Source organism: Juglans microcarpa x Juglans regia, chromosome 1D, assembly GCF_004785595.1.
Source record: "Juglans microcarpa x Juglans regia isolate MS1-56 chromosome 1D, Jm3101_v1.0, whole genome shotgun sequence".
Taxonomy (NCBI): Eukaryota; Viridiplantae; Streptophyta; class Magnoliopsida; order Fagales; family Juglandaceae; genus Juglans; species Juglans microcarpa x Juglans regia.
The window spans coordinates 32,758,758-32,819,705 of record NC_054594.1 but is presented as its reverse complement, the minus strand read 5'-3'; the positions used below and the strand labels follow the sequence as shown (position 1 = coordinate 32,819,705).

Below are 60,948 nucleotides of genomic sequence, written 5' to 3'. Positions count from 1 at the left end.
GTCTGCCACGGGTAAAGAGTAAAGAGTCTAAAGACCGACTGTCTGTCTGTCTGTCTGTCTTCAGCCTCTCTCGCACAATTGTTTTTGATCTTTGGACCTTTGACCATCACTCCTCACAAACATGGATTGGGCCCAAATGTTAGGGTAAAACGACGACGTTTATACTCTATCATCCTGTTGCTAAATCCCCCATCCCTCTCACGTGCCTCGTGACGTGCCGCCTCGATTTGAACCTAAGCCCCCAAATTTAGAAAAAAAAAAAAAAAAAAACAATCCCCTCCCGGCTCCACCCCCTCGGTCCTCCTCACGCCCCCCCCCCCCCCCTCTCTTTGAGAATCGAAGCAGCTATGGAATCAATACTGGTAGAATGTGTACAGAGCAGCCTTCGCCATTACATGTACCGGAACGCCATTTTCATGTGCGAACGCCTATGCGCTGAGTTCCCTTCTGAGGTACCTTTTTTTTTGTTTTTTTTAAACTGTTCACTTGCTCTGTACTTCCTCGCCTCTTTACTAAAACTAAAAAGAAAAGTTATTTCTTTCAAATCTTGCGGCATTATGTATCTCCATTTTTTTTTTTCCTTAAATCTGTGTTCTCAATCATCCAACTGAGGCATTAGGTTCAAGTATCAAGACTGACACTTTAATTTTTTTTTTTTAAAGTAATCTTAGTTTAGTTCATTCTATATCGTTTTTTCTTTAGTTGGTGTGATGAGAACTTTGCAGGTTTATATTGGGGGTCCCCCCGCAGGGGCGGGGGGGGGGGGGGGGGGGGTGGTGGGTGTGGTGGGGGTATGCAAATGCGGCATAGAGTTCAAGAAAGGTGCTTACATTTTACTTCTTGTTTTTGTATCCTCCCTGGTTGAAGTTGTGGGTTAACTCGTAATCAACTTACTTACCCGCTGCCCTAAAAAAGGAAATTCCACTAGTGGAAACGGTTCATGGAATTGGTTTACTTTACACGCTTTGTTACTTCCTTGGCTTCGACTAGGAACTCCTTCTGGCAATTTTCTGAAAATAGCAAAGCAAAGTGGTTTTTAGTTTTTCTTTTGGGTTTGGGGGGGGGGGGGGGATCAATTTCTGTTCATTACAGCACACATCGCTTGCCCAAGTTTTTGCTTTGTTGAATGATAGTAAAGGATATAATTATTATAGGCTAAATTTATTATCATGGTTATTAAGTAATTTTTTCTCTCTCCTGTTTTTTTTTTTTCCTTATCCGTACACTTGAGGGAAAATGCTGCGTCTCTCCGTTGGTGTTCTGCTATCGCCGGTTGAGACCAGTGTTGTTTAGCTCTGTTTTTTTTTTTTTTTTTTCCAGTTCTTTATGAGTAGTTGTGTTGTGATGGAGTCGAGTAGGAATGTTGTTATTGATCAAAAGTGCTTCGAGTTTAAGAAGATGAATGCAAGGTGGTGGAGAATCACTAAGAGCAGCTGTCGCGCTGTGAATCACATTTTCATTGATCAAGACTCGTTGGGATGACTGGCTATCATGGTGGAGGAAGGTGTAGCTTCTGAGGGACCCTCTGTTTTCATCAGATCGCGTAGAAATGGTTCTTAGGTGTTGGTGATGTAGAGGCAGCGTAACTCTTATGGGAGTTTTTTCTCCTTATCGGAGTTCGGTCAAGAGAAATGGCGCAGTTTACTAGTGATACTGGAAGGGAGGAAAGGGGTAGGTTGGAGGAATTTTGGAGAGTTGTTGAAGGAAATTTCTACAACTTCCTCTGTTTTGGGAAGGAATAACAGAGGGAGCCACCCATGGATGCCTCCTCCTCCACCACAGGGGCATCAAGTCTTCTCTTCGTACATAGAGGCCTTGTGTCGAGCTCCAAAACCTGCAGAGGGGTCAGGTGCTACTTCCTCTCTGGTGAAGGTGCGGCTCTGTGAAGATGCAAGTTTGGGCAGGTGTATGTCGGGGCCAAGTTTGGCAACTCTGCTGCATGCTTTGGCAGAGATGGAGACGCAAGTGGGGGGTTTACTTCTTAATATGGGAATATTAAAATGCTGCGTTGAGGAGGGATTGCAGAGGGAGAAGGATCTCTAAATGGGCTGGTTTATGATCCTGGGCTTCGCAGGCTAGTCTTCCAGTGGCCCAACGGCCCAACTCGATGGCCAAGCCTGTCTCTCAGGCCCAGGGCACGAAGCCTGCCTAGAGATGTAGGGCTGCCTATAGAGAAACCCCGTCGTCGTCTCAACCTCCACCGTTGGCAGTGGGTCAGGGGTTGACGTCGATGGTGGTGAGTTAGTCGGAGGCAATGGTGGGTTCGCCGGAGAGGTCTGGGGTGCCAGAATTGGTGTCGGTAGGGATTAGAGCTGATGAGCCGAATTTGAGTAGTGCCGTGAGTTGCTTTTTATCGTTAGAATCTGCACAAAAACAGAAACAGACGGCTTCCCTTACGTCGGCGACCCAAGCGACGGCAGCCACAGGAACGACAACCCAAGCAATGGAAACCCTCGATGTAGCCAATTGTCCTACGCAAGTTTCGTTGGAGCACGAGGAGCTTATGGATAGGCTGCCACCCATTGAGGTGGCACAGACTTCGTTGTCGGCATGCTCTGGCCTATCTCCCAACTCTCTGGTGGCAAAGTCACTACCAGCGTTGCCACAAAATGTTTTGTTGGAGATGAATGTCGATTTAGCTGAGCTTTCAGGCCTAGTGGTGGCACAGACAGTGCCGCCGACACCTTCTGGGTTGGTTAGTGTCCCCTTGGTGGCGAAGGCATTAGCCTAGGTGTTGGATCAGGTTGTTTCTTCAGGACTGGAGATGGTAGAAGAGCCCTGTGTCTTTGAAAATACTGGCTCTTTGGTTCTGTTTACTGCTAATAGGGATGGGGAGGATGAGCCTACTCCACTCTACTCTTTTCATCCCAATGTGTCAGATTTGGTTATCCAGAGAGCGATGGACATTAAGCATATGGTAGGAATTTCTTACGGGAATTTCGAAGCTGAATTTATGGCCCTAATTACAGCTGTAGAGGCTGTGAATGCCCAATACAAGTCTGATCAATCCTTGGCTTCGGCCAAAAAAAGGGAAAGAGAACTCAAAAGGCTAGATTGGGCGATGAAAGAGGATGGAGGTGAGAAGAGCTCTACTCGGGAGCGTAGTAAGGGGAGGGGTAAAATGGTTGTCCCATGAAACCAAAAATAATATCATGGAATGTGAGGGGGCTGCATGATCCTAATAAGCGGCTCCAAGTAAGAAATTTACTTCGCCAATGGAAATGGGACATCATATGCTTACAAGAGACTAAGTTGGAAATTATTACAAGACAAATAGTTTGCAGCTTATGGAGAGGACAACATGTTGAGTGGTCTTACCTACCATCAAAAGGAGCTTCCAGGGGAGTTCTAATTATGTTTGACACAAGGGTGGTGGAAAGGATGGAGGAGTGTGTGGGTGATTTCTCGGTTACATGCTCTTTTGTCAATCTAAAAGACGGCTTCAAATGGGCTTTTGCTGGTGTTTGCTACCCAAATATTGATTCAGAGAGAAGATTTTTGTGGGAAGAACTGGTGGGAGTCATTAGTTGGTGGGAGCTACCAAGTTGCATTGGGGGGGACTTTAATACATTTCGCTTTCCAAGCGAAAGGTCGGGAGCTCCTCACATCACTCTAGCCATGAGAGATTTTTCTGATTTCATTTCAAAATAGGAGCTCATGGACATTCCACTATCAGGAGGCATGTTTAATTGGTCCAACAACCGTGATTGTCCATCTTGGTCGAGAATTGATAGATTTTTGCTAACCCCCGATTGGGAGTTACACTTCCCGAATGTAACTCAAATACGATTACCCCGTTTATGCTCTGATAATTTTCCCATCATTTTAGATTGTGGAGGCATCCAAAGGAGTAGAAGGTATTTTAAATTTGAACATATGTGGCTTAAAACTGACGGTTTTGTAGACAAGGTTAGACAATGGACTTCTTATAGTTTCCAGGGCTCTCCAAGCTTCATTATGGTAAAAAAGTTGAAAGCGCTAAAACAGGACCTAAAACAGTGGAATGAACAAGTTTTTGGCAATGTGTTTCAGTAGAAGCGCTCTCTTATGGAGGAACTACAGGGTCTGGAAGGCGAGGAGGAGGCCAGAACCCTTTCTGAACCTGATAAAATTCGCAAGAGCCAGGTAGTTGCTGATCTTGAAAGGGTGACTTTGATGGAGGAGATTTCATGGAGACGGAAATCAAGGGTACTGTGGCTTAATGAGGGGGACAAATGCATGAAATTCTTCCATAGGATGACTAACTCTCACAGGAGGAACAATGCTATTGATACATTGATGGTAGATGGGGCAGCTTCTTCGGATCGATGGTTATCAAAAACCACATTGAACAATACTATCAATAACTCTTATCTAAAGAGCATAATTGGAAACCGAGAGTGGATGGTTTGTCTTTTTCCACATTAGACTAGCAGAGTGTAGGGTGGTTAGAAATGCCATTTACAAAAGAGGAAGTGGGCAATGTTATCAGAGGTATGGCAAGTGATAAGGCTCCCAGTCCGGATGGGTTTACTTTGGATTTCTTTCAAGTTGGTCAAGGAAGATATTATGCAAGTTTTTCATGAATTTCATTCTAATGCTAGATTTGAAAAGAGTCTCAATGCCACATTTTTAGTCCTCATTCCTAAAAGGTGGGGTCTAGGGATGTGAGAGACTATCGCCCAATTAGTCTTGTGAATGAGATGTACAAGATTCTATCCAAAGTGTTAGCAAATAGACTAAGCTCAGTGGTGGAAAAACAAATCTCGAAGCCGCAAAATGCATTTGTCAAAGGTAGACAAATCCTTGACTCAGTACTTATCGCAAATGAAGTCTTGGATGGTCGATTGAAGTCTAGAGAACCCGAGCTACTTTGCAAGTTAGACATGGAGAAAGCATATGATCATGTCAACTGGAAGTTTCTTCTTTACTTACTTGGAAGATGTGGTTTTGGGGGAAAATGGCAGAAATGGGTAGAATTTTGTATCTCTTTAGCTTGTTTCTCTATCTTGGTAAATGACTCACCAATGAGTTTTTTCAACTCCTCTCATGGCCTGAGACAGGGAGATCTACTTTCTCCTCTACTTTTCTTATTTGTCATGGAAGCTCTTAGCAAGATGATTGAGAGCCTGGTGGATGGTGGGTTACTCCATAGTTTTTTGGTAGGGAATGGCGATCTCAACATTTCTCACTTATTTGATGATGACATGCTTATCTTTTGTGGTGCACACCTTGGACAAGTCCAAGACTTGAGGGCGCTACTCCTTTGTTTTGTTGTTGTGTCAGGTTTGAGCATTAACCTCGCAAAGTCGGAAATAGTGCCAGTGGGGGCTGCCCCCAATGTGGAGATTTTAGCTACTACCTTGGGATGCAAGATATCTTCGCTTCCTATGAAGTATTTTGGCTTACCGTTGGGTGCCTCTTTTAAATCTGAAAGGATTTGGAATGATGTAGTCGAAAGGGTGGAGCACATATTGGCTGCTTGGAAGAGGCTATACTTGTCGAAATGTGTTAGGTTGACTTTGATTACTCTTTCTAACTTACCCACCTATTTTTTGTCTTTGTTCCCGCTTTCTACAAAGGTGGCTAACTGCATTGAGAAGTTATAAATGGATTTCTTATGGAGTGGATTGGGGGAAGAGTTCAAATTCCACCTGGTTAATTGGTCAACAGTTTGTATCCCAAATTTTGGGGGAGGGTTGGAGATTCGCCACTTGATGAAATTCGATCAAACTCTTTTGGGTAAGTGGTTGTGGAGGTACCAAAATGAAATGGAGGCCTTATGGAAGTCTATTATAGATTCTTAGTTTGAGGAAGCTTGGGGAGGATGGTGCTCGAATAAGATACGAGGCACTTATGGAATGGGTTTGTGGAAAAACATAAGGAGCCTTTGGGGGGCACCTTCTGAGGACATGAACATTTTGTTGTAGGCGATGGTTCGCGTGTCTGTTTTTGGTTTGATATATGGTGTGGTAACCATTGTCTATGAGATACATTCCCTACCATCTTTGCGCTTGCTAGAGTAAAGGAGGCATCGATTGCCGACTTTCTGATCTTTTCAAATGGCACCCGTCAATGGAATATTGACTTCATTAGAGCAGTCCGTGTTTGGGAGTTGGAGTCTATTACGAAGTTCATTGTGACATTATATTCCGTAAGTATTCCAGGGGGCTCCAGAGACAAAATGCATTGGAATCATTCTAAGAAAGGTATCTTCTTTGTCAGTTCTTTTTATAAAAAGCTCACGAACTCCGAAATGTCTATGTTCCCGTGGAAGAGTATATGGAAGACGAAAGCTCCTTCAAAAGCAGCTTTCTTTGTTTGGACATCATCTTTGGACAAGATTCTCACCACAGATAATTTGAGGAAACGACGGGTTATTGTCCTAGATTGGTGTTGTATGTGTAAAAAGCATGGGGAGTCAGTTGATCATTTGCTTTTACACTGCGAGGTGGCCAAGGTTATATGGGATGATTTTTTCTCAAGAGTCGGATTGTCTTGGGTTATGCCTTGTAGATTGGTGGATTTCCTCGCAAGCTGGAAAGGACTACACGGAGATTCTCAGGTAGCGGCAATTTGGAGATTGGTACCAATATGCATGTGTTGGTGTATTTGGAGGGAGAGAAATGCTAGATGTTTTGATGATCAAGAGAGAACAATGGATGAGCTTAAAGTTTTCTTTTTTAAGTCATTGTTCCTATGGGCGGGGGCTATAGTTTGTAATGGATTTAGTGTCCATGATCTTCTTCTTTCTATTGTAACCTCTAGTTAGGCGTTTTTTCATTTATACTTCTTGTGTACCTGGGCTTTGCCTATTTCTATGAATACAATATCTTTGATTACCTATAAAAAAAAAATAAAAATATCATGGTTATTAGATGTTTTCTGTCATTCCTCTTATTTTTACTTAACTCCTTTGCACTTTAATTTTTCTTATATGCAGATGAATTTGCAATTATTGGCTGGCTGTTACTTGCACAGCAATCAATCTTATGCTGCATACCATATTTTAAAGGGTATTTGCCAAAGTACTGAAAATGTTTCTGCCATTGTTGAACTAATCTGTGATTAAGATTTTGCTACTTTCTTTATTGTGCTTAATTTATTGAAAGTTTTCTCATCCACTAATCTCCCTCTCTCTCTCTCTCTCTTCATTTATTTTAAATGAAGGAACGGAAATGGCTCAATCGCGCTACTTGTTTGCACTATCATGCTTTCAGATGGATCTTCTTAATGAAGCCGAAGCAGCATTATGCCCTCCTAATGAGCCTGGTGCAGAGGCAAGTTCATGTATTTTTTAAGCAAGTGTATACTTGCTCAGTTGACTTTCAGGTGATGATGAATTGCTGCTTCTTGTTATTTATCTTCTTTCTGCAGATTCCGAATGGTGCAGCTGGTCATTACCTTTTAGGACTTATTCACAGGTTTTTTTTTTTTTTTCTTTTTTTTTTAAAGTAATAATAATATGTAGGTTGCTCGATATAGATGTACAAGGGCTGTATCATTCTGTGAACTTACAGGGCTGTATTTCCCTTTGCTCGATATAGATGTACAGCACAAATCAGAGACAGATAAATCATACAATACATTATTTACTTGTCTAATAAGCAACATTTGTCTTGACAGAATTAGGCAAAAGAAGCATAATTAATTTAAGTTTTCTTTCCTTTTTGCCCAAGATACAGTCTCTATCATTCTCAGCGTACGCTTCTTGTTTCTTTGCTGCCTATTTTTTTTTTTTTTTTTGATAACCGAGGGTGTCCGGGCCAGTTTGCACGCACCTCGACTAATCCTACGGGGCCCTGAAGTTAACGACCAGGTAAACCTCCAGTGGCCCTAAGGGGACTCTAACTGGTGACCATTGGGGAGCAAACCCAAGGCAGGACCAGCTGAGCTACCCCTTAGGGTTTTATTAGCAGGGATACAAGGCCACATTCTCTTATTTATTCCTTAGTTTGTTTCTCTTCAGAGGCACTCTAGCTACTCCAAAATTCTGGCTTGAACTTGTGCTTAAACAATGTAAACAGGGTCATTAAAGCCCAATTTTTTCAATTTCATTATATGTAGCTTTTTATCCTTTGTGCTCTACGTATTGTGTTTACCTGTTTTTTTTATGACTAAAATAGTGGTTCTGAATTCATTTAATTGTCATGTTTGAATTTCAGAACTAACAGAAATTCTGAAATGGTTAAGCGTTAGTTTCTTCATGTGCAGATTGAATAATTGTGTCCATTTATATCTTCCTTGATATTGTGCACTTTTTATTTCAGCATATTCGCTCTCATTTATTGAGGTTTTTATTCTGTTTTAGGTACACTGATAGAAGGAAAACTGCCATACATCACTTTAAGCAGGCATTATCCACAGATCCTTTAATGTGGGCTGCATATGAGGAGCTTTGTGTCCTAGGTTTGTACAAAGAATACCGCCACTATCAAGTCCTTGAACTGCTGTGTCCTGGCATAATTGATTAATGAGTAATTCCAGACTCTCATCTCACTTTCATCCCACTATGTAAAATGTGACACTTTTAATCAACCTTGGATCACCCATGCAGCCACTGATCTGTTATTTCTAAGGGCTTAACATGTTATGTTTAGGAACTAAATTTAATTATGAGCCAGCGTACTTCATATATTTGGTTTCCTTTTGACTTGGTAATTATTATATCAAAATTGAATTTAGCTATTAATATTAGATAAATTCAACTCAAATCATTAATATTTGATGATTTCCCTGCAAATGTTCTTTTTTCCTTTGAATCATCTCATTTGTGAATCATTCATTGATGCACCTAATGCCATTTTGCTTGCTCTATGATGGCACAATTCTAAGAGTGTAAGTTTCTTTCCTATTCTAATATTGAAGTTGGCCATGTGGATGTGTGATATCATAATCAAAATGCGAGCTTGCAATTCATGGTAAGTTGATTACTTAACATATTTTTAGTTATAGTTATGGGAGAGAAATCATATCCTGCATGCGTGGATGGTCGTGATTGATGATATGGCTCTAACCAATACCAATATAATTTGAAGTGGTCTCAGCTTCATCAGGCTAAAACGACACCTTGTCCTATTGCCTCACTAAGTCCCACATTGGACGGAAGAAGTAAGATATAGGTGAAGAAGTATGATAAAAGCATTTTAAGTGTCAGGTCCCACATTGGTTCTTTAGTATGTTGAACTTGGTTTTATAATGATTCTAACTTGTTCTAGTTATAACAATGATGAGTTCTTTAGTAGGCAGTTTTGGAGTATAAGTCCAGGCGTGATTTGGATTTTCTTTGGATAGTTCCAAATAGTATAAGAGCTGACCTAGTAAACACCATGTGGAGTTGGAAATGTGACGTTGGCCCTGATGAGGATGTCACGAATTTGAGTGGGAGAGATTTTAATGCCTCACTAAGCCTCACATTGGGTGGGAGAAGTATGATAAAAGTGCATTAAGTGTCAAGTCCCATGTTAGTTTCTTGTTTGGTGGAATTGGGTTTCTAATGATTCTAAGGAACTCCAATTGTAGTATTGACTAGTCCTTTTGGAGTATAAGGCTATAAGCTTAGACATGGATTGTAATTTCCTTGGGCCGTTACACTAAATCTGATTAAGTAGTTTTCTTATAATTGAGTGGTATGGTATTGGTTGCTTAGTGACCTTTGATGCTTGATTTTGTACTCTGGGCCCATATTTAATCAAGCCTCTTTTTTCTTTTCATTGGTCTAGGTGCTTCTGATGAAGCAACTGTAGTTTTTGGTGAAGCTGCAACTATTTGCATACAAAAGCAGTACTTGCCCCACAGATCATCTTCCCAAAGCTTGCCCATGTCAAATGAGGATCATAGCTTAGTTTCTGCTGGCAACTTTGACCCAGGTTCACATGACACCAGTCCAAGGCAATTGAAACACATGCAAGGAAATAGCTTAAGAGATATTCCTGTCAATTATTATGGAGCAGCTGCACTGGGAGGAGCTGCTACTCAGCCTTCAAATGGCGGTTTGTCTAACATATGCTTCTATAATACCCCTTCACCAATGGCCTCGCAGGTAAAATAATGTATATATTGCACCCCATGATGTTGTAGTGGTTGGTATAGTTTTACATTCTTTTTTTGGGGTGGGGGTATACTACCGACTAGTTACTACTGTAGTTAGATCCTTCAAATTCTAAAGGAAGTTAATGTGCTTATGCTAGTGAAATACAAGGTTCTCTCAACTTTTTTGGGCACGCTTTCATGTGAGCAGTTCTACATTCATAATCCAATTTGGTGTTGCTCGTTATAAGTCATGGATGCAAGTGAAATGTGGAAATCTTCCACCTCTTTTCATGTCTAGATTATGGACGCAATTTACTTAAAAGAGATTTTGTATTTTGCACGAATATGTATAGTTAAATACGTCTTTTTTACTTCCAATATCTTTTTTTACTGTGAAGATCAATCAGTGCTCTTGAATCCCCTGCATTTTACAGTTGTCGGGTGTTGCCCCACCACCTATGTGTAGAAATGCACAGCCAAATAGCCCGAACCAAAGCACAGTCAATGCTGATAGCTCTCCAAGGTCCACAGTGAACTCTACAATTCAAGCCCCTCGAAGAAAGTTTGTCGATGAAGGAAAATTACGGAAGGTTATAGCTTTGCAAATTCACGCTTTCTTCTTTTAATGTCATTATGTCATTCGGATATTAAAGACTAGTTACGTGCATCACTGCGTTCATATATCACGTCTCTTAGAATAATATGACTATTCCATTATGCAGTAATTCGTTCTTAAAAATTTCACAATCTAGAATATCACTTTTGCTCTCTATTAGTGTGCATCTATTGTACATGTAACTTGGGAACCTATATAAGTTATTGCTAATGTATGTGGTAACATGTAGGCCTTTTGAATAAGCTAGAATTGAGCTGAATCTCATCAGCTTTAGACTCTACACGATGTTCTATAAAGTTGGGTTCGAATTGTTGTAGGTATTGCTCTTTTGAATATGGAAACGCTTTTATGTGTAAAGTTGTGAGCTTTTGAGATGACACTGGTCTTTAGTTTGCCTTTGAGATCATTTGCCATCTGGTTTGTGTTCTTTTTATTTTCATTTTGTGAGGTTATCTGGTTTCAGAATTTCTGCTTTTCCTTGCCCTTTATGGGTACTAAATTTCAGCTCATAGCTGGACTCTTTTGCTTGTTGTGCTGATACAGCCTTCAGTTCATTACATAGTTCCACCATCATAATCTGCAGTTTAACTTGCCTATACATTTTATTGCAAATTTCTACCTGATCTTAATAATTTAATTGTTATGTTTGTTCTATTCTGTGTACAGTAGGTGAAATTTACATTTTGTTCATTAAGTCATTGAGCTTATCTTAGTAACTTCATTTCTTGCAGTAATTATTTGTACTACTTGCTTGGTATATCCATGTGCAGGTAGTTTGTTTGAGTGATTTTATGCCATTTTGAGATTTATATGATGCACCATATGAATCGTTTTTCCCTTAAGATTTAATTTTGTTTCTCTCCTTTTCTTTTCAGATTTCTGGGCGATTATTTTCTGATTCTGGTGCTCGACGAAGTAATAGGCTTTCTGGAGATGTAGGGGCCAACACAAATATGAGTGCCACAATGGTAGTTGGCAATGGAACTAGCAACTTTTCAAAATATCTTGGAGGTTCCAAGCTGAGTTCGATGGCATTTCGTGCTGTGACAGTTCGCAAGAGTCAGTCATGGACCAATGAAAATATTGATGAAGGTAATGAATCTCTTTCACTGACTCAGTCAAATATTCTATCAAGTGAAGATTGAGATGTGCAAAAACAACAATTTCTCACTGGTATTGCTTTTCATAGTTATCCTCTGCCACTTTGTTAATAATTGAACTTCATTGGAATGAATGTTATAGTTGTTACTTAACTCATGTATAAATTGAAATCAATTGCATTGTGGATGTGACGTTTGTGTCCTATAGGTCACAGATGATGGTGTCCAATACATCAATCTGAAATTGGCCATCCATTAACTCGAATTATTTTTATCATGTGATATTTCTGCCTAATGGATATTAAAGTAACACCCTAAAGCTGTCAAATTGATCTCGTTTAGGGATACACAATGAAACTTCTGCTGATCCTCGTTCAAACATTACATCAACAACTTCTAGTACATCTCCTTATGGTGATACTAGATCTCTTGATCAAGGAGCAATGGTTCCAATTAGTGGAGGTATCATGAATGATTCAAGAGCCATTAGTGGCGCTTCAGAAATAATCGACCTTCTGAGAACTCTCGGGGAAGGGTACAGACTTTCGTGCATGTACAGGTGCCAGGTATTACATGATTATCATGGAATAAATAAAAGAGATGGTTTTATTTAAGGAGAACAGGAAAGATGACACGCTTGATAATATTAATGGAATTATATTAGAAAGCACCAAACACTGAACCTGAGATAATTTTGTATTTCCCGGCTCGTGTTGTACAGGAAGCGCTGGATGTCTATCTTAAACTTCCACACCAACATTATAACACTGGCTGGGTGCTTTCCCAGGTAGTTTGGTAGTTTAAAATTCTGTCCTTAACTCGTATCTGGACTTTATACCTCTCTACTTACACATGCATGCTTTTTATTGATGTACTGGCTTTTGTACATGCCATTATCCCTAGATGACTTATTTTATTATTATTTTTTTCTGAGCACCTAAATGGCTCTTTTGCTAGAACGGTAGAATGCGTGCGTATTACTGATTGATTGGCATGTTAATCCATTCATGTTTCAAATACAGGTTGGAAAAGCATACTTTGAATTGGTTAATTATTCAGAAGCTGATGGGGCCTTTGGTCTTGCCCGTCAGGCATCCCCTTACGGTTTAGAAGGAATGGATACATATTCTACAGTTCTTTATGTGAGTTCTCACTATACTGTACTTGAAACAAGTGCTCTTCTTTTCTCCCCCCCGTGCAGGCGCCGGGGGGGGGGGGTAAAAGATGCAATTTGAAAATTTACTCCCTTCGATGGGTAACTTCAGTGAATTCAGCTGACCACAAGCTGCAGGCTTAAAGTTGTTGTTATTCTACTTATTTTTTTTCCTAACTACTATAATCTTAAGCAACGACTCTAATATTATATTGACTTGCATTTGTGATACTGGATGTTTGCAACAATAGTGTTTCTTTGACTTGCTTCACTGACGATTATTCCATTTCCATTGCAGCATTTGAAGGAAGATATGAAGTTGAGTTATCTGGCTCAAGAACTTATATCAACCGACCGCTTAGCTCCTCAATCTTGGTATTCTTTATTAACCTTTCTTTAAATAACACTGTACACACTTCCTTTGTACTGGGGTAACGACCTATCCTGTCCGAATTAAAATTCACCTTATAAAAATGACACGGTGCATTCTAGCCTTAATTCTTTAATCAATCTGTCTGGGACGCCAGGTTTTACTTGCAGACCTCAGGGTGATACAGTGGGTAGTTCTATTATTTTTTATCTGTAAAACTCTTGATTCTTGAAAGATATGGAGACTCTTATTTCCTGTCTAATTGTTCAGTTGAGGGATGGGAGGGTTTATCTATGATGGCTACTCATAGCAGTGCAGTGATTTATTTGTTTGTGGGCATTAATCACCTACTTTTCCTGTCAAAGTTAAGCTGGGACATCAGTCTGAATTTTCAAAAGCTTTGGGTTACATTACTAGCATTGTTTTTGGTAACAGTATTCAGTGTTCTTAGTTTTCATGAGCAACATTATTATTCTTTATAAGTTCCCTTTTGAATGGACATGTAGGTGTGCTATTGGAAATTGCTATAGCTTGCAGAAAGACCATGAAGCTGCACTTAAAAATTTCCAGCGAGCTGTTCAACTTAATCCAAGATTTGCATATGCACACACCCTTTGTGGTCATGAGTATGACAGTCTCTTTTTCCCGCCCTGATTTAACCCTTAAAATTGAATACCTTGGATTGAACCTTTGCTTTGATGTTCAGTTCTTACTTTTTATTACTTCAGCTATAAGGTGATGCTGCGTCCAACTCAAGACCCTTTCCCATTGAAGCGCCTTTGGAGGTTTAATTTGCCTTCCAAAGTTGCTTTCTTTGGTTGGATGGCTTCCCATAGGAAATCTCTGATTGTGGACAATCTGAGAAAACGTGGGCTCATTGTTATATATTGGTGCTGCATGTGTAAAAAAATCTAGTGAATTCGTGAACCATCTACTACTTTGTTGCGAAGTGGTTAGGGCTTTATGGGATGATATTTTTAGCAGGATTGGAACTGCGTGGGTGATGCCCATGTAGGTGGTGGATCATTTTGCTTGTTGGAGAGGTCTTCTACACATGCCACACATTATGGCGATTCCTGTGTCTCGTGGTAGATTTGGCTTAAAAGGAATTGCCGGAGTTTTGAAGATTGGGAACGATCTTTGGAAGATCTTAGATGTTTCTTTTTGCGTACCTTATTTCTTTGGGCCTCAGCTATTGTTTTCATTTCCTTGTATCCATCTCTAGCTCCTACTTGTAACTAAGTGTTCTCAGTTGTTTACTTCCCGTATATTTGGGTTATGCCTAGTTCTTGCTTTAATAATCTTTATTTTTATTTATAAAAAAAATAAAGTTATTAACGATATTGCATTTTCATTCTTATCTGCAGATATGTAGCTTTAGAGGATTTTGAGAATGGAATTAAGAGCTACCAGAGTGCACTTAGGGTTGATGCAAGGCATTATAACTCCTGGTATGGGCTTGGAATGATATATCTTCGTCAAGAGAAGTATGAGTTTTCAGAGCATCACTTCTGGATGGCTTTCCAAATAAACCCAAGTTCTTCTGTTATATTGTCTTATCTTGGTACAGCTTTGCACACGTTAAAGGTTGGACTCATTGTAATATTGATTCTAATATTTTGCCTTCAGGAAGCAATTGTCTTTGAAAGCTCTGCTAATTTTGTTTCTATCATCTGGCAGAGAAGTGACGAAGCTTTGGTGATAATGGAGAAGGCTATTTTAGCAGATAAGAAGAATCCCCTTCCCATGTATCAGAAGGCTAATATACTAGTGAGCTTAGAAAAACTGGATGAAGCTCTTGAAGTCCTGGAGGAGCTTAAAGAGTATGCCCCTTGTGAAAGCAGCATATATGCGTTGATGGGTAAGATTTATAAGCGGCGTAATATGCATGACAAAGCGATGCTTCATTTTGGTCTTGCTTTAGATTTGAAACCACCTGCAACAGACGTAGCTGCCATTAAGGTGATTGACTTACTTCATAACTATTTCTTGCTTGTAAAATTGGTCATCTGCCATAAAGCATGCGTCTTTTAGGTTTTTCTGCCATTTTTGTTTTTGTTTTTTTTTTGTTCTAATTAGCTTTGCAAATGAATTGTAGGTCTTCGAACTTTTGCCATATGATTCTTTGTTGTCTTTAATCTTGTGACAGGCTGCCATTGAGAAGTTGCATGTGCCAGATGAACTACAAGACTACTTGTAGATCTACTCGATATTGGCACTTGACAGGCAGAAATGGAGGGCGATGTAAATTATTCAGCTCAGATAATCCAGCCTCCAAGGAGTTTGACCTGCTTGTGCTTTCGATGGATGATGAATATAACGGCTACATGCTTGGGGCCTGATTGTTTGTGCTGGTGCCCCTTTTAGTTGGCAGATCATGTGGAACTGACCTCGGTTCTGTTGGTGATTCGCATGCGACCCGAGGTTTTGATATAACAAATGGGTTAAAAGCTATGATGCTTGTATGGAAATTGGCATTACAATGCCAAAGAAATCTTTTATAATTAGTCTGTATTAGCCATTCGTAGGTGTAGTTGGGCTGCCCTTCCAATTCATACAAGGTCTTAATATGTTCTATATTATTTAATTCTGCTGATCAACATGTATAGTCAGATTGCTGATCTGTATCAACTGATCTAACCTGTGAAAATTAGTGATTTACTTTTTGATTTGAACATTATGACAAATTATATGCTGTGTGAATTGTCTTTTCAGACTATAGCTTGTATGTAATATTTGCTTATATGGATAATGTTAGAATACTAGACCAGAATATACAATGGAAGCGATATTACCTCATCAAAAATATCTTGGATCTAGTGTAGTTGTTTCACGGATTTTCTATTGTCGTTGTTCATCCAAAATCTTCATGTCGATGGTGGAGTGTGCTACTTGATAAGATCAGGGCAACATTCACATATTCTACAACCTAAAAGTCGGGACTAGAGAGAACCATGCTTAAGAGAGAGATTTTCTATTTGTGTTACATGTATATCCTCCAAAGGGCGGAGGGACTATTTACATATCCTCCTCTAAGTGTAACTCCCGGCTGGTTTGGCCCTTAAGGGCCAACTATCAAGGCTCATGTAGTGGTTTGATAGTCACTTCATAACCCCAAAGAGAATGGGAAGGGGTGCCCACTATGGGTGCCTTTTTATTACTTCTCCAACTCGCACATAGTGTGCAAGATTCTATGTCTGCTTCTTTCAATATGTTTTCAATCTTGTTTATACTGGCAAATAGGTTGTGCGACCATCGAGCACATTTGTAAAAGAAAAATGGGAGCACTATACTAAATCTCACCGAGAGAAGACAAACATAGCAACATCCTTAAAAATGTCTTATTATGCCTCAACTCATTTGGTCATATCAGACTAAGCATCCCTAATCCCTCTAGAGTCCAAATGACTTGGAGTAATGCTTAATCTTCATAAAATATGATGTACTCACAACTATGTCGCAAATCCCAAGAAGTAACATAACTTTTCGACAGTGAGTACATACCATTATCAATGTGTTACCAAATAGTCTTCCTTTCGCCTTCCTGTCATTTAGTTTCAGTCCAGTCGCTTTCCCAGCAATGTCTATTTAGACCGCATCATTCATGGTCATAGATAACATGCCAAAGTAGCAGATACTAAAACATCAATCTCTTAACATAGTCAAAGGTCACCTAAGGGCATAAATAAATTAAGGTAATCAATTATGACATATAAGACTCACATAGTGAGAAAGCAGGAATCCATTCACTCACATCTACTGTTTGTCGCAAAAGTACAGGCAGTATGAAATACATTTTACAGTGGAGTTCTCTTTCCAAAGAAAGAGCGTATATCTAATTATCTAATCTCAATACACCGTATAAATTTTAGTCTAGTTACTATCTCAGGGTTTAACCCGAGTCCCTCCATTTGCTCGCTATCCGAAGCGCCAAAGAGGATCTCGCATCTAGTTAAACCACAGGCTACATGGATTGTGGGTAACCCATACATGATCCTTTTAAATATGATGGATCTCATCTTAGCTCTTACTAAGGCTGCATATCTTTTGTGCCTTACAACTTATTCTTCTCTGGATAAGTACTGAGTGACATTGTCTCATCTTTGCTCGCTACCTATTTGTAGCGCTAAAGGTGATCGCTCGTATGAGTAAACTGATTTAAGCCTGTCAACATACATTTTTCACCATAACTACCAAATTTATGGTTGATGTGTGTGCTTTTTAAAAATGCTTCCAGTTACTCCACATGATCATAGAACACATTAATATCATGTGCATAACGAGCAATACCATAAGGAAGAGAAATCAAATGGTCAATTACAAATAATTAAACGACAAACTCTTGTTTAATTACCATTTCTCTCCATGCGCATTCTCATTTGTATTAACTTCCTAAAACATGTTCATACCAAGAGACTCTTTTTATATATAAAAGTCATTTGCACAACCATGAAGTTAGCGATGACTTATCGTGAATCTCATTTAGGTCAAACTCACAATATAAACTTTAGATTCTAGTCAGCAAGTTCAACTATGATTTTTAAGAATTTACAAAGTAACCACAAATCTTATTCAATAAACTTAATTTGTGACTTTAGGGTTTCATATGAATCTCTTGTATTTTCGAACATATGAGATAGCCAACATTTATTTTTCATTAAAGGGAAAGCAATTTGGGCCTTTGCCCCTAAGGACTACAATCATATAGTCTAGTCATTACTCTTAATGACTTTTTCAAATCACAGCACAAACTCACTAAATCAAGTAAGCCATATTACCCCGTAACAAAAACTCAACCTCTAACTCCCTATGAGCAAATTGTAACGAAAACACCAAATAGTATCGGCAAAACTAGATTCTTTTGTATTTTCGATCTCATTACTTGTCTATGGATTTTGAACAAGAGCTCCTAAAAACTTTTATATTTATTATACATTGTGATATTAAATATGTGAATTTATTAAATGTGAGTTATTATGTATTTTCGTGAACCCTATCTTAGAGAGATGCATTGTTCAGTGGTAAATGTGTGTTATTTCAAATGAAAGGGTGGAAGTTTGAAACTCCACAAGTGCACTTTAATTTATGTTATGGAATAAATGAAATGTTGGACTTGGACAGACACAATGCTTGGGCCGGCCAAGCCTTGCACGTGGGCCAAATAGTCACAACACTTGGGTGCTTGCACATGGGCTGAATAGACACTTTGATAGGGTGCAATGCTTCAAGAAAATCAATTTAATTGAAAAGACACTTCTGGAGACTCAAACCAATGACTTCCCTTCCCCAAGGGAGGCACCTGACTACTAAGTTAGGGATATCCTTTGGTCTTTAAGTGAAACATTACGGCATTTAAACCAGTAATTGCTAGTTGAAAAGTTACAAGTTAAGAGTTGTGACCTTTCATATGGTACCACTTCATTCTCTATAAATACAGAATGAGACCCACAAATTTTAACATTACATTCTTCCATATTTTCAGTCACTTACAATTTTGATTCTGCTTATGTTGTTGAGTTTTCTACTTTGTGGCATAATCGTTTAGTACATTTGAATTTTAAATCTTTAAAGTTTATGTCTGAACATAGTTTAATTTCATATAATCATGAACATAGTGCTAAATGTGAAATTTGCATTGAAGCAAAAATGACAAAGAAACCTTTTACTAAAATAGACAGAAAAACATAATTATTATAACTTGTACATTCTGATATTTGTGAACTAAATGATATTTTAACTAGAGGAGGCAATAGATATTTTATTACTTTTTTTGATGATTTTTCAAGATCTACGTATGTAAACTTGATAAAAAGTAAGGATAAGTCATTCAATATGTTCAAATCTTATAAGTCTGTTGTTGAAAATTAAAAGAAAAATAAAATTAAGATACTTCATAGTGACAAAGGTGGTGAGTATTTTCCTACTGAATTTTCTTTGTACTGCACCCTATACCCCACAAACTAGTGCACCCTATACCCTACAACAAAACGGTTTAGCAAAAAGAAAAAATAGGACACTAGTTGATATGTTAAATGCTATGATTTTGAATGCAAAATTGTCTTTTAATTTGTGGGGAGAAACATTGCTCACGACATGTTATTTGCATAATAGAATACCTTATATGAAATTCAAAATTTCACTATATGAATTGTGGAAAGGTAGGAAATCAAATCTGAAATACCTAAGGGTATGAGGCTGTTTAGCCTTTTATAGAATTCCAGACCCAAAAAGAACAAAATTAAGTCTAAGGGCAATCAAAAGTGTTTTTGTAGGATATGTTGAGAATTCAAAAGCATATAGACTTTTGGATTTGGATTCTAACATTATAGTAGAATCAAAGGATGTAGAGTTTATTGAAGATAAATTCTATAATGACTCTAAAGCAGTATCAGATCCTACTCAAACACCAAAATCTGACTTGAGTCGGAAAAAGAATTGTATAACTCCTGACACATTGACTGAACCGAGAAGAAGTCAAAGAGTCAGAAAAGAGAAAAGTTTGGATCCAGATTTTGTGTCATCTCAGGCTATTGTTTTCCTTTTGGAAGGAAATAGAGATGATGTTTTAAATAAGATACTCATTATATTAAATATAGAAGAAGATCCAAAAATTAAAGAAGCTATGACTTCAAGAGATGTTGCATTTTGGAAAGAGGCGATAAATGATAAAATGGACTTAATATTGTCAAACAATACTTGGGTTTTAGTAGGCTTGCTCATGGATCAAAATTTATTGGTTGTAAATGGGTATTTAGGAGAAAATACAATATAAATGGGTCTCTTCAAACTTTTAAGGCCATATTAGTAGCCAAAAGTTTTAAACAAAAAGAGGCCATAGACTATTTTGATACGTATGCTCTAGTGACTAGATTTACATCTATTAGAGTACTTATGTCACTAGCTTCAATATATAACTTATTTGTACAACAAATGGATGTTAAAACCACTTTCCTAAATGGTGAACTGAATGAAGAGGTGTACATGGAACAACCAGAAGCATAGGCAAGAAAAGAAAGTTTACAAATTAATTAAGTCATTGTATGGATTAAAGAAAACACCAAAACAATGGCATGAGAAATGTGATTCTGTAATTTTATCTCATGGATTTAGGTATAATAATGTTGATAAATTTATTTATTCTAAATTCACGGAATGTTATTGTGTATAATATGTTTTTATGTGGATGACTTACTTATATTTGGAACAAATATGGAATGAATATCTGAAACTAATAAGCATTCATCTTCAAAATTCAAAATGAAGGATCTTAATGAAATTGACACTATTTTGGGTGTCAAAGTAAAGAAACATAGTTGGAATTATGCTTTATGTCAATCTCATTATATTGAGAAAATACTTCTTAAATTTCAACATTTAGGAATTAAAGAAGCAAATACTCCATATGACTCTTCATTTAAATTAACTGAGAATGCTGGTAGAGTAGTTGCTCAGTTAGAATATACTAGTGCAATTGGTAATTTAATGTATGTAATGCATTGCACTAGGCAAGATATTTCCTTTGCAATATATAAACTTTCTAGATATACGGGTAATTCTAGTATGAAGCATTGGAAAGCAATTGGTAGAGTCCTTGGGTATCTTTAAAGAACTAGTTCGTTAGGACTGTAGTATACCAATTTTCCTGTTGTACTAGAAGGATATTGTGATGTTAGTTGGATTACTAGTGCAAGTGATAATAAGGCTACGTCTGGTTGGGTTTTCACCCTTAGTAGTGGAGCTGTTTCATGGGCTTCTAAGACACAGACATGTATTTTACATTCTACAATGAAATCTAAATTTGTAGCCTTGGCGGCAGTAGGCAAAGAGGCAGAATGATTGAGGAATTTGTTATTTGACGTAAAGTTGTGGCCACAACTGATGTCAGCCATTTCTTTGCACTGTGATAGTGAAGTTATATGTCCAGGGCTTATAGTAAAGTCTATAATGAAAAATCTAGACATATTAGCTTGAGACATTAATATGTCAAACAATTAATAAGTGATGGTATTATCACTATTATATATATGCGGTCAAGTAAAACTTGATAGATCCTTTCACAAAGGGACTCTCGAGAGATTTGGTGAATAGTGCATCTAGTGGAATGGGTTTGAAACCTTTGTTTTTTAAAAAAGTCACCTGTAATAGGAACCCAACCTTACACTATTAATAAATAGTCTAAGTTTTAATGGGTAATAACAAGTTACAGTTATGTGACTAAGATAGTATTAAAATTTAATTTAATGTGAGAAACCCTTTCAGGATGGTCAGTGCTGTCTGTTACGCTAAATGTAAGATGTGTATTATACTCTTAATGAAGTTCAATAGTTGTATAAGTGTCTGAAGTAACAGAGACACAAAAGGAACTTTACCAATGTGAACATAATAGGTGGAGATAACTTCTAGCAAAAATTTAAGTTTTACTTTTGTAAATGTTTATGAATGCCAGGATGGAGCACGTGGATTAGTGCAAATAATTGGTGAGTTATCTCATTAAAATTGGATGGAATTATGTGTGGTATCCATTCTTAATGTATAAAGTCTTGGTTTAAGCCTACACCACCATTGACTTTGATAATGATTTGAGATATTTACATTAATTAAAAGTTTAAGTCGAAAAATACCTTCTTGTATGCATGAAGATATCAATATTTGACTGAAATTTAATATTACAATCTAAGTGGGGAATTTTTATATTTATTATAGTTTGTGATATTAAATATGTGAATTTATTGAATGTGGGTTATTATTTATTTTCGTGAACCACTATCTCAGAGAGATGCATTGGTTCAGTGGTAAGGGTGTATTGTTTCAAATGAAAGGGTGGAAGTTTGAACTCCACAAGTGCACTTTAATTTATTTTGTAGAATAAGTAAAGTGTTGGACTTGGATAGACACAATGCTTGGGCTGGCCAAACCTTGCACGTGGGCCAAACAATCACAACACTTGGGTGCTTGCATTTGGGCCGAATAGACACTTTAATAGGGCGCAATGCTTCAAAAAAATCAATTTAACTGGAAAGACACTTCTGGAGACTCGAACAAATGCCCTCCCTTCCCCACTAGGCTAGGCATATCCTTTGGTTTTTAAGTGAAACATTATGACCTTTAAACCAGTAACTGCCAGTTGAAAAGTTACAAGTTAAGAGTTGTGATTGAAATAATCTTTCACATGGTGTCACTTCATTTTCTATATATAGAGGATGAGACCCACGAATTTTAACATTCTAATCTCCCATATTTTTAATCACTTACACAATTTTGTAAAGAAAATCTGAAGGAAAAACTTCAGAATTGCTATATGCAGTTGGTGACTTTGTTGTATCTTGGAAGTGAATTGTAACCCGGTAGCAAATTCTTTCGAGTGAGGACAATTATCACTTTAAAGATAGTGTTCTATACACCTCAAAGTCGTATTTATTTTTCAGATTATTGTATCTGCACAATTTTCTTCAACAATAAATTTTTTCTTATACACAGTCTCACAAGACATGAAATCTTAGCTACTTTTTACAAGCTCATGTCCATCACCTCGTAGTATACATTCCCGGGTTTTCAACGTGCAGACTCATTGTAGCCAACACACATGATTTAGGCAGAGGATGTATTTATTGGTGACAGTGAAAGACATGTGACAAGCCATGACACTTTGTTTTCTCGAAAGAAAATGATAGGCTTACTACTTCCTATCAACCATTTACTACTCATTTTATTTTGTTTTAATTTTTATTACTTAATGATTAAAGAATTGACTATTAGTGAAGTTGTATATTTTTCTAATTTTTTCTTAATGATTAAGAATGTTAAAAAAAATACTTAAAAGAAAATAATAAAAAAATAAAAATTTCAAATACATTGTAAGGTAGTAAAAGGGTGGTAAGAGGGTAGTAAGCGTATCATTATTATTATTTTTTATATTTTTAAATATTTTTTTAAAAATTCTTAACATTATTAAAAAATATTTATTTAATTATTAAATAATAAAAAAGTCTCAATAAAAATACTCGAGACTCAAAATCAAGATCCCAAACATTTCTCCTTCGAAATATCTTACTAAGTACGAATCTATTTAGGAGATCTCTAACCAAATAGAGGATTTTTTTTCACCACAGTAGTTCTAAACCGATAATCATGGAGAAGGACATAATATAAATTCTAGCCTTAGATTCAAAACAATAATGACTATAAAAGTTGAGAAAGGAATAAAAAATTTGGTGACAATTGTCCATGTCTGAAATATTCGATATCAAAGGACTTTGATTCTTTCGTCCATGTTTCAAATATGAGGGCTGCTAGAGATACAAAGAAATCTCACACATTGATGTGGCACACTAGTATGCCACGTCTCTCTCTCTCTCTCTCTCTCTCTCTCTCTCTCTCTCTCTCTTTTCCTCTCTCTTTCTCCCCCCTCTCCCTGTGCTTCTCCCATCCTCCCATTTCCTTCCCTTTCCCACTTGGCGAACACCCCTCTCCCTGTGCCGGCGTTGTCTGTTACTAGTGTGTCGGCATTGTCTGCGCCCTTTGGGGTGGTTCCCAATCACCAAGCCAATGGGTGGCAGCAACCGACCACGCAAGTCGTGCACGACAAGCTCACGACACTGTCATGAGCTTTGTGTCCCCTTTGGTGATCGCTACTTGGACTATCGAAAACTTTTGCCGACTTAGGGGTGGTTCTCGACCACCTGGACCAACTGACAATGGTCGTCAACCATGACACAGTGCATGAAACATGCACGAGAAGCTCACAACATTGCCGTAAGCTCCACGTCCCCACCAGCAGTGCCGTTTGGATAGCCGGAAACTCCTGCCCACCCTCGAGGGAGAAAGAGAGGGAAAATGGGAGGAGCTGAGGGGAAGAATGGGGAGACGTGCAAGTGTGCCACATCAGTATGTGGAATCTCATTTGTAGGATTCCTTTATGTCTCTAATATTTTTCTTCAAATATATTTTTTGTACGTGTTTAGTTTCTATATGCATGGTTATGTATATTGTTATGAACCCCTTGTATGAAATAGTAGATTAAGAGTTACAATGGATGTAATAAGTGAAGGTTGAGTTGAGTGAGTGATTGGGAGAGTGTTGCGATGTTCTTGTTGTAATAAAATGGATTGTTGAATGTAAAAAGGAACCTTGAAATTGTAAAGAGTTGCTTCAGGAAATGGAATAATTCATGCAGGAAAGCTGTTTGATAGAAATACTCGTAAAGTCATACGTATTGAAAAGGAAGACTTCAAGGGCTTCCAAACCCCCATACACAAATCAATTCTTCACAAAGATTCCAGAATGCCTCTCCCTCTACTCAGTCCGTCCCTTATGCTAATGCAGAATAACAACCCATCCCAATACAATACTGACACGTAGCTTTTAACAACTAACTAATAAAAGAAACAAAATACAATACGAAACTGTAAATTTCCCAGGCTGCCAAAATGGTGCGTAAAACACTAATTATTTAAACTGTGCGTTTAACTAAATTATCCAAAACAGTGCGCCGAGTCTTCCTTCTTCATCCTCGCGACTCTTTCTCATACACTTCATTTCTTCAGAGCACTTCATTTCTCCAGAACACTTACATGCCTTTCTTCTCTTTTGACAATAGCTATTATTATCTTCACTATCTTGGAGGGTCATAACATTCTCCCCCTTTAAGAACCTTGTCCACAAGGTTTATAGCACTCAGAGAATAATAAAGGACTGGCTTTTCATGAATTGGTTGTATATGAACATCACCTTTATCCCCTTCACCATCTAGAAACACCATCTCATCCTCATCCTCATATGGATTACTAGTTGCCCTTGAACTTGATACACTAGACTTCAGGCCATTTTCTGAAACAACCTTATTTATAAGATTATGAGCTGTACGTCTCCCTTTGTTATAACTATTCTCAGAATTCACCAGGTCACCATTGCAAAAGCCTTGAACATTTTGCAAAGCTTTAAAAGATCTCCTCGAATTCATAATCTCAAAAACAACATCGAGATAGGCAAGAACAGCAGAAATTGTGTTTCTATCGCATAAAGGGTGTGCAACCCAGTGCCTCAGAAGCTCGTATATAGTAAGAGTATGATTCTTGAACTGCAACAAGGATTTAATTATGGAGGAATTACAGGAAGTCCAACCATAAGGGCAGAAAATAGAACACCAACTTGAAATTTGTTCAAGTTAAAATCTCTCTCCCCTTTGTAAAATTCCTGCTCTCTCCCTTCTCCATTTCTCCTGAGTTGCTTTAGACACCATCTTTTTAGAGGATCCCACTCCAGAAAAATGACCAATCAACTCGAAGTTAAAACTACCAGCGTCTGAGGTATATACCGACATCTCAACAAAATCCAGAATTTTATTCCAAGGCCTACCCATTTTACCATATACATTCAGAAACACATTATGAATTATCAAGGTCGATTCACATTTCCCTTCTCCCTTCTTAATAAAACTTAAAACCATATATGTACGATTCCCACTCCCTAGAATTATTTTCACAAGTAGAGTTTTAGGGTGATAACTAGGTAAAGATCTGCGAAACCTCTGTACTACTTTTGGTAGGTTCCCTAAAGTAATCTTTAAACGTGAATCCCATTTCAATTGATCTCTAAAGCAATCTTGGTTGGAGCCATTGAGATGTATAGGAAGCATGATTACCAAAATCGCAACTCCCCACAATAGAGTTCTATTCACCAAAAAGTTTTCCACATGATTTCCTCCTCTTCCTCTATCAAAGTGCCACCAGATCTGTTCCTCTATCAAGTGATATTCCCCAATCTTTAGCAGTTTTATCCCATACCACTAAAAAAAAAACCTTAATTAGCAATTCCTTGAGCAACTGAAGGGCTGCATTTGTATTTACTAAGAGCAGTTTTCTCCATTGCCCACCGCCAAAGATTACAAGAGAAGCATGAAGGGTTTTAAATATCTCAAAATTACCTTTGTAATATACTTTGCACCCAAATCTCGATAGAAATTAAAAATGGGGATTGGAAAAATGTACTTACCACTGAGAGTATCGCCAAATTCTTCTATTGCTTTAGCTTCATCCGTCCAAGTCTAAATGGTGTAATCGTAGCTACAAGCAAACCAAACATCCGTAGTTGTCTGCCACTGAATCATCTTAACATCTAGAATATGTCCCTGCAACACCAAATTACACTCGAACTCGTTGGTAGGCTGCATTTCCCAAGTCCAAACTGATTCATCTCGGCCACACACTGCAAGGAACGTTCCCGATGCATACCATGAAACACCTTTTACTTCATTCTCATGATCCTCTCTCTACTTCTTCTACTCAAGCTGAATGGCATTTTGACGCCTCCATTGACGAAGAGCAAACCCTTCCTTGGGCTCCATCTTAGTCAGCGGTGGGAGTACGGGCCCATCTGAGACAAAAATATCATCATCAGCACCATTTTCACCTACACCATAACCATTTCCATTCACCGCATGGATCTGATTGTACGAAGATTGGGAGTAGCTAGCGTTTGGGTCATTACATCCAAAAAACCCCAGAGAGTCAGTGACGTTTTCGACGGCGATGTCACCATTGGTAGGGAACCCTCCGGAGAAGTCTCTTGTGACAATTGGGAAGCTGGAGTATGATCCAGATCCGTAACCACTGCCACCAAAGCTCTCATCATCGTCGTCAACAAAATTAAAAGCAAAAGAGTTCACGTTCATCTCCTCACCATCGATGCCATATGCGTCAAAGGAAGACACCTCTGTTGAAATGCTACTCTAACTATATCGCACCATTTCTCTATAAAACGTACGAGTTTTTTCCCTCCGAATGAAATGGTATTTAAGGGTAATGGATCGTTCTCCCCCATCAATCGGACATCCTCTGTCGCTTCATGCACTACCAACTTTTGATTTTCAGCAATTGAATCCGTCTTCTTCGCTTCAAGAACAACATACCCATCGTCAAATATCGTCATCCCTATCAACATAATATCATCTTCTAAAACAACTCCTTTGTGTCTCACTTGGTGTTGGTCCAACGGGTAGATGCTTCTCCCATAAGCATATTCGATATTGAGCTTCACATAGTAAATAGTAAAGGAAGAATCGACTAAGATTTTTAGATTTTTACCGTCAGAAGACTTCACTGTAAGAACCATTTGGCCAGGATCTCTATAGAAATCATCATATAGTGCACGGTGATAATTCTGAAAACATATTTGAAGTTCTTCATTACTTAACTCCATGGCAAGATCGTTGGTTCTAGATACCACTTGTTATGACCCCTTGTATGGAATAGTAGATTAAGAGTTACAATGAATGTAATAAGTGAATGCTGAGTTGAGTGAGTGATTGGGAGAGTGTTGCGATGTTTCTGTTGTAATAAAATGGATTGTTGAATGTAAAAAGGAACCTTGACATTGTAAAGAGATGGTTCAGGAAATGAAATAATTCATGCAGGAAACCTGTTTGATAGAAATACTCATAGAGTCATATGTATTGAAAATGAAGACTTCGAGGGCTTCCAAACCTCCATACACAGATCAATTCTTTACAAAGATTCCAGAATGCCTCTCCCTTCACTCAGTCCATCCCTTATGCTAATGTAGAATAATAACCCACCCCAATACAATATTGACACATAGCTTTTAACAACTAACTAATAAAAGAAACAAAGTACAATACGAAACTATAAATTTTCCAGGTTGCCAAAATGGTGCGTAAAGCACTAATTATTGAAACTGTGCGTTTAACTAAATTCTCCAAAACAGTGCACTGAGTCTTCCTTCTTCATCCTCACGACTCCTTCATGTACACTTCATTTCTTCAGAACACTTCCATGCCTTTCTTCTCTTTTGACAACATCTATTATTATCTTCATTGCCTTGGAGTGTCATAACATATATACATGATGTCGGTTTGGGCATCGATTTATCCCAATCCAGTTCTAATCCTTTTTAGTTAATATTTGTGAATTTGCTTAGATGCAAAAAGTACATAAGTACATACATAGAACTGCTTATAAGCAGATTGGTCCCATGTTGCTGTCGATTTTCCTATTTTAATAATTCCATCTACATGATAATTAGATTCACATTCATGACGAAAAACTCATAGGGTTGTGTGTCACTACACCTGTAAGTTTGGGTACTGAGAGTACTTGAGGTACTCTCAAACACTCTCATTATTATTCTTTATTTTATTATTACTTTTCACTTACTTTTTACTACTATTCATTACATTTCACTACTATTCAATACTCTATTATTACTTTTTTATTACTTTTTCAATACTATTCACAAACACTTTCACTATCCAAACATACAAGACCAAGCCGGAATTAATGGATAATCACGTGATTGATCGCTAAAAGACCTAGTAATGGAGAAGACACAAAATATATAGAGAAATAATATTTGTAGTCATGGATTGCGCAAGCGTCACGCATTCTATTTGAAAAAGTGAATAAATATGAGATTCACATTAAAAAATTAATGTTTTAGTGGTGGATCTCACTCTTTTTCAGAAAGAGTATGCATCACTTGCGCAACCCGTAACTGTATCTAGCATTACTCAAATATATATATGATAACTAGCAATGTACATTCTTATAAGAGATTACAAATTTCAACTACGAATATTCTGTTAAAAAATACACTATAATTAAAAAAAAAAGAGCCTTAGTTTGTGGTAGTAAATAATAAATACCGTTCTGATCCAACTTCAACTATGATTTAATAAAAAATTAACCTTAATTGTACAATTGGTAGTTCGAGTGAACACTAGATAGAAACGTGGACGTAGATACATTGCCAAACCACTAAATACAAATCTTCTGCAGCTCCGTGGACCCGCAACCTTCTTTTTTGATGGAAGGTCAGCTCACTGATGGTGGCGAGTGACAGAGCTATGAGAAAACCTTGTAGGATAAAAATTCGAGTAAGTGCGAGTCAGTTTGAAAGACGAGATGAATTCTCTGTTATGGAATAAGACACGAGAGCTAACTGAGCTTCCAACAGGAAAGAAGACTTTACACAAGTGGGTACAGTACAAGACTGAGCATGACGACATCAAGAGGTATAGAGCCAGACTTGTTGTGAAGGGATTTGAGCAGAAGAAAGAAATTGACTACTTTGAGATTTTCTCACTAGTGGTGAAAATCACTACTATTAGGCTAGTGCTGAGAATGGTGGTTACAAAAGATCTACAATTGGAATAGCTAGATGTTAAGACAACTTTTCTTCATGGAGACTTAGATGAAGACATCTACATGCATCAGCCCGAGGGATTCCCAGTACAAGGGAAAAATAGCCTAGTTTGCAAACTGAAGAAGAGCTTGTACGGTAGGGGTGCTACTCACACCCTATGGGGGCGGGGTAGCCCCCTCCCTGCCCCTACCCCGCATGGGCGGGGGGTGGGGTTTTGCACCCCCTCATCTAGCCCCGGTCTGCGGGGGCAGGTACCTTGTTCGAGTACCAGGGTATGGATGCGGACACCCCATTTGTCCACTCCCCCCCTCCGCGGCTCCCTGAATCGCACCTGCAAATGGGCCCTCGGCCCAAAACGTGTTTCTGGGCCAAAAATGACCCAAAAACAACTGAAATGAGCCTAAAATTGCTCAGGTTCGGAGCCATTTTGGGCCCAGAAATTAACAAAAAAAAAAAAATACAAAAAAAAAGAATTTACAATAATAAAAATAATATACTACTAAGTTGCAACCAACTACATAAGTACTAAGTAATAAATTAATAATCATAAACTAAGCTATTACAATAATACAAATTAAGTTAAAACAATTACAAAATTACAAACATATAAAGGATGTTGTATCAATATTACAAATAAGTGAATCACTGAATACAACTAAGTGAGCTGTTTGACATTTGGGGCGGGTGGCCATGGGTGGAAAACACATGTAATTAGTGCTGCTTGCTTTGAGTGAGACTGTAAGATTAGAAAATCTAAAACATTAACAATTTAATAGAAAAATAAATTAGAATTATAAACAATAAACAAAAATTAAAATTACAAACATATATTAGAAATAAAAAAATTACAAACTAAAATCTGACTAACCTAGATGAGATGAGGATGAATATTAGAATAGATCATTTGGTCCTTGGGCTTGGGATTAGGATTGAGCATATGACAGTAAGATTATAAAAGCTAAAAAAAATAAGAAAAATAATTAGATGCAAAAAATTATATAAATACAAAAAATAATTAAGGGATAATACAAATTGTACTAACCTATGGCAAATGGCAATGGTGGGTCCAATATCGCGAAGTCATACTGCAGCGGAGGTAGACGTCATCTCATGTATTGCTACAACAATTAAAGTTGAAATTACTACTGATGAAATGAATATAAATAAATCAAAATAATAAAATAAAATCAACGATTACCAGATCAAGGCTCCTCACCGCCCTCCTCCTCGTCGATCTCTTTAAAGTCAAGAACATCCGAAACATAAATTTCTATCTCGTTGACCCAATTCTTTGTGCAACTTAATGCCTCCATAGTGATAATAGACAATGAACTCCGGAATGGATCCAATAAGCGTTATCTGGTACTAAAAGTCGACTCTGAAGAAACGATGCTAATAGGGATGACCAAAATACTACAGACTATTTCTAAGGTATTTCATGGTATTGGTCTTCCACCATGCTAGTATATCAAATCTCATTTATATGGGAGAAAATCCCCTGCCAAATATCTGTTACCTCCAACTTTGCCTCCATAGATTAATGAACTAGTAGGGGTTCTATGAGAGGCTCTCACCCCACACCAACCTAAACTCTTTCCCCATCTCGGCTTCTGGAGGAGGCAGGGGGTAGGTGTAGGTGTAGGTTCATTATCACTCATGATCATGGTAAACTCATCAAACAATTTACCAAGGGTTTCTCTAACCATTGTCCCACTAAGCTCAGTCCATGCGTTCCCATGTGCAAGTCTCAAACCATATATCATGCCATCAATCTTGATCTGGGGGTCAAGAGCAACATCCACATATAACAAAATATTTAGCCTACTCAAATCTCCCTAATACTTGTCATATTTGACCCTCATTATCAATGTCATCTCCCGCATCCTAATATGGTCACCCCTACACATTTCATCCAACTCTTCTTTCACCTTATATATTTGCTGATAGAAAACATTGGATGCAGGGTACAAAGAACTAGATAGCCTCACTGTGACCTCATAGAAGAGTCTAAAAAATTCTACAAAAGTAGCAACAATTTCTCAATTATCATCAATAGGCTTTCCTAATCCCTTGTGCTCATCAAAATATTTGAAATATTGAATGTTTTCATCACCCAATAATTCAAAAGCTGCCTTATATTCTTGGATTGCTTCCAACATCAAGAATGTTGAGTTCAATCTTGTAGGAATATCAGTACAAAAACCATTTTTGGATGTTTTGCTTGCATTCCTCACAACAACCTTAAATTTCTCCAATCTAGCAGGAGAAGATCTCACAAATCTCATAGCCGTTCTGACTCGTGCAACCAAGTTATCAAAATCTTTCAAACCATTAGTGACAATTAAATCCAGACTGTGTGCAGCATATCTAATATGCAAACAGTCACCACCCAAGATTGTCTTAATTATCTCTCTAAGATAGGTCTTAAGATGTCCCAAGGCGATATTATTAGATGAGTCATTATCAACTGTAACTGTCAAAACTCGTGTCAACACTCACTCTTTTATTGCGGCCTCCAACTCCTTCCCAACTGTCTGACCAATGTGATCGAAAGTTTGACAAAACTTTACATTTTTTTGTGTAGTGTCCAATCACAATCAATGAAATTCACAATCAAATACATGTAATTATAATTTCAAACGGATGTTCAAGTATCGGTAGTGAGGCAAACTACTTGACCCGCCAATTGGCCCATTAACAAATCTTTCTCTTTCTTGTAATATTTTTTAATATCTTTTGCCACTATATGGCGAGAAGAAAGATTAAACCTAAGTTCCAAGTGATTAGAATATTCTTGAAACCCTCTCCCTTCCACAAATTGAAATGGTAGCTCATCCATGATTACCATATGAGCTAACTTTCTTCTACACTTATCGGGATTATACTTAGTATACTCCTTCAATGTTGAACTCCCACTACTCTCATCCGCCATTTTTTTAGTTCCATTTATATTCTAGATAGAATCTTCTCTTGTAAGGATTTTAAACTCTATGCTTGGAGGTTATTGGAGTCACTAGCCTCTAGTTTGGTAAAGTGAGACCAAACTATAGAAATTGGTTTCTTGCTTTGTGTGGGCTTGGGGGTAGGGCAAGATTCTGTCTCCGTAGGGTTAGGACTAGGGTCTGTGGGGGTATTAGCAGGTGTAGGGTTAAGTGTTAGGGTAGGGGTAAGAGAACTATCACTAAAATATAACGGAGTAGACATTCCTAATTCTCCAAAACAGTCAAAAATCTAAAATGAAAACATGCTACTAACATCAACACCACAGGTTCACAACAACACCATAGATTCACAGCCACTAACATCAATTATATATTTAGCAATTTTTAGTAATTAATATAAAATACAATTTCCAAATCAATTGTACGTATTGAAATCAATTTTCAATTTTCAAATCAGTTAATATATTCAGCAAACAACCCAACCAATTTTCAAATAACTTGTAAATTGTAACTTTTAAAGTTTGTAACTTAGGTTTCCCTAAATTAAAAACCCCTAACATAATTAAGGGTTTCCAATTGAAACCCTAAACTAATTTAGGGTTCTAATCTGAAACTCTAAAATCACAAAATATATAAAAAAAATACACAAACATCAAAACACATGCACAAATCGAATATCTACAGCACACAATTCACAATGACATAATCTCATCGTCCAACTCCTCCATTTAATCTCATGCTTCTTCTAATCTCCATAACTCCAATAATAATAATAATAATAATGTGAATCAATTCGATTAATTTACTTTCGGCGACAGAGATGCAAATGGAAGGTGACGGAGTAGACGGTGTAGTGCGTGTGATGGGTGAACGACAACAGAGTAGAGGACTAGAGAGAGAGAGAGAGAGAGAGAGAGATTTCACTTTTCAGAGGACAGAGAGAGAAGGGGCTAGGGGAGGGGGGGATAGTGAGTTAACACCCTATAGACAAAACGACGTCGTTCTGGTATGTGTCGGTTTTTAAAAAAGATCACAACCATAAAACGACGTTGTTTTGTCATATACAAAAGGACATCATTTTATGATTGAGGGTTTTTTTTTTTTTTTTTTTTTTTTTTTTTTTTTTTTTATATAAATACATATATATTTATAATAATATATATATATATAATATAGCGGGGCGGGGTTGGGCCCAGTCCGTCCCCTGCCTTTGTTGGGGAGCTAGATGTATTTGGCGAGGAAACGGGGTGCGGGGCCCTGTTGTCCACCCCTATTGTACGATATGAAAAAGGTCCCAAGCAGTGGTACAAGAAATTTGATAGTTTTGTGTGCAATTTAGGGTACAACAGATATCAGGCAGACAACTGTTGTTATGATAGGTATTTTGACGACTCTTATATCATTATATTGTTGTATGTATATGCTATGCTCATTGTATGACCTAGCATTGAGGAGATCAATTATCTGAAGAGACAGTTGTCAAGGCAGTTTGCAATAAAAGATTTAGGTGCTGCAAAACAAATTCTTAGCATGAGAATTATCAGAGATAGTCAAATGTACGACGAACCTGTCACAAGTAATTATGTGAATAGAGTGCTTAACCATTTTAATATGTACAAAATTAAGCCAATGAGTACACCATTGGGAAGTCACTTCAAACTAAACTAGAAACAATAACCGAAGTCAAAGGAGGAGTGTGATCTTATGAGTACCCTATACCTCAACTGTTGGTTCTTTGATATATGTTATAGTCTATACAAGACCAAACATTACCCATGTAGTGGGAGTTGTGAGCAGGTATATGAGTAATCCAGAAAAACAATATTGAGAGCAGTAAAGTGGACTTTGAGGTACCTGAGGGTCTCCTCAGATATGTACCTTCGTTTTACAGAAGCCTGTTTAAGGCTACATGGTTATGTAGATGTTGACCTAGCAAGTGACACTGATAGCAAAAAGAATACCACATATTTTATATTCACTATGGGTTATACTGTTGTGTCTTAGGGTTCAGATTTGTAGAAGATAGTTGCACTACCACATAAGCAGAGTATGTTGCTGTAACAAAAGCCACAAAGGAGATGGTTTGGTTACAAAGTTTCTTGGAAGAGTTGGGTAAGAAGAATGAAAAGGGTACTCTCTATAGTGACAGTCAAAGTGTCACATTCCTTGTCAAGAATCCAACATTTCATTTCAAGATCAAACATATTCGGATAAGGTATTATTTCATATCTCCACTTGATGATCACCAGTTGATACTTGAGAAGATTTGTGAAAGTAGGAACCCCATAAATATGTTGACTAAGGATGTTACCCTTGAGAAACTGAAGTTGTGTGTAGCTTCGGTTGATATTCTAGCTTGAAGATAGAAGCTATGAGCTGCAAAAATGGAGGATTCAATTCTGGAGGTAGGTAGTTGATACATGTGGTCGTACCAGTCTCCAAGTGGAAGAATTGTTGATTGTGGAGCCTGGTTTTATACTCGAGCAAAGGCAATTCCAGAGTTCGCTCGACATATCGCTCCAGCAAAGCCCATTTAAAGAGTTCACTCAACAGGCGCTTGACAATGGGCTCGAGCAAAGCTCTACCCAAGGGTTTGCTCGAGCGAACACTAGATATAAAGTTCACTCGAGTTGCACTCAACACCTCACTTGAGCGAATATTCAATATACTTACCACCTTAGGTTCTCATAGCGCTATGCACATATATATATATATATATATATGATGTTAAGCTGAGAAGCAAGAGTGAGACGTATGAAATCCTTTAGACAATGAGAGAGGCACCTAATGGAGAGTGTGAGTGAGAAACTTACATTTTTCACTGTGTACTTCATCTTCCCACTGAAGAAAATCTCCTGCAGCTTTGTGGATGTATGCATATTACCGATCCATGTAAATATTGTATTATGTGATTGTTTTCTTTTTTCTTTTACTATTCTTGCATTATTGTTCCCCAACATACATGGGAGAATACACACACACACACACACACATATATCACAAGCCGGTTGTCATGCAATGTCATGCATGTGTCAATACCTAATTGTCATCGTTTTTAAGTCCAAGGAATTAATCAAATTAAGGAAATAGTTCCTACGTTTGATCTCTATATATATACAAGACCACTTGGTAATTATAGAGAACACAAAAGTAATTTATTACTGCAAATATCATTTTTCATATATAAAAGCGGAGTCATACAATTCTGACATGACACTCTAACCGTTAAAGTCGATCATTGATGGTGATAACTAGAAGAAAAAAAATCCCGAAGTGTTGCATTTGTGAAGCGGTGATTCTTTTGAAAGTAGTGTTTATCGATTATGAGCCGTTGTACTTGTTAGGTTTCATTTCTTTTCACCATGGTTGTGTGTCTCCAAGCTTTGCCTCAAGATGTAGGGGACTATTCTCTTTGTTATCCAATAGACGAAACATGCTCTCTTCAAGATATTTCTTCGTCGCAAGAGTTCATATACCTTTGGTTGCCTATACTCCACCGCCAACAATAAATACTATATTCTTATTATCTACAACAAATTGAATCCTGTGAATAGGGGTGTAAATTGGTCCGACCTAGTCCAGGGGATTTCGATCCACCCTTTTTCCAGACTAGGCTGAATCGATCACCCCTAGTGGACTGGACCAGACCGTTAGCTATCGGTCCGGTCTGGTCTGGTCGGTCCAACCCATTTAGTTTGTTATTTTGTTTCATCTTTTTTTTTTTCGCAAATAAATTAATAAAAAAATTATTTAAATTACTAAAATTAAAATTAAATGAATTATCAATGTGGATTATGTAACTAACTCATTAAAAAAATATTTTAACTATAATTATATTTATGATGTTGATAGTTACTACTTACTAATTTAGAAAGTGTAAATAGTAGAGTACGTATGAATGATTATGTAGATTATATTATCATATGATTCATGATACATTATTAATTGATAATATATATTATTTAACATTTTATATGGTCAATGATAATAGATTAGATGAAAATTACATAATTAACTTATAAAACTACTATATAAAATAATATATATAAATATTTTAAAAATATATATACTAATTCGGTCTAGTCTGGTCAAAAAATAACAAATCCCAGGACTAGATCAAAACTCATTCGGTCCGCCATATGTGGGACCGAAACCGACCACTCACAGCTTGTCCGGACCGAAACTTCTTCACCCCTACCTGTGAACAAAGAGAATCATCTCATTCTCCGATATTGTCTCCCGTTAGTCTATTTTTTCTCCAGCCATTTTTAAATCCGTATTTTCTAGACCCAAGCAACCAGAGACGCTGTTATTTTCCTCTTCATCAGTCACTCCATTCTTCTCTCCCCTTGGTGGATTTTTTCTGCATTTGTTTTAAGATCCAATCATCAAAACACACAGGGATTCCTATTCGGATCTTTCCTTTAATTCTCAGTCTCAGGGAACTGATGACATTTTCTTCCTCTCTCAATCAAAACCAGACAGTAGTATTCGATCTCTAAGTTGGAACAAATGCCGGAACGGGGTTGCATTGTTGATGAGTTTGAAGATTCCCGTCTCATTTCTTAAACTGGGATATAAAAGGGGTAAATCTAATCTATTTTCTAAATATTTTTTTGAATTATTGGTTGTGGAAGTTTAGTTACATATATCTCATTTATGAAATTTTTAATGCATTGTAAATTGTAGTGGCTAAAATGAAAATCTTGAGACGTTGATCGGTGGTGGAAGTTGGGTTTATTAAGATTATTGGTTTACAGTTTTTCAAAGGTAAGTGTTATACGTACACAAGATTTCAGTAAAATGTCTTAATTAGATTTTAACATAAAGAACGTATGTAATTTCCAATTGTTGGCTTTTATTCCTAAAAGCAATTAATGTTCAGAGAAGTTTTATATTTTATAAATCAAGTTAAGCTTAAAAACGAAAGACAAAGTTGAGTAGTAATACTTCTTTTTAACCTGAGCTGAGTAACGCATGATGATGTATATGTTTTTTCCACTGTTACTATGTGTCTATAAACATATTTAAAATTCTAATATAATTTTTCTAAAGAGAACTTATTTTAGTTTTGGGAAATAAAGTCAATAAACTAATATATTGAGTAATGAACTAAGTAATGTTATCCTAATGCACTTATTATTTTTTAAGATTTTTTTTATAAATTTTGTTACGTACAATCACTTTTACAAGACGATCGACTATGCAACCACTCTTTTGGTTGAACGCATGAGACTTTTAATGAAATACGTGGACGCATGCATGCATGGTCGTCCCAATGTGTTTTTATTATTGAATTAAAAAGATAACTTTTTTGAGACTTTTAATGAAATACGTGGACGCATGCATGCATGGTCGTCCCAATGTGTTTTTATTATTGAATTAAAAAGATAACTTTTTGAGACTTTTAATGAAATACGTGGACTGTACGTACATGTTAGTAAATATCTCATGGATATCTCTACCAACACATGAATTAAAAGATAGCAAAAGAGTGCATGCAGTCCTAATTCTTAGAATGGCAAACAATATCGCTACGAAACACCAAAATTGTAGCTATTTATGTGTAAAAAAGGACACACGATTTATTTTAAGGCTTTTATGTTATCAAGGATCTCCAAACGTCAAAATGGACATCTTACATCTACGTACTATGTGTGATGCTCCATGAATAGTACCTGACAGATATTGAATGTCATATAAACCATTAAAAAAAAAAAAAATGATTCATTGATTGCTTGCAACGTTGGAGGCCGATTGTTAATTTGGCTTTTAGGTTTTGTATATGACGAGGAAATAGTCATTCCTCAAATTGAAGAAGACCTATTTCTCTCAAAAGTACCAAGTGGAAACCTAATAAAAAAATTAAAAAGAAGTACTAAGAGGAATAATTACTATACTAGTGGTCATGAGGAATATATTTTTCAAAAAGTTCTTTATTTAAAATTGCAAATGGAAAACTTTACCTCATGCTTGGTTTAATAAATGTTTTCAAAATCTTTTAATTTTCTTAAACCAAACCAAATATCTTTTAATTTCAACTGTATTTTTCTATTTTAATTTTCATCTAATCATTACTTTAATTATTTTAAAAATATAAAAATCAATATTGAAGGGGATAAAAGTAGCATACCTAGATATACCAGCCTCAGCTCATCAAAGGACAACAATTAGAAAGCAAGTGGAAAAAAGACAAAAATGCAACAAGAAAAAAAAATAAAAGTTGGGGGAGGAACGACAGTCAAACACACAAGGGAGAAGTGACATAAAGCTGATTTTCTTACCTATCACTAACATGGTCACAATAAAAGAGACATAAGAGCCGAGGCAAAAAGGGCTTCTTCCAAACTTCCGAGTGACGACTACAAGGACACAGAGGAATCATCTTTAACCTCATAACGAGAGTTCTAGATATATTATCTTCTCTAGAAAAATAGGTCTCCAACCTCCATTGTACATAGAGAAACGAGTGATTGTAAAATACTCTTATAGTGGGTTTTCCCTCCAAATGACCCGTGGACGTAAGCCCTATGCCGAACTACATAAATCTGTATGTCTTCATCTCTATTTATATTTATAGTATTATTTTTCTATTTACTATTATGGATGTATATATGAGCACCGTATAACCTCCCAAACCGCCACCATGGGCTTCAAATGACACTGATCGAGGTCCGATTCACCACCGTGGGCTGAAAATGACTCTTTATCCCATTCCGACTTGTTATGCAATTTTTTACATTAACAAATATAATTTTTAGAAACTTCAAAACAAAAATACTATTAAATAATTATATTAAAATATCATTTTAGTTTTATTTTTACCTATTTATTTTCACAAACTTGTATTATACTTATTTTCAAAAAAATAAATTACTCAAGTTTTTCTTTCTCCTCTTTCAAAATTCAATCTAAAAAATGTTTTAAAATTTTGTTTCGATTTTGTCGAGGTTCTCACTCATTTCTCATCCGCGTACCAAGTATGCCTTTCTGTTTGACATACCACGAAGCAAACATGTCTTTAGAGAGGTTTGTTTTCTTTTGCTTATTGGTTAGAAAAATCAATTTTGGCAGGAAGTTGTTTATGAGAAAGAGGTTTCTATTGTACTAAATGTTTTCGACATGGTCATGCAATAGTAGTATGTAAGGCTTGGTGAGAGATTGAAAAACAAGCCTGCTAGAAAGGAGGGGAGAAAATTCTTGGGAAGGAGGGGGAAGGAAAAGTGTGGAAGGAGGTTGGCCATAAGAATAAGCAACAAATGAAGGCTTTGCCTGAGGTGGTTAATGAGATTGTTATTGGTCAAGAAAATTCTGGTGATCTGGTCAATGTTAAGCTAGTGGTTGTTAATTCGCTTAATGTTGGAGATGATGCTGATGTTGTTATTGTCTCGGATGTGGTGGCCCAAACAAGGGCTCAGGTTGAGGAGGGGGAAATTGAGGTGGGGACTTCGGGAGGTCACAGAGTTGGTGAGGGGAGTACTGCATCTCTTGTATCTAATGGGGAGAGGGTAGGAGGTATGGTGAAAGAAGGGGAAGGAAATGTTGTTGTGGAGGAAGTGAGGGAGGAAAATGGGCGAGATGGTGGGAATGCTGAGTGTTTCAACAGTTTTGCTATTCTGGCGAAAGGTGAGAACAAAGCTTCCCTTGATGTTTAGAAGGATTATGGTTCCGATCCGGGTGCTAGTGTAATGGTCAAGTACTCTAAAGAAGTTTTAGTGAGAAAGTCTTGTAGGGCTAAGGCCCCAAACCAAAAGCTGAATTTATGATTAATAAATTAGTAGTGTGGAATGTGAGGGGTTTGGGGATGTCGAAAAGAAGGTTAAGAAAATTGGTTCGTAAGTATGACATTTCTGTGTTGGTGGTTTCGGAACCTTTCTAGGAGGCTTCAAAATTGAGGAGTTGGGCATGTAGTTTGAAGTTCCCTAATTACGTGTCTAATGTGGAGGTGGGTGGAAAAATATGGGTGTGTTGGAAAGAGGATATTGACATGGATGTAATGGGAATGACAAATCAATCGTTAACTGGTATTTTTTAGGCTAATAGTTGTAATCTGTTAGCAACTTTTGTCTATGTTAAATGCACTCAGCTTGAGCGTCAGGATCTTTGGTCCCACTTGAGTGGGGTATCATGTGTTGGAGTTCCATGGGTGGTGTTGGGGAATTTTAATATTATTAGAAGTAATGAGGAAAGAGTGGGGGGTAGATCGAGGCCCTCTGTGGCTATTGATGATTTTAATAATTGTATTCACAGGTGTGGGTTACTGGACCTAAGAGTGGAAGGTCAACAATTCTCTTAGTGCAAGGGACAACAAGGTATGGCTTGAAGTTGGGCCAAGCTTGATTGAATATTGGTCAACTCTGATTTTTTGTCTAAATTCGAGGAAGCTAGTGCCTGTTTCTTAAGTAGAAGAACTTTGGATCATTCGTCGATTTTGTTGTAGCTGTCTTTGGGATCAGAGAGGTATGGTCCAGCTTCTTTCCGATTTCAAAACATGTGGATTTCTCATGAGAATTTTTTGGAAGTTGTGGAAGCGTCTTGGAAGGCACCAGTTGATTGTAATTCGGGCTTACTGAAATTAGCAGGCAAGTTGAAAAGGCTAAAAATCAAGCTGCGTGTGTGTAATAAAGAGGTTTTTGGTAATGTTAGTGGTGTGATAAATGAATTGGAAGGGAGAGAGAATTGAACAACTTGATTCTGAGTTTCAGGTGTGATAGGTCCCAAACTTAGAGAGTAAAAATGCCAAGATAATTTGTTTTCTCTTCGGGTGAGAATGTACCACAGATTTGGATAAACTTGCATAATAATCATTAATAATTCTTGGCTGCTTAAATAGCAGAATCGCGTACACTTCAAACCGAAATAAAAGGGAAACTTGCTGACTACTAACTGAACTACAACGCACGTAAAACAAAGCATAAAACAGAGCATGCAAATACATAAAAATGGAAAAAACTAACGGAAAGAAAATGACGCCAAATGCGTAACTACTGAAGACCCATTCGTATGTAAACTCCCAATGGCCTTGACCTAGTCTCGTCTGCCTTCCTCGTTGCATGCATGCCGCATGCAACGATCCTTCATGTTCTTCATGCTCTTCACGTCCCAGTTTATCCCAAATATTTGGGATTTGGTTTACAGGACCTCAATGATTGACGTGACCTATCAATACTCCCCCCATTCAGCGGATCCTTGTCCCCAAGGATCGTAGGCGAGAATTCGTCCAGTAATTTCTGCGTTGGTTCCTAGGTGGCGTCCTCCGTCGGAAGATGCTCCCACTGCACTAAGCTTTCTTTGACAAGCTGGCCTCCTTGTTTAATCCAGCGAGTGTCCAGAATCTTTTGTGGTTCGAGTTCGACAACTCCTTCATCGGAGACGGGTGGCAACGTTGTCTGTTGTGGCTCTATAAGTCCGTCATTCTCTTGGTATCATTTAAATAGTGACACATGAAACACCGGGTGGATGCGTGTGCCTTCTGGTAACTCTAGTTTGTATGTGACCGGTCCGCATTTCTGCAAGATTATATAGGGTTCGTAAAATCGACTAGCCAATTTCTGATGGACCCGTTTGAAGGCCGTTTGTTAGTGGTAAGGGTGCAGCTTCAACAACACCCGTTCGCCAATGTCAAACGAAAGATCCCTCCGCTTGTGGTCTGCCATTTGTTTCAATCGATTAACTGAGCTTGCTAAGTTAATCTTCAGTTGCTAGGGCAGTTCATCGCGAGTCATTAGTTGCTGATCCACTTTGTGTATTGGCGAGAGTCCTTCTGTGTACAATGGAATGGCAGGAGGCAGCCTTCCATACAGTGCCTAGAATGGGGTCATCCCCGTAGAAATATGGTATGTGGTATTATACCAATATTCTGCCCCAAGGTAAATAAGAACTCCATTTGCGTGGCCATTGGTGCACGAAACAACGAAGGTATTGCTCGATGCAGTGATTGACGACTTCCGTCTGTCCATCGGTCTGTGGGTGGTACGCAGAATTGAGCTGCAATTTGGTGCCCGACATCTTGAAGAATTCTTGCCAGAACTTGCTAATGACAATTGGATCTCGGTCACTAATAACGGACTGGGGCATCCCATGGAGCTTGATAATTCCCTCTACAAATTTGTCTGCCACCGTTTTAGCAGTAAATAGATGGGTTAAAGAAAGGAAATGAGCTGACTTACTCAACCTGTCGACAACCACCATAATTATGTCTTTGCCTTGTGAGGTCGGAAGGCCTTCAATAAAATCTAAGGTGATGTCGTCCCACACCCGGCATGGAATTGGCAGCGGTTGAAGGAGCCCTGCCGGAGCTAGTGTTTCGGCCTTGACTTTTTGACATACCTCGCACCCTTTGACATATTCTTGGACTGGTCTATGCATGCTAGGCCAATAGAACTGTTGTCCCAATTTCTTGTATGTGCGTAAAACGCTTGAGTGTCTGCCCACCTTGGTGTCATGCATTTCATGTAGTAATTTACTGCGTAAGGCTCTGTTGTCTGGGATGACAACCTTGCCTTTGAAGAAGAGTAACCCTTGTCGCCACGCATATGGTCCCTCGGGTTGGTCAGTTGCCATACGACCCATTGATTGGATGTACTGGTCCTTCGTTGCAGCTTGTTTGATGTCTTCCCATATGTTGACTTGTGGAATAAAAATGCTGTGGAGAATGGGGCTACTTTGTTTACGTGATAGTGCATCAGTAGCAGAATTTTCACGTCCAGGTCAGTAGACTATCTCGTAGTCGTATCCCAGAAGCTTAACTACCCATTTTTGCTGCTCTGGTGTGGCCATCCGTTGTTCCAAAAAGAACTTGAGACTTCGCTAATTAGTCTGAATGTAGAATTTCTTACCCAAAAGGTATGGGCACTATAAACGTATAGCCTCTATGATGGCCAACATTTCTTTGGCATAAGTGGATCAAGATTTCTTAGTTACTCCGAGGGCTCGACTCATGAATGCCACCGGTTTGCCTTGTTGTGACAGCACAACTCCAATTCCTTCACCGGATGCATCCATCTCAATGGTGAAAGAGTCGTTGAAATTTGGCATTGCTAAGGTAGGGGTGGTTGTCATGGCATGTTTGAGTGCAAGGAAAGCAGACTTAGCTTCATCGTTCCAACCGAATTGGCCCTTCTTGAGGAAGTTGGTAAGAGGCCGTGCTATAATGCCATAATTTTGGATGAATTTTTGGTAATAACCTGTCAAGCCTAAAAAACCACGTAGTGCTGAAATATTAGTAGGCCTTGGCCATGCCACCATTGCTGCTATTTTACTTTTGTCCACTTCTACTCCTTGGTTAGTAACAATATGCCCCAAATACTCCAATTCTTGTTGCCCAAAGGCACATTTACTAGCCTTGACAAAGAATTGGTGCTGCCTCAATATCTCTAAGGTCTGCTTTAAATGCACTAAATGTGTGTTTCAAGTAGTACTATAAATCAATATGTCATCAAAGAAAACTAATATGAATTTTCTAAGATGAGGACGGAAAATAGAATTCATAATGGCTTGAAATGTAGATGGTGCATTACATAAGCCAAATGGCATAACCAAGTACTCGTAATGTCCATTATGAGTTCGGAAAGTAGTTTTAGGGATATCAAGAGGATTTATTCGTACCTGATGGTATCCAGCCCTTAAATCTAGCTTGGTAAAATACGAGGCACCATAGAGTTCATCCAACATGTCCTCAATGGTGGGGATCGGAAACCGGTCTTTAATGGTTGCCGCGTTGAGTGCGCGATAATCCGTGCAAAAGAGCCAATTACCATCTTTTTTCTTCACCAACAATACCGGTGACGAAAAATGGCTAGTGCTAGGTTGAACAAGTCCTAAGCTAAGCATTTCTTGGACCTATTTCTCAATCTCCTCTTTTTGATAATGCGCATATTGGTATGGTCGCACATTAACTGGCTCGGTTCCTTCTTTCAGGGGAATGCTGTGATCAACCTCTTGGACAAGTGGTAAGCTTGAAGGCTCTGTATATTCATTAGAGAATTCTCGTAGCACTGCTTGCATGCTCGGGTGTATGTGGTCCTGTGGGTCCTTCTTGGCGATCTGTAGGCAGAAAGTAAGGATTGTATGGCCTGGGCGAACTCCCTTGGAAATTTCTTTAAGTGATGCCGTTTGAATATCTTGGCCATCGATCCCTACCAAATGTCTGGTCTGGTTTTCTCAGGAAAATTCCATGGTTAACCATTTCCAGTTGCAAACCACGGACCCAAGTAGCTCGAGCCATTGAATTCCCAGAACTAAATCCAACCCTGTGAGTGGTAAAGAGTATAGAGTTAATGAAAAATTTATGCCTTGCAAGTTTACTGGTACCTTATCGAACCTCCTATGGCATCGAAGATTTTCTCCATTACCTACCCGTACTGTGAAGGCTTCAGTCGGCATCACTGGTAATCGTAGTAGGTTGGCCATATGCTCACTAATAAAATTGTGAGTTGACCCACTATCGATTAATGTAATGACGTCGTGGCCACCGATCCTGGCAACTACTCGCATGGTCTTCGGCGCTATCCAACCTATTAACGCATGCAAAGTAATTGCTGGTTCGATAGGCCCCTCATGGTTCTCCTCCACTGGTTGTCCTTCGGTTACGTCATCACAGATGACGTTTTCATTGCCATCGTGTCCCTCCAACATTAGAATTCGGGGCCCTTGACATCTATGCCATGCGGTAAAACAATCATTACAATTAAAACATAGGCCCTGAAGTCGCTTACGCTGCATTTCTTCCCAACTTAGATGTTGAATAGGGGCGACAGGTGCTGCCGGTGCTGTTCGATTTACTGGAGGAAGAGCTAGGGGAGCTCGCCCTGGAGGTGGAGGTCTTATGAACCTTCGTTGCCTCGCTAGTTGGTCATCTTTCATGCGTGCGAGGCTGATGGTATCTTTCAATGTTTGTGGTTTAAACATTCGAATCCCGTCCGAAATGTCCGTTCGTAAACCACCCATGAATGTTCCCACAAGAGCCTTTTGTGTCCAGCCTCTGACTCGATTGCCCAATCGTTCAAATTCCCTCTGGTATTCACGCAAGGACCCATTCTATCTGATCCTTGAAAGGGCTTCATCAAAATCTTCTCTTCTGAAGGCCCGAAGCGAGCCCATAGTTCATCTTCAAAATTTGTCCACAAGAGTACGCGTCCATCTTCCTGAAATGTCCTACGGATTCACTGCCACCACTGGTTGGTCTCTCCTTCCAAATGGTAGGAGGCAAAAGAAACCTCTGGGCTTCGGGAGTATTCTGGAACTCAAAAAATTGGTTCACACGATTGAACCACTCCGTCGGATCATCTCCTGAAAATCGAGGAAATTCAAGCTTTGCTGTTTTGGATGATACAACTAGCTATCCTCCACCGTTGACTTCTCAGTGATGGTTTTCGTGGTTGGAGTTCTCCTAGTTTGCGAGCAAAACATCAGAGAGGCGGTTGAGAGTTTCTTCCAAAATACGAAGCCTGTCGGCCATGCCGAGCTCCATCCTGTGTAACCCATCTTGCACTCCACCGAGCCCAGCCTCCAACTGCTCAATACATTCTTTATTGGTTCCCATAAATAACCTGGCTCTGAGGCCAATGATAGGTCCCAAACTTAGAGAGTAAAAATGCTAAGATAATTTGTTTTCTCTTCGGGTAAGAATGTACCACAAATTTGGATAAACTTGCATAATAATCATTAATGATTCTTGGCTGCTTAAATAGCAGAACCACGTACACTTCAAACAGAAATAAAAGGGAAACTTGCTGACTACTAACTGAACTACAACACACGTAAAACAGAGCATAAAACAGAGCATGCAAATACATAAAAACAGAATAAAACTAACGGAAAGAAAATGACGCCAAATGCGTAACTACTGAGGACCCATTTGTACGTAAACTCCCAATGGCCTTGACTTGGTCTCGTCTGCCTTCCTCGTTGCATGCAACGGTCCTTCACGTCCCAGTTTATCCCAAATATTTGGGATTTGGTTTACGAGACCTCAATGATTGACGTGGCCTATCAAGGTGTCTTACTCCGAGGCACTTGAGGAGGAGATGCTGGTGTCTAAGGCAGAGTTGGAGGCTTGTGTGAAACGGGAGGATAGAAGGATGTCTCAACAAGCAAAAAAAAAAACATGGCTGGTGGAGGGTGATCAAAACTCAAAATTTTTTCACACTGTCATTGCTCAAAGGAGGAGGAGTTCGAGTGTAAAATCTATGAGATTGTAAGATGGGTCGGTTCTTGAGTTGATGGAAATGGTCCAATCTGAGGCCATGCGGTATTTTACGGATTTCCTTACCTAGGAGGATTTGGTTGACTTGCCTGAACTTAGCCATTTGTTTTCTCCTATTATTAACGAAGTTGATGTCTCTAGACTAAGAGAGGAACTCCCAGAAATGGAAGTTTTTAAGGCTTTATCTTCCATTGCAGCAGATAGCAGCCTTGGGTCATTTTTAAGGCTTTATCTTCCATTCCTAGATTTTACTCTTCATCGTTTATTGTTCTTATTCCAAAGATTAAAAACCACCAAAGTTTTGATAAGTTTCGGTCGATTAGTCTTTGTAATGTGATTTATAAAGTTTTTTCGAAGATCTTGGTTGCTAGATTATCTTGGGTGCTTGGAAAAATCATTTCACAAGAACAAGGAGCTTTTCTGAAGGGAAGGACTATTTTTAAAAATGTATCTCTTACGCAAGAAATGACAAAGTTGTTGCATCGGAAGGTGAAAGGTGGAAATATTATGCTGAAGATTGACATGAGCAAGGCCAATGATTGAGTCGACTGGAGGGTTTTGCAACATGTTCTGCAAGCTATTGGTTTTCCTGAGTTATTTTGCAGGTTGATCCATAACTGTGTAGCAACCCCATGGTTTTCTATAATGATGCATGGTACGTACAAAGGATTTTTCAAGTCTAAAACGGGTCTTCGGTAAGGGGACCCACTATCGCTGTACTTATTTATTATTTTGGAAGAGGTTTTCTCCAGAATGCTGAATTGGCGGATGTCTAAACGTTGAATTTTATAGTTTTCTCATCCGGTTGATGCCCCAAATTTCACACTTATTGTATGCGGATGATGTGGTGGTTTTTGCAAATGCAAGCAAAGGTTCTATTCGATGTTTAATGGGAGTCTTGAAGGATTATGAAAGGTGGGCTGGCCAACGGGTGAATCATGAGAAGTCAACGATCTTTTTCTCCAAGAAGTTGAATTTGGGCCGGAAGTGTGAATTGTTATTTGAGACTGGGTTTGTGGAGGGGTCTTTCCCTTTTACATATCTGGGAGTGCCGATAGTTGATGGAAAGTTGAAGGTTAGTTATTTTGACTCTTTGCTGGAAAAAATAGTGAAGAAATTGGCGGGTTGGAAGAATACATTATTGTCACAAGGGGGTAGTTTAATTCTTATTCGGCATGTCCTTTCAAGTATGCCTATGCATTTGCTGTTGGTTCTTCTTGTTCCTAAGATTGTGTTTAAGAAATTGAATGCATTATTTTCTACTTTTTTCTGGAGTGAACATAATGCTAAGAGTAAGAGAAAGTAGAGGGTTTGGAAGAAGTTGTGTGTTTCTGTGGAAGAAGGAGGTATAGGCATGAGGGACTTAAAGGAAGTTCAGAGATCTTTATTTCTAAAATTTGGGTGGAAAGTTTTTACTCAAAATTCTCTTTGGGTGAAGTTTTTTTTGGCCAAATATGTAAAGCACGATCACATTGTGCTTACTGGTTCTAGTAGTTTGGGAAAAAAATCATGGAGTGTTGCTGGAATTGCTGGGTAACTCTAAATGGAAGGTTCGGGAGGGGAGAGTTTCATTGTGGCATGATAATTTGTTGGGTACTGGGCCGCTGTTTGAAGGGATACTTGAGATATTGGATGCTAACGTTATAATCCAGGAATTAGTTGTGAATGAAAGCTGGGATTTCCAGCGTCTTCAGCGATTGATTGGAGGGTAGAAGGCTCTAGAAGTTATTGAAGCAGTTGGTGCTTTGTCTAATAAAAAGGATATTTTACTGTGTTTACTTGAAAAGAGTGGGTGCTTCTCTATTAAATTGGCATGAGAGGTAATTAGATTGAAGATGGCACATTTTGATTGGGCAAAATGGGTGTGGAATAATTTTTTGCCAAAATAAATATCATTGTGCATGTGGAATGCTGTTTTTAAATGCCTAACGTGGATGATCAGATTCATAGATTGGGTATTCCTATTGTCTCTTGCTGTAATTGTTGTGAGAAAGGACATGAAAAAAATTGGAGCATGTTCTGTGAAAATGAGAGTTTGCAATGGCTATTTGGAGGAAGATTTTGGAGTTGGAGGTTCAGTTTTATTCTCAGCAAAGCTAGAAGGAGCGGGTTCAAATACGGTTTAATAGGGCCTCTCGACAATCTCAAGTGGGGCTTCTAATGGGTTTGATTCCATGTATTGTGATATGGTGACAATGGCGTAGGAAGTGTGTGGATAGGATGGAAAGTGGAAGTGAGAGTTTAATGGAAGTGCGGAGCTCTATAAAATTCTAGGCACAATAGGTGGCTAGTAGGATGCATAAGGTCCATAAACTTTCAGTATGTGATGAGCGTATTTTGTGGTCTTTAAACGTGCTAATTGTAGAGAAAAAGTAGATGACGGTGAAAGAGGTGAGATGGTTGAGGCCGTGTTCTGGTCATTTAAAATTAAATCTCGATGGGAGTAGCTTTGAGAATCTGGGTCCAGTTGGGAGAGGTGCTGTGCTTCGAGATTCTGGAGGTAAGTTGATTTTCGGTTTTTTTAAATTCTTTAGTTCTTGTACTAATAACGAAGCAGAGCTTTGAACTGTAATAAAAGTAATAAAGTTATGCTATCAGTTGGGTCATTTGTCCATAGATATTGAGTGCCACTCTTTAGTGGTGGCTTCTTAGATTTTAGCAAAATAATGTACAATTTGATATCTTTGAGATTATTGGGATCAAATGATGTCAGTGTTAACGGATTTTGATTTCTCTATTAAGCACTTGTATGGAGAAGGAAACTAAGTAGCGGATTCTTTGGCCAAACGTGGGGCATTGGGAGAAAATAGATTGTTTATAGATTGTCTTCAATTTCCTAAGTTGACTAGAGGGTTGTATAGATCGGATAAAGTGAGCACTGTATGTTCGTTGCAGTTGGTAATTGTTTTATTGGTTGGGGGAATGTTTTATTTGTTTTGGATTGGTTGATATGTTTGAGGTTTTCTCCGCCATTAATAAATTTTATGTTTTTTGAAAGAGAGAGAGAGAGAGAGAGACAGAGAGAGAACCGTCTGTTGTAGATTTCCCGCTTGACATCAATATAGACACGTGGCGCCTTATCCACTTTCACTCAAATCCCAGATTTTTTTCTCTGATAAAAACCCGTTAACTCGTTTGCCGCTTCTTTCCGCCGCAGACAGAAAATGGCTTCCATTTCCACGAGCTTCTTCTCTCCCTTCGCTGTCGTTCGTCCAAACCTTCGCGAGCCCTCTAAGAGAAAGCCCCCTCGAAACCCTAACCCAAAACCTAAGCTCAAGACCCAATCCGGTAGGTACAAGTCCCCGTCCGAACCGGTCGCTCTCTCCGCCGGGGAAGCCACTACCTACACTCGCCTCCCTCCCAAGGAGGATTTCTCTGTCCCCTCATTGAGTCTTTCTTACGAGGTGAAGCTCTCAGAATCGGTCATAAAGAAAGTTGAGAATGAATTTGAGGGTTTGAACAGCGAAGAAGAAGAGGACTCCGTGAAGAATGGTGATTTAGGGTATAAATACGGGAAATTTGAAATCTTTGAGGTTAATTCTGATTCGGAATATGACGAAGGCGACGATGATTTTGAAGAAGAAGAAGCAGAAGGGGAAGAAATATCGCGGTTTATGGGTGGCAAAAGAGCGAATATGTATGAAAAGGATGGTACCTATAAAGGAATAGTGAAGGAGCACGGAGTTTCGGCAAAACTCTACGTGGTCGGTGATGGCGACGACGACGATGATGGCAAAAAGTTTGGATTTGATAGTGGTGAATCCGTAGATTTTTATGATAACGAGGGCGAGTCTTTTGAAAAGGGAGATGCAATTAAAGAGAAGGGAGTACCGGCGGTCATGCGGTGTTTTGACCGGGCCAAGATATACGTCAAGGCCGGAGATGGTGGAAATGGCGTCGTGGCGTTTCGGCGCGAGAAGTACGTACCAATGGGGGCCCTTCAGGCGGGGACGGAGGGAGAGGTGGGAATGTGTATATAGAAGTCGACGGGTCGATGAATTCCCTACTGCCGTTCCGCAACAGCGTACATTTTCGGGCTGGGAGGGGGTCTCATGGGCAGGGGAGGATGCAGAGTGGGGCCAAGGGAGAGGATGTGGTGGTCAAGGTGGCGCCTGGAACAGTTATTAGGGAGGCGGGCAAAGAGGAAGTACTTTTGGAGTTGTTGTATCCGGGGCAGCGGGGATTGGTTTTGCCCGGTGGGAGAGGAGGGAGAGGGAATGCCTCGTTTAAGTCGGGAACGAATAAGGTGCCTAGGATTGCTGAGAATGGTGAAGTTGGTCCGGAAATGTGAGTTCTCTTTCTCTGTTTTTGGGATTGTTGGAAAGGACTTTTTATTTCTTTCTTAAGGTTTTTTTTTTTTTGTTCAATTAGAGTCAGGTGAAACAATTGTGAATTATTTGGTTTATCTCGATCATATAGAGGTGTAGCGCGTTTAGATCAACGCTAAGGAGATTATACTTTCTATGCTTAACATGGGCTCTTAATTTGTGACATAATTTTTTCTTCAAAAACAAATTGTGACATATTTCCAACTAGATGCACCAAAGCCCTTTTTAGGAACCAAGGGTACCCATTATTTTAAGAGTACACATAATTCTTAGTATTGAAATTCAGGCTGCAGTAATGTTTCTCATCCAGGAATTTGGATTTTGGAGGTTTTGAATCTTTAGCACAATCCATATACTTAGAATAGATTCAAAATTTAATTGAATAGATGTATCTAGGGAGAATTCACTTTGAAGCGACTATTCCCTAGATACATATATCATGATATTTTATTTCACAATTATTTCATAATTGAATCAATTTAAAAAAGACTAAAGTCTTTTCCGTAGTTTACTAGTTGCAATCACATAGGAATAGTTGAAGTTCTTAAATGAATATTAATAACGTAATTTCAGCAATTTTGCAACGAATAGAACATTTAAAAGAGCACCAAAATTAGTACCTTGATCTCCAAAATTCAGGCGAGGACGTTGGTCTTTCCTCTTCATACCTCTTTATGATTGTATACTAATCATGAGATATCTTACAAACTTTTTTTAGTGGTACCAAAAACCATTTATATAATGTTTTGAAAGTAACTCTAACCAACAAAAGCAATAACTTATAAGCTCTTTAAATTCCTTTAAAAATCAATGACCCATATGAATCTATTGGTTACGAAACTAAAAATGCATGAGTTGAGAAAATCAAAATATATGCACTAAGAAAACTAAAAGACTATCAACATTCGAGAAGATAGAGGCTTCTCTAACATCATGGGTAAATGTTGTGAATGAAACAGAAACAAAACCCTCTAAATGCCAATGCTTCCCGAATTATATATTGCTAGTCGCATGTCTGCTTTATGCATGGGAAAAAAGCTCCGAATTTGTTATAGGAATAGGAAAAAGAAAAAAAACTCTTCATTTTTGTGCGGTAACTACAATTGAAGTGAAATCTGAATGGTCTTTGGAAGTGGAAATTGAAATCAGGCAGTGATTGATGACCCAGTATTGTAGTTACCAGATCACACTAAGCCATTTGAAGTACACACGGATGCGTCAGACTATGTCATACAAGGGAACCCAGTAGCATATGAGGGCCGAAAGGGTCTTTTGGGAAGTGGAAATCGAATGGTCATTTACATTGTAGAGGGGGAGTGTAAAATATGAGTAAGCAAATGATCATAATAGGTGAAGTGGAAAGGTTGTGTTCTAATTAGGTGAATAATAAAATTAAGGAACTGATAAGATAAAATAAAGGAAAATAGGAAAATGTTGAGGTGGCTCGATGAGAGCAGAGGAAATGGTTCAAAGTTTATATAGGCAATAGATAATAGATAATAGATTTGCCGACGTTGAGCAAAGGTCACTAAGTTTTGTATGTTGTAGGGCTTGAAAGAAGGCTTACAATTTATCTACTCACTTTTCCCTGTCCACACCACACGAGTAATTAATATCTTTCCAAGTAATTTTCCTTCTTACATGCTTGGGGTTATGGTGGTGTTCTTGATCAGGTGGTTGGATTTGGAGCTAAAGCTAGTTGCAGATGTTGGAATAATAGGTGCACCAAATGCAGGAAAAAGCACACTTCTGAGCGTGATAAGTGCCGCACAGCCAAGAATAGAAAATTATCCCTTCACAACTTTACTTCCTAATCTGGGTGTAGTTTCATTCGACTATGATACAACAATGGTGGTAGCAGATCTGCCTGGTTTACTTGAAGGAGCGCACCGGGGTTTTGGTTTAGGCCATGAATTTCTACGGCATACTGAAAGATGTTCCGCTCTGGTACAGGATTTCTATCATGAATTTCTTTTCAATAATGAAGTAATTAAGATCTTAAGAAGTCATATTATACAAGTTTTTTTATTCATATTTTAATAACTCTCCTGACCAATGTTCTTACCTTTTCTTTTTTTTTTCTATAGGTACCAAAAAACCTTGGTCTCCTCTAATTCATATTGTAACAAGTTTTCAAATTGCTTCATTTTTAAGGCATGCAAATATTATAACTGTACCCCATCATTTCGTTGCTAAGAAAGCAGTACAAACGGAAAAGAGGATTAAATTTTCTCGCCTATATAGCTTTATGCTCTTTCTATTTTTAAGTAATGGAAATACACAAACTGGAATTAAATAAACAAGATATCAAAAATTGCTTCATTTTATTATAAAAAAAAAGTGCTTCATTTTTATTCGTTTTATTATGGATAAATAGTTTCAAGAAGCCAAAAATGATTGAATTTAAGCCTGTTAACTGGGTGCATTGAGAACTTTCCCCATCAACCTTATGGAGAAGTGTTTTCAAAATAAAACTGGGTAAATAAAGTGCCTAGATTGCCTTTTGTTTCAGGCATGAAATCTGAATTCGGACGTGTAAAGAATGTTTTAATCTTCCATCTTTGGCTTTGGAGAGTCATTGTTGTCATGTGGTCTCCCTTTGATACGTAGTACCACTAGTTAAGTAACAGCACTCAATTCCTTCTCCATGTTCCATTCATATTGGCATGTCCCCAACCCCATCCCCCTAAATGGAAAAGAAAGACTCTTGATCTGTGTTTCAGACAATGTAGTCAGTTTGATCTTTTGCCTGTTTTGGGTCTTGATCTTGTCCGTTGGGGTTGCATGCATATTTGTGGGCTAATAGAACATCTGTTACTTTTCTTGAGTTGTTAGGTGCATGTTGTTGATGGCTCAGGTACGCAGCCAGAACTTGAGTTTGATGCAGTTCGTCTAGAGCTGGAACTCTTTAATCCTGAACTTGCTGTAAAGCCTTACATAGTGGCTTATAACAAGATGGACCTTCCAGATGCATGCGAAAAGTGGCCATCATTTAAGGAAATGCTGCAAGCTCGTGGGATTCAACCTTTTTGCATGAGTGCAGTGAAAAAGGAAGGCACTCATGAAGTGATCTGTTCTGCTTACGAGCTGTTACAAAAGAGTAGAGGAGAAAAAATGGATTTTGAAGGTTAAACCATTATCCTAGTTTCATTCATTCTATATATTTTTCTCTTTCCTTAACTATAGTTGAAATCTTAAAATGCAAGTGTACTGAATAGTCAATACTCCTGACACGACACATAGACTGTTTTCATAAGTTTGTTCCATCTGTTTCAGGTCCAAAAGATCTGGAAAATTTGAACCATGTAGCTGATTTGGTACATAAACAACGAAGTGCCTCTATTAATGAGTTTGAGATCTTTCATGACAGCAGCACTAATACTTGGCATGTAGTTGGATCTGGGTTGCAACGTTTTGTCCAGATGACAAACTGGCGGTATGTTAATAAATACTCACTGTGATCACTATACATAATTTTTTTTTTCCTATTCTTCTTCCAGTCACATCTTAAGCTGACTGCTGAGTCTGGCGTGCCCTTATTTTATTTTTTCATACTCTACTCCATTGGTCGATTGTGATAGACTTTAATGGCATGAATGTACATGGTTTCCTTGTCTCTTTATACACTCATGCATAGGTGTCGCTCTTGTATATGTCCCGTATACTTGGTTTCGCCTATTTTAATAAAATTATTATTTACTGATAAAAAAAAATGTTTCCTATGATTATATTATAGTTCACGTCTAACTATTGTGCTAGGCAGTCCAGTTCAGGCTAGACAAAGGAATGGTATGCCCATATTGGTCAGTTTTGGATTTTGTATCTCTGGTCTGGAATGTAGTTTCAAACAGGAATGTGCAAACTCCAACCTGCACGGTTGTGCTGGGTTTGCCATTTCAGTTAGAAGTGGATTAATTGTTTTGGATTGGTGTTTTTTATGTAAGAAAGCTGGTGAATCGGTGGATCATTTATTATTACATTGTGTGGTGACTAGAGTGTTATGCTATGAAGTGTTCAATACATGTGGAATGGCTTGGGTGATGCCTAGGAGGGTGGTATATCTTTTGCTTGCTGGAGAGGTTTAAGGGGTAATTTGCAAATTGCTGTTGTTTGGAATATGATCCCTTTATGCCTTATGTGGCGTATTTGGGATGAGAGGAATGATCAATGCTTTGAAGATAAGGAACGCTCAGTGGATGAACTTATACGTTTTTTCTTTAATACGTTATTTCTATGGGCTTTGGCTATTGTGTTTAATGGAACTAGTGTCCATGATTTCCTTGTTTCTTTTTCTAGTCTCTTACTTGTAACTAGGTTCCGTTTTAGTTTTTGTATACTTCCTGTATACTTGGTTTTGCCTTTCTACTTGTCTTAATAAAATTTCTTATTCATCAAAATAAATAAATAAAAGTTAGAAAATAAAATTTGGGGTTTTATAATCTTTTGTGTGTTCTGACCTCAGGAGAACTGCATCTCACCCTAATACTCTGCATGTCCATTTTCTTTTTCTTTCTTTTTTTTCTTTTCTAAGATGATATTTTCTTTGGTTTTGGGGGGTTTCTGTTGTCCAGACATGTCAAAGAACATATAAATGCACACAAATATGAATACACAGGTTTCCTCTAGCAATGTTTTTTGATAGGGTTTCCTCTCTCATTGTTGCCGAGTATGCTGAAAAAATTGTGTGAATTGACTGATATAAAGGCCCGAATATTGAAACTTAGGCTGCATTTGGATGTTGAATTGAGTTGAGTTGAGTTAAGATAAAAGTTGAAAATTGAATAAAATATTGTTAGAATATTATTTTTTAATATTATTATTATTTTGAGATTTGAAAAACTTCAATTGTTTATTATATTTTGTATTGAAATTTGTGAAAGTTATAATGATTAAATAAAATGAGTTGAGATGAGTTGAGATGGGTTTAGGATCCAAACGTACCCGTAGTTTTAAAATTAGAATGATATTCCTATTTTAACTGCTCTAGGAGTTGGCTCAAGTGGTAAGGGTCTTAGTCTTAGTGGTATGCTCGCTCCAGGTCTAAGGTTTGAACTTTTTAGTGTAAACAATTTCTAGGGGCCACGTCCCATTGGTTAAGTAAATGATTACTTGATCCGTGTAATGGGGATGCATTACATGAGTTTGGGGTTTAAATCTTGAGTCTGCACGGTCTCCAAGATTCATCGAGATAAAAAAAAAAAAAAAATCTGGTTTAAATCTTGGAGAAAGAGTTAAAACTAAAGAATCCACTAAGAAGTGGTACTAAGAGGCATTGGGCAAATCCTTAGTTGGACCCAAAAATTTAAAAGAAAAATCACCCAGATCAGATATTGCCTTTGCTTTGTATCTGACACATCTTGTGAAAATATGTCAATTCGTTTTTTGGAAAACAGGTACGTGGACTCAGAAAGAAGATTTCAACATGTTCTTGAGGCTTGTGGCGTGAACAAATCTCTTATAAACCTTGGCGTCAAGGAAGGTGACACAGTGATTGTTGGAGAGGTGTGTTCATACTGCCTTGTATCCTATCTCCGCAAGTGGTGGTGACCCTTGTGATGCCTTACCCTAGCACAAAACTATGTATTTACACATCCACACACAATTGTATAGAAGGCACACTCCCATGTAGCTTGCTTCCAAACTGGCCCGGCCGCAAGGAATCAACCTTGAACCTCTCTTTAGAGTATCGGTGGCCTGTAACCTATACAAACAGTATTTTGTCACGAGGAAATGTAACAGTGTTTTCATTCCGCAAGTTCAAAGGAAAATATGAACATTACTGACCATGTGTTTCTCTTTTCTCTCTGCCAGATGGAGATGGTTTGGCATGAGTCCGCCCACGGTTCTGGCCCATCAAATGTGAAAAGTGGATCAGCCACTTCAATCAAATGGCCTCAGTGGAAGTAACTCATCTGTGTTTTGTTGCTGCTATTCGATTGTTGGTAATGCAGGTATAGTCCATGGACTTTGTTTCTAGAGTACTTGTTATAGAAGCCTTTTGCTCACAGTTATTTCTACCATGCTAATCGTGGATCTCCGGAAATGAATATGATAATGGCTCTCTGATAGTTAATCATGGTAGAACCTTGCATATTTGTAGAAAATTTGGCATTAGTGGAACCGGTTTTACTTTTACTTCTCTTCTAACTTTAGCTACAAATATGAGTTAAAATTGCCATTGGAATATATTCTGAACTCATCAGTATGGCGTTTTCAATTTGTGGCAGTTGAGAATCAGAGGTTTTGTGCCAGACAATGGGCAGATGATGCTGCATGCGCACTATTTTTACTGATGTGAGGGATGCGGCACTTGAAAGCATGCCAGAGTAGCGACAAGAACACACTACATTGGTTTAATGCAGCAGATGAGTGTCTCCCCTCAGCATTTCAGTATGACATGATACTACATTCTCAATTACTTATTTCCCAAGCAAGATATTTGAAAGTCAGATGGTCTTTTCGTCCTCTCTCTCCTATGCAGCAACAGAAGCACAGGCAGAATATGATGGATGGACATCCATACACCAATTGGTGGAGTTTTGTTGTTCTAAATAATGGAAGGTGCTTGAATGCACTTGCATTTGCAATCTAACCAGTCCTCAACCAACCACATAGGAATAATGTTAGCATTTTTATTTTCGAAATTTTGGTTGGCCAATTTGATCTTCTATCTCTTTACTATCTCACCTTCATGTTTCTGTGTTGGTGATGAGAAACTTCATTAATTTTGATTAAATGAAGATAAAGTTGAGAGCTATTTATTTTTAAATTTGAGAAAAAAGAAAAATACATATTAGGACTATTTATTTTAAATAAAAATTAGTAATTTTATTTTTTATTTTTTTAATCCAAGATATCCTTATTGAAAATCTTCATAACGTAAATGCTACGAACAAAACATAATAATATTTAGAATCATCAAAACTCAAGTTTACTAATAGAGGTAAGTTTTTTTAACTCGAATGAATTAAAATGTGAAGCATACGTGAATTCATCACGTTGGAATAAAATCCTAGCAGATGCGTGTCATAATATTCGTGAAAATTCGTTTCCACTTTCCAATGTACTTTTGCATTGATGGGAAAATGTGAATTCACCTTAAGTCAATCATCTCGACTTCATATCGTCGTTAAGGGTATAATCACTTGATAGTCAGGATGATTTTAAAAACCAATGTGGGCTGGTCGACCACTCCTTGAAGGTTTTTGTTTAAAAGAAATTTCCAAAAGATGTATCGCCTTTTGAAAATTTCGAAAAGTAAAAATTCTTGTAATTTTGTAAACCTATAATTTCCAAAACATTTATAATGCTCCATGAAAAGCTATACCTCTCACTTTAGGTATCACTTGGACTCCAATGGCTATTTCTTATCACAAAACAAGCCAAACTATATAATCATTCCAATTATCTATTTCATGTACCATATGTATATATGTTGAGATAAATAGACAGAGAATAATTCTACTTAGTATCCCACACATCACACACTACACATCTTTTAATTTTTTTTTTTCTATTTTTTTTCATAACAAGTATATGGTATATGGATGATGAATAGAACAATTCAATTAGTTTAATACGAATAAAATAAAATAATAAATAAATAAAATATTTTCTAAGCTTACAAACCTATGAGATCAAGAGAGAATATGATTTATGACCATTCCCTCTCTCCCACCCCCTCCTGTTTCAGTTTGTCTGCCCCATGTATTCGTTGAATGGGCAAGACATGAGTTTCTTTTTGCCATATTTGTTTGTAAATCAGCCCAACAATAAAATCATTGTAAGTGGATTTTTCCCCTTAGGAAAGGCCCACTTTGCCTCGGCCCAGAAACCTGGCCCAAGGGGTTCCCCATCCAAGCAAGGAACCGACCGTCAACAAGGGAGAGGCGTCATTCAGTTGACAAGACAGATCGACCTGACACATTGCAGCCGCCCTTGGGAACAGTATATGCACAAAACACACGAAAAACACGGAGAGCCCTCAATTCATTGGCTATAGGTCATCTATGACTCGTGTAAATTGGATCAGGGGTCAGGAAACCACACTGCATTAATGACATTGTTGATTAAATCGCACGCCGCATTAAAAAAAGTCTGATAGCAGACACAAAAAGAGAAGCTGGGAAAAAGACTATCTACACCCTCCCCAAACACGGTATAAATAGCAAGGTTTAGGTACCGAAAAACTCTCTCTGCTCCCCAGACTCTCTTAGTTATTTGCTACACTCCAAGAATACTTACTAACTTTAGCATCGGAGGTTCCCCGGCCTCTAGGTAGCGCTCTCAAAGTCGCAGTCTTTTCTACCTTGTGCAAGGCCCGTTTTCGAAGACCTGAGTTGTTGGAATTTGGCCCAAAGGTGTACGAAACACGACGTTAACAATGGCACCATCTGTGGGATCGTAATAGATCTTGCATGTCCTTCATGCACCCGAGACAACCCGTTCCAGTCAACTCAGAGGTTCACTGAAGTAACTCGAGACATGGAAGTAGGCCAGACGGAGAACCAGGCATGCGCAAATGAAAATGTCGCGACAGGAGAAGGCCATGCATGTGTGAATAAAATAGCCATGATGGAGGAGACAGGCGTTCTACCTCTGACCCCCGATTGCATGGAAGTTATGAATGAAGTTCAGGAAGAATAGGAGCTCCGAAAGGCAAAGCCAATTGGACCACTGGAACGTGTTACCCTCCACCCAGACCGACCAAAGGCTACGATGACGATCAGCAGCGAAATGACACAGGAAGCTCGGGACGCCATGTGACGACTCCTTACTTAACACCTAGATGTGTTTGCGTGGAATCACAGGGACATGACTGGGATAGCACTTGAAATCAAACATCACAGTTTAAATGTGGACCTAAAAGCCAAAGAGGTGCAGCAGAAGTGCCGAAGCATCAGTGCGGAAAAGAATGCTGCCATACCCGAAGAGGTGGACTGACTGCTGAAGGCGGGGTTCATCCGAGAAGCTCACTACCCGGAGTGGTTGTCGAGTGTGGTATTAGTAAAGAAGTCGAGCAGCAAATGGAGAATGTGCGTCGACTTCACTGACATCAACAAAGCTTGCTCGAAAGATAGCTTCCCGCTTCCCCACATCGACCTCATAGTTGACTCGACAGCGGATCATCGCATGCTTAGCTTCATGAACGCCTACTCGGGGTATAACCAAATCAGTATGAAGCCTGAGGACGAGGAGAAGACTTCATTCATCATAGACCGAGATCTGTACTGCTATAATGCGATGCCCTTCGGTCTAAAAAATGCAGGGGCTACCTACCAATGGTTGGTTAACCGTATGTTCAAAGATTAGATAGGGAGAAATATGGAAGTCTACATGGGAAACCTATTGGTCAAAAGCAGGACCTTACAGCAACATTTGGACGATTTGAGAGAGGCTTTTGCGATACTACGGCAATACCAAATGAAGTTGAACCCAGCAAAGTGCGCTTTTGGTATCGGGTCAAGAAATTTTTTGGAGTTTATTGTGTCCAAACTAGGCATTGAAGTCAATCCCGAGAAGGTGGATACCGTCCTTGGTATGGCCCCACCTCGCAACATAAATGAAGTATAGAGGTTGGTTGGGCGAGTCGCCGCCCTCAACAGGTTCATCTCAATATCAACCAATAAGTGTCTACCATTTTTCAAAGTCTTGCGGAAGGCGAAGACATGGGATGACGAGTGCAACCAGGCATTTGAAGCCTTTAAGAAGTACCTCGCAAGCCCCCTGCTCCTTGGCCAACTGCAAAGCGGGGAAACCTTGACCTTGTATTTGGTCGAATCCCTCCAGGCGGCTTCTTCAATTCTAGTATGCGAGGAAAAGAGGATACAAAAGTCGGTCTACTACATCAGCCGAGCATATCGCGGGGTCAAAGCCCGATACCCCAGCATAGAGCAGTTAGTTTTTGCCTTAGTAGTGACCACGCGAAAGCTACGCCCATACTTTCAAGCTCACCCAATACGAGTCCTAACAAAAACTTCACCAAATAAAGTATTACAAAGATTGGATGCTTCAGGACACCTCATGAATTGGGCAGTGGAGTTGAGCAAATTTGATATTGAGTA

At 38.3% G+C, this 60,948-nt stretch overlaps 3 protein-coding genes and 1 long non-coding RNA gene across 5 annotated transcripts in view; 3 read left to right on the top strand and 1 right to left on the bottom strand.

Annotated features, from left to right (window-relative positions):
• The first annotated feature begins 253 nt into the window (after positions 1-253).
• LOC121251247 (cell division cycle protein 27 homolog B-like) lies at positions 254-15,925 on the top strand. Of its 2 annotated transcripts, none has more exons than XM_041150616.1 (16): positions 254-452; positions 6,923-6,995; positions 7,150-7,259; positions 7,357-7,403; positions 8,291-8,388; positions 9,702-10,021; positions 10,446-10,601; positions 11,503-11,719; positions 12,070-12,293; positions 12,449-12,514; positions 12,750-12,869; positions 13,179-13,255; positions 13,757-13,876; positions 14,618-14,837; positions 14,931-15,111; positions 15,400-15,925. In XM_041150616.1, the coding sequence occupies exons 1-16, from the start codon at positions 348-350 to the stop codon at positions 15,408-15,410; spliced, it is 2,145 nt and encodes a 714-aa protein (XP_041006550.1). In that variant the 5' UTR covers positions 254-347; the 3' UTR covers positions 15,411-15,925. The 2 variants fall into 2 exon arrangements, with proteins under 2 accessions (XP_041006550.1, XP_041006546.1); XM_041150612.1 differs by having other exon boundaries at positions 255-452; positions 14,931-15,212.
• A 534-nt stretch (positions 15,926-16,459) lies between these two features.
• LOC121235596 lies at positions 16,460-31,603 on the bottom strand. The gene is made up of 3 exons (XR_005934574.1): positions 31,403-31,603; positions 24,973-24,977; positions 16,460-16,472 (listed from the first exon to the last, which is right to left on the bottom strand). It is a non-coding gene; the product is annotated as an uncharacterized LOC121235596 (long non-coding RNA).
• Positions 31,604-49,685: 18,082 nt separating this feature from the next.
• LOC121266190 (GTP-binding protein OBGC, chloroplastic) lies at positions 49,686-57,207 on the top strand. The gene is given in 8 exon segments (XM_041169944.1): positions 49,686-50,483; positions 50,486-50,843; positions 52,558-52,831; positions 53,720-54,011; positions 54,161-54,320; positions 56,278-56,386; positions 56,696-56,835; positions 57,112-57,207. Coding segments are annotated over 7 exon segments (2,052 nt in total). The 5' UTR covers positions 49,686-49,720; the 3' UTR covers positions 56,792-56,835; positions 57,112-57,207.
• A 2,710-nt stretch (positions 57,208-59,917) lies between these two features.
• LOC121246766 overlaps positions 59,918-60,948 on the top strand; it is a 2,303-nt gene continuing 1,272 nt past the window's right edge. The window contains exons 1-3 of the mRNA XM_041145040.1: positions 59,918-60,168; positions 60,247-60,422; positions 60,534-60,780. Of these exons, the coding sequence (XP_041000974.1) occupies positions 59,918-60,168; positions 60,247-60,422; positions 60,534-60,780 (674 nt within the window). The remainder of the gene's footprint in view (positions 60,169-60,246; positions 60,423-60,533; positions 60,781-60,948) is intronic.

Bases quoted from the DNA above. Each gene is read 5' to 3' on its own strand.
- LOC121251247 (XM_041150612.1), top strand. From the start codon at position 348: ATGGAATCAATACTGGTAGAATGTGTACAGAGCAGCCTTCGCCATTAC. The intron at 12,870-13,178 runs GTGAGTTCTCAC...TTTCCATTGCAG, and splicing joins CATATTCTACAGTTCTTTAT to CATTTGAAGGAAGATATGAA. The intron at 14,838-14,930 runs GTTGGACTCATT...ATCATCTGGCAG, and splicing joins CAGCTTTGCACACGTTAAAG to AGAAGTGACGAAGCTTTGGT.